At 38.4% G+C, this 72,089-nt stretch overlaps 3 protein-coding genes across 3 annotated transcripts; 1 reads left to right on the top strand and 2 right to left on the bottom strand.

Annotated features, from left to right (window-relative positions):
* Positions 1–41,676: 41,676 nt before the first annotated feature.
* On the top strand, positions 41,677–42,880 carry LOC111901556 (zinc finger protein 5). Its single transcript, XM_023897418.3, has 2 exons — positions 41,677–41,903; positions 42,002–42,880. The coding sequence occupies exon 2, from the start codon at positions 42,012–42,014 to the stop codon at positions 42,501–42,503; it is 492 nt and encodes a 163-aa protein (XP_023753186.1). The 5' UTR covers positions 41,677–41,903; positions 42,002–42,011; the 3' UTR covers positions 42,504–42,880.
* A 307-nt stretch (positions 42,881–43,187) lies between these two features.
* LOC111901555 (probable transcription factor At5g28040) lies at positions 43,188–44,808 on the bottom strand. Its single transcript, XM_023897417.3, has one exon. The coding sequence runs from the start codon at positions 44,638–44,640 to the stop codon at positions 43,441–43,443; it is 1,200 nt and encodes a 399-aa protein (XP_023753185.1). The 5' UTR covers positions 44,641–44,808; the 3' UTR covers positions 43,188–43,440.
* A 294-nt stretch (positions 44,809–45,102) lies between these two features.
* On the bottom strand, positions 45,103–47,834 carry LOC111901554 (putative kinase-like protein TMKL1). The gene is made up of 2 exons (XM_023897416.3): positions 46,345–47,834; positions 45,103–46,027 (listed from the first exon to the last, which is right to left on the bottom strand). Exons 1-2 carry the CDS (start codon positions 47,714–47,716, stop codon positions 45,387–45,389), a joined length of 2,013 nt encoding a protein of 670 aa, XP_023753184.1. The 5' UTR covers positions 47,717–47,834; the 3' UTR covers positions 45,103–45,386.
* Between the last annotated feature and the right edge of the window lie 24,255 nt (positions 47,835–72,089).

A 72,089-nucleotide genomic window follows, 5' to 3' on the forward strand; every position in this document is an offset into this window, starting at 1 on the left:
TTAGAACACCATAAAGCTATCTTTGAACCATTTCCAAGCTTGTTAGTAGTATAGGGATCATAATGGGTTGAATTGCTGCTAGATCTGGCTATGTTCGAGTTCCAAAAGCCTAGATCTAATACCTTTATGGGGCCATATTGCATGAAAGCCCTAGATCTACCCCTTTTAGTGTGTTTTGAGCCTTAGAATCCCCATTGATGATTATATACACGTAAAGTTGGAAACTTTACGTGTTAATCGAGCCCTAGGAACCCAGATCTATGAATGGAATGCACTGGATTCAAGAAGAATTGAGTGTAGAGAGATTGCATGTATGCGACTCGACGAGTTGTTCTTCGGACTCGGCGAGTCGAGTCGCGAGTCCCCAATTTTTCCCCTTTTCGAGTATGCGAGTAGAGTAGTGAGCCATAGATGGACTCAGTGAGTCGGAAGCCAGAATCAACAATGGAAGGACTCTTCGAGTCAATGCCCTGACTCGGCGAGTCCAAGGGAATCTTCATAGAACTCGGCGAGTTATTCATCAACTCGGCGAGTCGACGACAGAACGTGTTCATCGGATGAAGATTAACTCGATGAGTTGTTCATACAACTCGACGAGTTGGATGAAGGACCATTGGGTATTTAGTTAGGAAGTGAACACGTCGAGTCAATGCCTAACTCGACGAGTAGAGACGGGAGTAAGGACAATCGACTGGATATGGACTCGACGAGTTGGCAAGCCAACTCGGCGAGTTGGGTCAACTGGAAGTTGACTTTGACTTGACTTTGGTTTGGAATTGGTCAGGAGTAAAATTGTCATTTTACCCTGGGAATAGTATCAATGTATGATTAAGTGTTTTATGGGAATATAGCCGGGGGATCACCGGAGCAGCTGTCAGACATTTGCAGATCAGCTTTTCAGCAGCCAACCTTTTGAGGTGAGTTACCTTCCAGTAGGGGTGGGTCTAAGGCCACAATGCCGACCCACCAAGTAGGAGTATTTTAGAAGATGATTGTCTTTGTGATAATTATCTTGGTATGGATACATGTTTGGTTATGAGATATATCTGTATGATATGTTACGTATATGATAGGGATAGTTTTCCCCTGACAGTGGTCTTTAGGACCGAATGGTAGGTCAGTACTCGGATATGCCTGATTGTATGCTTATACCTTGTTGTTGTATGCTATTAGTAGGGGGTGGAATAGACCCCAGTTACTGGTTGAAAGATACCGATGATGATTACCGGTTGAAAGATACCGATGATGAATACCGGTTATAAGATACCGATGATGATTACCGGTTGAAAGATACCGATGATGATTACCGGTTGAAAGATATTGATGGTATTATATGGTATGTGGTATGATGGGGGAACTCACTAAGCTTCGTGCTTAAAGTTTTAGTTGTGGTTTCAGGTACCTCTTCGTCAAAGGGGAAAGAGTCAGCGGCGTTGCAGCGCATCACACACATGATTTCCGCATTGGATTTTCTGGGATCGTACTCTGATTTTCTTGTTTTCGATGATATTGTTTTGAGACATAACCATATGTTTTATAATTAATGTAACTTTGACAATGTTTAGTAACACGCTTTATTACATGTTAAATTCTAAAATGAAATTTTTGGCCTCGAAATTTGGGATGTTACAAGTTGGTATCAGAGCCCTGGTTTGAGGGATTCGGACACACCCTCGGGGTTGTCTGGACTCAAACCGAGGGACTAAAAGAATTTTACAAGGAAAATGGTTTTCAAAAAATCTAAAATGGGAAGTTTTAAGAAAGACGAAGTGTGTGATGCGTCCGACCGGCCGAGTTCAACTAAGTTTTCCCCAAGATACCCGTACTTGTTATGTTATGTTTTTTATTCAGAAAACTGCATGCTAGAATAGGACTAAGGATCTAGGAGGATGCCTTGCGTGCCTGACATATGATTCTGAGAATTGCATTATAGTTAGGGCTAAGGATCTAGGAAGGATACCTTATATGCCTGTTGTATGAGCTGTATGCTAGGACTGTTTAGTCAGCTGTAGGATGGCCTGTGTAGGTTATGCCTGGTTTGGTTACTCAACGCATGAATGCTGCTTGCTTGTGCTATGGGGGTTCCGACCAACTTCGACTAACTAGTGAACGGATACGTAACAGTACCCGCAAACTAGTTAGGTGGACACGGTAAGGACTCCTAATGCAGCTGATGGCAGGGAGTATGTCGGAGAGTGCCCTAGGGAAACCTAGGATGTGATCAGTGGGAAGAGCATCAGTGAAAAAGGGACTTGGTGAAGTCAAGGCAATCCTTGAGAAAAGTACAGATAGATGTGGAAGGTAGTATGGGCCCGTACTACTGAAAGCAGAGGATCCGTACTCGATTCAAGGAGGGCCGAGATGGAACCTGGAAACTTGGAGAGCGTGTAAGACCTTTCGGGGGTATATGTGAGCCTGACAATTGTGTTATTATTTTCAGAATGGTGGTCACATGTCATGGAGATGGGGGATCAGGATTTGGTTCAGGATCGGGTTCGGGAGCGGGATCCGAGCATGTCAATGATGGGTTACGCGAGTTCATCGCGTCTGAGAATATGAGAGGTATCCTTGAGGCGACCCCGGTCATTTTTGGGTCGATCAAGGAAGGGATTATCAAGCTGATGGAGGATCGCTTCCAGGCATTCAGGAGTGATCTGGCATCTAGCCAGGTGGGTACACGTACACCGTCCTTTAAGGACTTCCGTGGGAGTGGTGCACCAGATTTTCATGGGGTGAAGGACCCCATTGCAGCTAGGAGATGGATCGCAGACATCGAGTCTGTGCAGCTGACGAGCTTCTGCCCGGAAGGTTCGAAAGTCCGTTTCATTGCAGGTTGTTTGCGGGATAGAGCAGGGGATTGGTGGGAGTTGATTGGCGATACGTTGGGAGCCCCAACTATTGAGGCTATGACATGGTCAGATTTCGTGACCCGATTCAGGGCTGAGTTTGCACCAGCTGTGGAGCTTCAACAGTTGGCCAGAGAGTTCTTGGATATGAGACAGACTACGGAGACTGTAGCGGAGATCACCGCCAAGTTCCGGGAGAGGGCCTTGTTGGTACCCCAGTACGCGGGGGATGAGGATATGAGGAGGACCCGATACCATGACATGCTACGGGCTGATATTCGGGAGCATGTTAGTTTCTCTGTTAGCCCTACCTTGGAGTCCATGATTGCCAGGGCTAGGGAGAGAGAGATTGATTTGGAGCACATACGGAAGAGGAAGGCCGCTGAGGGGCAGACGATGGGAGCTTCGGGGAAGAAGCCCAAGTGATCTGATGGTAGGCCGAAAGGCCAGTCAGGGCGGGATTGCTGTGGGAAATACAGTCGGGCACATGAGGGATTTTGTCGCACTGGGTCGGGGGTTCAGGCTGCTATAAGTGTGGCAAGGTTGGGCATTTTAACAGAGATTGTACTGCCCCTGCTTCTGCGATTCAGACATCAGACCCTGATATGCTTCCATTGCAATCAGAGGGGCCATAAAAAGGCCAACTGTCCCAGGTTGACAGCAGCAGCAGCAGCAATGCCGGCAGTGGCGCCAGCGTCAGTGACAACACGGGTTATGGATGGCCGGAAGGACAAGTCGGAGGCTCCAGTGGTTCGAAGCCGAGCATTTCAGCTGACAGCCGAGGAGGCACGCGCTGCACCCGATGTGTTAACGGGTATGAGTCTTTCCCTCTGATTTATTTGTATGATGTTATGATATTGATATGTGCCCTATGTATATGTGCTTAGGATCGTTCCATGTGAACGGTATCCCAGTTCAGGTGTTGTTTGATTCGGGTGCTACCCGATCATTTGTCTCTCTTGCGCTTAGCAAGAAGTTTCCTGAGTCTTCGGGCATGTTGGACTGCCCTCTAGAGGTCGAGATTGCAGACGACCGATCAGTGCGAGCATCGGAGGTCTACCGAGATTGTGTTTTGAGGCTGTTCGAGGAACGTTACCTGGTAGACTTGGTTCCCATACCGTTGCGGGGGAACAAGGTTATTATAGGCATGGATTGGTTGAGACCCAATGGGGCAGTGATAGATTATGCACATCAGTTGGTACGGATTAGGACCCCAAGTGGGGGAGAGTTGGTAGTTCTGGGCGAGAGGCCACAACGAGGACCAGCTGTATGTTCGGCAGCGAGAGCTAGGCGCTACCTTCAGCAGGGTTGCGTAGGGTATATCGCTTATGTTATGGACACCCGGGAGGCGGGTAAGGCGACAGTGGGCGATGTACCCGTGGTGCAGGAGTTTATGGATGTATTCCCCGAGGAGTTGCCTGGGATACCTCTGGAGAGGCAGGTAGAGTTTAGGATCGACCTAGTCCCTGGTGCGGCTCCGATAGCCAAGGCGCCGTATCGGTTGGCTCCTCTTGGGATGTAGGAGTTGTCTACACAACTGCAGGAGCTGTTAGACAAGGGATTCATTAGACCGAGCAGTTCACCCTGGGGAGCCCCGATTCTGTTTGTGAAGAAGAAGGACGGGTCGCATCGAATGTGTATAGACTATCGGGAGCTGAATAAGGTAACGGTGAAGAACCGTTACCCACTCCCAAGGATCGATGACCTCTTCGACCAGCTCCAGGAAGCATCTTGGTTCTCCAAGATTGATTTGCGATCAGGGTATCATCAGATGAGGGTCACAGAGGCGGATGTGCAAAAGACTGCTTTTCGGACACGCTATGGTCATTACAAGTTTGTGGTGATGCCTTTCGGGCTCACCAATGCTCCTGTCGCGTTCATGGATCTCATGAATCGCGTGTGCCGGCCGATGTTGGATCGGTCTGTGATTGTTTTCATTGACGATATCTTGGTTTATTCCAAGACGTGAGAGCAGCATGAGGAGCATTTGCGTGAGGTTTTGAGTACTTTGAGGAGGGAGAGCTTATATGCTAAGTTCTCCAAGTGTGAGTTCTGGTTGTGCGAGGTGTAGTTTCTGGGGCACCTTGTCAACTAGGACGGGATATCAGTGGATCTAGCCAAGGTAGAGGCCGTGATGAGATGGGAGGTCCCGAGGTCTCCATCCGAGATTCGGAGCTTCCTAGGATTGGCAGGCTACTATCGGAGATTCATTCATGACTTCTCCAAGATAGTTGTAGCCCTGACCAGGCTGACAAGGAAAGTCGTGGTTTTTTGTTGGAAGCCCGAGCAGCAGGCCGCATTCGAGACGTTGAGATAGAAATTGTGTGAGGCGCCAATCTTAGCCCTGCCAGAGGGCATGGAAGATTTTGTTGTGTACTACGATGCATCCATCTCAGGTTTGGGAGCAGTGTTGATACAGAGAGGGCACGTTATTGCTTACGCTTCGAGGCAGCTGAAGCCTCACGAGGTGAACTACCCGACGCATGATTTGGAGCTGGGGGTTGTTGTGTTCGCCCTCAATATTTGGCGTCATTACCTCTATGGGGTTCGTTGTACCATCTACACAGAACACAAGAGCCTGAGGTATCTTTTGGACCAGCCGAATCTGAACATGAGGCAATGTCGGTGGCTTGACGTGGTAAATGATTATGATTGTGAGATCCTTTACCATCCGGGGAAAGCCAATGTGGTGGCTGACGCACTTAGCCGTAAGGCAGCGCCGATCCAAGATATCTGCCTGAGGATGACAGTGGTGACTCCGCTGTTGGAGCAGATTCGGGAGGCCCAGCAGGAGGCCATGAAGGAGGAACATCGGAAAAGCGAGCGGATTGTGGGGTAGGTTTCCTCCTTCGACTATGACAGTAGAGGATTGCTGACACTACACCATAGGGTGTGGGTGCCATACCACGGGGGTGTGCGCCAGGTTCTAATGGAGGAGGCGCGCAAATCTCGATTCTCCATTCATCCGGGGGCGACAAAGATGTATAGGGATCTTCGTCTAGAATGTTGGTGGCCCTGCATGAAGCGGGATATAGCATGGTACGTGGAGCGGTGCTTGACCTGTAGGAAGGTCAAGGCCGAGCACCATAGGCCCCATGGCAAGATGCAGCCGTTGGAGATTCCGTTGTGGAAATGGGAAGACATCGCCTAGGACCGCACGGGGAGTGGATTCTATATGGGTCATCGTGGATCGATTGACCAAGAGCGCCCACTTCATACCGATCCAGGAGAGTATTTCAGCTGAGAAGTTGGCTGATATCTACATCTGAGAGGTGGTGGCGCGGCACAGAGTTCCAGTCTCCGTGATTTCAGACAGAGATGTACGGGTTACTTCCAGGTTCTGGAAGAAGTTCCATGACGAGCTGGGTACTCGTCTGCATTGTAGCACTGCTTTTGACCTGCAAACAGACGGTCAGAATGAGCGGACCACCCACACCCTGGAGGATATGTTGCGGGCATGCGTGCTAGACTTCGGTGGTAGCTGGGATACCTATCTTCCTTTGGCTGAGTTCTCATACAACAACAACTACCACTCGAGTATTGACCGTCCTCCTTTTGAGATGTTATACGGGAGATGGTGCAGGGGTCTGATATGTTGGGGTGAGGTTGGCCAGAGGGTCATGGGGAGCACCGAAGTGGTGCTTAATACGACCGAGAGGATTCAGCAGGTTCGGAGCAGGCTTCAGACTGCTCAGAGTCGGTAGAAGAGTTACACCGACAAGCGCCGATCAGACCTGGAATTCCTGGTCGGGGATATGGTTCTCCTGAAGGTGTCGCCATGGAAGGGCGTCATACGATTCAGGAAACGGGGAAAGTTGGGCCCCAGGTACATTGGACCATTCAGGGTTATGGCCCGGGTGGGCAAGGTGGCGTATAGGCTGGATCTGCCAGCTGAACTCAGTCAGATACACAACACTTTCCATGTTTCCCAGTTGCGAAAGTGCCTGGTGGACGACTCAGCAGTGGTACCCCTGGAGGATATTCAGGTCGATGGCAGCCTGAATTACATTGAGCGACCAGTGGAAATCCTCGACCGAAAGTCGAGTAATCTGAGGAACAAGAGGGTGGAACTTGTGAAGGTGCAATGGAAGCACCGGAAGGGTTCAAAGTGGACTTGGGATTCGGTAAAGGAAATGATGGAGCATTATCCTGAGTTATTTCAGGATCGAGCAATAGACTTCGAGGACGAAGTCTAAAATAAGCGAGTGAGATTTGTAGCACCTGGTTCCTGGTATGTATGATTTATCTGAGTATTTTACATTTTTAGCCTTGGACTCGGCGAGTCGTAGGCTAGACTCGCCGAGTAGGGTCGGGATTTTGAGCACGTTTAAGTTGGCGACTCGGTGAGTCCATACTCTGGACTGGGTGAGTCCACCAGTCTGGAAGAAACCCTAATTTCAGGGGGTTGCACCCTATTTAAACCCCCCTTATGCACCCCAAGTTAGCCTCCTTCACCCTCAGAGCATCATATACCGAACCCTAACCCTCTCCTTGTGATTTGAAGTGTTCTTGTGCTTGTTCCTTGAAGATTGAAGAAGAGAAGGAAGGAAAGACCAAAAGAGAAGGTGAAGAGTAAGGATCTAGGACTTAATCCAGAGTTCATTGAGGTACAATTCAGATCTATTATGTTTTTATGCTCAAATCCCCATTAGAACACCATAAAGTTATCTTTGAACCATTTCCAAGCTTGTTAGTAGTATAGGGATCATAATGGGTTGAATAGCTGCTAGATCTGGCTATGTTCGAGTTCCAGAAGCCTAGATCTAATACCTTTATGGGGCCATATTGCATGAAAGCCCTAGATCTACCCCTTTTAGTGTGTTTTGAGCCTTAGAACCCCCATTGATGATTATATACACATAAAGTTGGAAACTTTACGTGTTAATCGAGCCCTAGGAACCCAGATCTATGAATGGAATGCACTGGATTCAAGAATAATCGAGTGTAGAGAGATTGCATGTATGCGACTCGGCGAGTTGTTCTTCGGACTCGGCGAGTCGAGTCGCGAGTCCCCGATTTTTCCCCTTTTCGAGTATGCGAGTAGAGTAGTGAGCCATAGGTGGACTCAGTGAGTCGGAAGCCAGACTCAACAATGGAGGGACTCGGCGAGTCAATGCCCTGACTCGGCGGGTCCAAGGCAATCTTCATAGAACTCGGCGAGTTGTTCATCAACTCGGCGAGTCGAGGACAAAACGTGTTCATCGGATGAAGATTAACTCGACGAGTTGTTCATAGAACTCGGCGAGTTGGATGAAGGAACATTGAGTATTCAATTAGGAAGTGAACTCGTCGAGTCAATGCCTAACTCGACGAGTAGAGATGGGAGTAAGGACAATCAACTGGATATGGACTCGACGAGTTGGCAAGGCAACTCGGCGAGTCGGGTCAACTGGAAGTTGACTTTGACTTGACTTTGGTTTGGAATCGGTCAGGGGTAAAATAGTCATTTACCCTGGGAATAGTATCAATGTTTGAATAAGTGTTTTATGGGAATATAGCCAGGGGATCACCGGAGCAGCTGATTTGCAGATCAGCTTTTCAGTAGCCAGCCTTTTGAGGTGAGTTACCTTCCAGTAGAGGTGGGTCTAAGGCCACAATGCTGGCCCACCAAGTAGGAGTATTTTAGAAGATGATTGTCTTTGTGATAATTATCTTGGTATAAATATGTGTTTGGTTATGAGATATATCTGTATGATATGTTACGTGTATGATAGGGATAGTTTTCCCCTGACAGTGGTCTTTAGGACCGAAGGGTAGGTCAGTACTCGGATACGCCTGATTGTATGCTTATACCTTATTGTTGTATGCTAGTAGTAGGGGGTGGAATAGACCCCGGTTACCGGTTGAAAGATACCGATGATGATTACCCGGTTGAAAGATACCGATGATGAATACCGGTTGTAAGATACCGATGATGATTACCGGTTGAAAGATACCGATGGTATTGTATGGTATGTGGTATGATGGGGTAACTCACTAAGCTTCGTGCTTACAGTTTTAGTTGTGGTTTTAGGTACCTCTTCGTCAATGGGGAAAGAGCCGGCGGTGTAGCGGCGCATCACACACATGATTTCCACACTGGATTTTCTGGGAATGTACTCTGATTTTCTTGTTTCCGATGATATTGTTTTGAGACATAACCATATGTTTTATAATTAATGTAACTTTGACAATGTTTAGTAACACGCTTTATTACATGTTAAATTCTAAAATGAAATTTTTGGCCTCGAAATTTGGGATGTTACAACGTGACGTTGACCATTGAATTTTTTACTAAGATTTACTTTAGGTCAAACTTGATGGTTTTGGGTAGTTGATTAAGAGTTTACTTGGTTTTGGTGATTAGCGGATTCGTAGTTGCAAGCAGTGCTGGAAAGGTGTAACATCCGGATTCCCAGGTATTATTTTTATTCTTTTATTTTTGGGTGATGTGAGGAGACTCGGCGAGTTGGAGTCAAAACTCGCCGAGTAGGATCGCGGTTTTGAACGCGGGTTCGCGTCTGGACTCGGCGAGTCCACGCTGTTTAATGTAACCCTAATTTCCAGGGTTTGAGAGCTATTTAAAGGGGCTTATGGCCGTCATTTGCGGCTACCAGCCCCAGAGAGAAACCCTAAAGAGATCTTGAGCATTTTGGGAAAGAGAGGAGGCCATTGTTAACCTTTGAAGCATTGTTTGGCAAGGCAAAGGAGGTTCTAGCTAAGAGGAGGCAAAGGAGGTGGACATCATTCGAATTTCGAGCTCAGAGCATCACTTTGGAGGTAATATTTTGGCTCCCTTTCTGTTGTTATGATGAACATGGGGGTTTAGGGTTTCTTGACCCCTTTTGTTGGTTAGATTTGATGTCCATTTCGTCCCTATTTGTGATGAGGCTTGAAATGGGATCCATAGAGGTCCAAAAAAGCTTTATTCCTTAAGCTTTATGAGGATTCATGGTAGTTTTGACCAAGGGTTATGAAATATGGGGCTAAAACATCATATAGGAGCAAATAGATGTTGTTTGAGCATCAAGGTTTGGACTTTACGTGATTATCAGGCTTGGGGAGGCCAGATCTATGATTGTATGGAACAGATCTGACCTCAGAAGTGGTTTTGAGTTTATGCATGGCATGAACTCGCCGAGTCTGAAGAGCAGACTCGGCGAGTAGTATGAAGTTTGACCGTAATCACTCAGTGAGTGGTCTGGTCGAGTTGAGGGAACGACTCAGTGAGTCAGGGTGAGTCAGGGGGACTGAGTCAAGCCAGAACTCGCCGAGTTGTTCTTGAGACTCGGTGAGTTGAGTCGTGGTGGCCCCACGATTTATGCCAGGTGGAACTCGTCGAGTAAGGGAGGTACTCGGCGTCTCAAGAGAGGATCCAAGAGAGTCAGTGGACACGTGTAGACTCGCCGAGTCGCCCTAGTGCACTCACCGAGTCCGGTCAAAGTTGACCGTTGACCTTGTTGGCTTTTAGGGTTGAGTACAGTTGTATTTATGAGTGTCTTACTTTGTGTGATTAGGCGGAGGCTAGATCACATTTATTCCGAGTCAGATACTTACCGGGACATCGATGTGAGTCTTCTCACTATACTTTACTTAGAGTGGTATATTGTGTAGACCAGAGGGTCTTATGTGATATGTATGAGATTATGTGCTATGTGTTATGTGTATGTTGTATGTTGTTATAGACCGGACCGAAGGGTCCAACGATACAGACCGGGCCGGAGGGCCCAACGAGCTATGACCGGACCAGAGGGTCCAACGAGCTACGGGACTGGAGAGTCCCGCTGAGACATCGACCGGAGGGTCGTATTATAGCCTTGAGTGGCGTATGTGTTGTATGCGGTATTTTGGGGGACTCACTAAGCAATTATGCTTACAGTTGTTGTGTGACGTGTTTCAGGTACCAGCGATGAGCGCGGGAAGGCGCCGGCATGATCCGTACACACTTGAGGAGTTTATGTTTTGGATTCTGGGGAGATGTCTTTGTGATAAATACATTTGAAACAATATGTTGATGTTATTTTGTGAAAAATGATTGTTTTGAAAATGAAAATTTTGTTTTGAAAATCCACGTTGTTACAAAAGGGGTCATATTGTAGTGTTTCAAAGTTCTTCGATTCAGGTTAGGTCCGCATCATTGTACCGTGGGGCGAAGGCACCAACGTCGACCCACTAGTTTTGGTTATCTTTAATATAGGGATGCCATAGGGACTGTATATATTCATATAGGATAGAATGAGGACTATTGATCTAGGCTTTTTTACTTGTTCCTTATTAGTTGTGATTTTAGAGTATGATCACCTGTCCATGTGTCTATCTCACCTCTGAGTATATACAGTTATGCATTCCTTGGATTGTTGGTATTTAGTACTCCCTCCGTCCCAAATTGATAGTCTACTTTTGATTTTTGAAGTCTTTGTTCTTCAACTTTGATCTTAAATATTTATATTTGTGTTATATATTACTTGATAAAACTTATAACAATGAAAAAAAAAATTAAAATACAATCCATTCATATATTTTGCATCAAGTATTATCTATCAAAAACAAAAATATTTAAAGTCAAAATTGAAGGAAAAAGACTTCAAAAGTCAAAAGTGGACTATCAATTTGGGACGGAGGTAGTATGATGTTATGTTGTAGTGACCTGTTAGATCTGTCTTATGTTATTTAGTATGATGCTATGTTGTAGTGATTTGTTAGATCTGTATTCTGGTAGATAGGATATTGCTATGCAGTAGTGATCTGTAGATATGTATATCTGTATATCTATATGTACTTGATGGTTATCATCTAATGGAGTGCCCTAGGGATTGTATGTGGTCACGTAGGATAGCCTGAGAACTCTTGATCTAGGCTTTCTTTATTGTTCCTTGTTTGGTTGTGGCTCTAGAGTAAGATCATTTGTTTGGGTGACTATCTCACCACTGGTTACTTATAGTTAAACAATTCATGGAGGTTAGCTGGTAGCGGGACAGTGTGAATTGCAAGGACTAGTAGGTGGTACTGAGTTGTATGATTGTTGTTTTCCTGTAGTATGTGCCTGCTTGATCCTCGATTGTTTATATGTCGACATATGGTAGTAGTGGGTTGAGGCGGTCTTGCTTTGTGTTGTAGGCCAAGACACCCGATGTGGGCCGACTGTAAGCGATAGGCATGGAGGCTCGGGAAGAACGGTTGGGTTGAGGCGGCGGGCTAAGAAACCTCGGGTATTCTAGCCCAATGGCTGATTGGACCTATTGCATGTTAGCATTCCAGTCCAAGGACTGATTGGTCATGGGCATTCCAACGGGAGATTGTGGGCCGTTATACATGCTTGTATGTTTATCGTATGGGATATTTTGGGGGAAAGTCACTAAGATTTATGCTTACCCAGTTGTTTATTGTTTCAGGTATCATCGGTGGCTGTGGGAAGGCGAATACGGGTGTGTATACACTCATTAACAACATTGAGGATTTCACATTCATTATAATACTCTGATTTTTAATAAATGTAATTGGGAATAGATGGTTTTCTTAAAATGGTTTATAATTCGGAAGTCTTACTTTAAATAAAATTAAAATTTTTGGTCGTGAAAATGAGACGTTTCACCAAATGTGGATTTCTAAGGTTCATGGAGCTTTTTACCCAAATCATCAAATCCATCAATACGATGATTGAATTGAGATTAGAACCATAGAAACCACTCAAGGGAGGTTAGAAAACCAAGCTCTTATCATTTATTGAAGCCAAATTCGACATTGTGGTTCAACCCAAAACCATGAACTCGATTTTAAGAGCTAGAGGAGAAGAGATTCTAGCTTACATGATCTCAATCCTTATTGTAACTTGAATCTCTTGATAGATCTTCACTCTAGCATGAAATCCTCTCCAAAATCGTCATGTTCTTGCCCCCAAACTCTCTCCATCGTGAAATGGTTGAAGTGGGGAGGGGCTGCATCCTATAATCTCGATTTGACATATTTAGTCACTTAAGTTTGCACCTTTTGACCAAAATTACCCAAATCCCACTATTTTCTATTTTAGCTTAAGGTTTTACATAATAGGTCCTTCCGTATCCATTACATAGATTTAGTAAGTCTATTTCCCATTAAATGAGTTAACCATTTGGTAAAACATTTTACCAAGTCGACACTTTTGGTCCCTTAACTTTAAAATGTTATTATTTAAACTTTTTTTTTCTTTCTAATCTTCATATCAAATAACAATATGATCATTCTTTAATGATTTAATTATGTAAATCATATTTTATTTAATTACTTAATTAATTTAAGACTCTAGTCTTAAAGTTAGGATGTTACATAGGCTAACCTAAATAAACCAATGAATGTACCTCTAACAAAAGTATTTAGCATTTTCGAAGAGGCTAATTGCAAAATTAATATGATATAAATTCATTACTTTATCAACAATACAACATGTTTGTATAAAATTGAGTGCAACAAATTTACTAATGTATATAGTATGGTAAAAGATAATAGTTTGTTGAATAATTGAAGATTAATTTGTTATCTTAGATGAGTTAAAAACGTCTAATTTGGGTTTGTTCGACAATAGTTTGTTGAATAATTGAAGATTAATTTGTTATCTTAGATGAGTTAAAATTGACTTAAAGCTTTTGTTTTAAACATAAATTTCTCAATCTAAAATCTACTCAAGTAACGTTTACGGAAAAACTCCTCTATATTTTACCGAAAAACTCCTATATATTAACAAAATGACTAAAACATCCTTAATTAAAATATTATCTCTCCATGTTATCTTGTTTCTTCCCTTTCACGTTTTGTTTTTTGTTTGTTTCTTTTTAGCTTTTATTTCAATCTTTGATATTTGATTAGTTTGTTTTTCTTTTTTACGTGTTATTATTTAATATATTTAGGTTTTTAAGAAAAAAAACATATGCTAGTATCATCCACATGTTGGCTTTATTTTTTGTTTTTTTAAACATAAACACATTGTAAAACTACATATTGGTTTACCGATAATTGTAGTGTCTTTTTTTTTTTGTGTGGATGCGGGTAATGTTGATGTATCAATAGCACGGTGAGGTTCGGTGTGGTTTTGGACAAAACCGAACCACAAACCAATAGATGTGGTTTTTATATATGTAAAACCGATTGGTGCGGTTTTTTTCAGTTTGGTTTTGCATTATTATTATTTTTTTGCCGTTCTCGGTTATTTTGGTACGGTTTGGGTTATTAACCGCAAAAAATTAACGGATGCCGTTTTACCTTTGAAAGATGCGATTTTTTTCATGTACAAAACTTAATTTCCAAAAAAAACGTGGTGCAGTTTTTTAATACAATTAAAATCAAAAAACTTTTAAACTTAAAGAAATAAAACAAATTAGTTACAGTTTAATAAAACGTTAACTCATAATTCATAAAGCCTTCATGTTTAGAGCAAAAACTCAACTACAATGGTAGGCCACCAAGCAAATGCTTAAGTTGTAGTTTGCCTCTCAAACCCTTTTTTATAGAGGAAAGACGCTTCTATTTCCTTTCAATCACGGACAACCAAATTCAACAAATGACTAACTTGTTTTTCTATGAGTATCACGAATATAAATGCTTCTGTAGAATGAGTCATTTCCCTGATTGTTTCAATGTGTTTATCATGGTGAAGTGCAAACCATATTAAAATCAAAAACAAATTATTGAATTTAGAAAGAGATCAAAGATTTATGAATCAGTTTCTAGGGTTTTGAATGCACAAATTTGAATCGAGATTAAATTTGAGTTCTTCTGTGAAGAGGGTTTTTTGGAGGAAGCAAGATGTAACATGAAGAGATATTGAATGACGGTGGATTATTTTGACGGATAAAAGGTGTATTGTCAAAACTACCCCTCCGTGTCCTTTCTCTAATCCTGAAGTTTGATCAAATTGCAAAATTGCCACCATCTCTATTGTTTTAATTTGAATTAATTCTACCATTAGATTATTATAGACTAATGGTTCAGATTTTGTCCCCACGTCTCACAAAATATCATTGTCTCACATGAACTCAACCCTATATATATATATATATATATATATATATATATATATATATATATATATATATATATATATATATATATAAGTAGGTTCATGCGAAAATATAAATATTTTGCAAAAACAAGAAAACAGATTTTATTTATTCAAAATCAAACACATGTACTATAAAAAAATAAATTTATTAGCAATAAATTAAAGATAGTAAGTTTACATTGGATGGTGTTTTGGGAATATAGATTTAAAGACGGTTTTGATAATTATATTTTTTTCACATCCTTAATCATTTTTAAATTCACGTTTTCATAATAAAAATATTAAAAATCATATTTTGCTAATATGAAACAATTTCGCATCTATCATCGATTATCATCATGTATTTCAAAGTTTGGATGAATTATTTTCCAAAATATAATGTTGAGGTGACACAATATCATATGTTTTTCTTGTTTTCGTGTTTTCGCAAATTATTTGCATTTTCGCATGAACCTATATATATATATATATATATATATATATATATATATATATATATATATATAGAGAGAGAGAGAGAGAGAGAAAGAGAGAAGTAGGTTCAACTATTCTAACTAAGGTACTGTTTGTTTTTCTGAAGCAAAAATTCATAAAGTCTGTGGACTACTTCTGCAACCCGCTGCAGTAGAAGAGGTGGACCAAACAGCTGCAGACTGTAATAAGAAGCGTGTTTGTTTTTTTAACATCTGCATGTTGCTGTAGATATTAAAAAATTAAAATAAACTGATTTTATAATCCGAAAATAATTTTTTATTACCGAAAATTTAATAATGTATGACATTTCGGCAATAATTTATGACATTTCAGCAAAAAATAATGATATTTTAACATAAAATAATGATGTTTCATCAAGAAATTATTATTATTCAATTTAAAAAAAATCAACAAGAATAAACAAAAAAAATGAAATAAGATTTCAGCAATATATAATCAATATTTTAGCAAGAAAAAATGAGAAGAGGTAGGAAGAGGCAAAACAAGTGTTGCGTCAAGAAGAACACGCGCAAAGGTTTTTTAATTCGAAGACTTCTAAAAAATAAACATACACGAGATGAAAAAGTGTTGCACGTGTGCTTTGCCGCGCAGCAATAAGAGGTCTGAAGAGATTTTTTCCGAAAAACAAACAACCCCTAAGTATTGTGTGGATGTAAGAATCATTATGGACCAATCATTTCAAATTTAATTAATTTTAAATTTATTTAATAGATAAGAGTAGAATAGTAATTTTTATATTTATTAAATAATATCCTTAATTTTCATCCCATTTTTTATGGAAAACTCTTAAATTCAAAATGAAAATATCAACCTTTAATCGTTATATATATATATATATATATATATATATATATATATATATATATATATATATATATATATATATATATATATATATATATATATATATATATGAATTGGAAGCCCTAAACAAAACTCAATCGGAGGCATCGTTCATGCCTCCTACCGATTCCTCCATTGTCGTTCTTCTATCGGCATTTCCTCTGCACAACACTGCATCACCCATGAATCTACAGTTCTATAAAACACAACTATCCCAATCCAGATTGAATCGGAGAAAGCACGTCGATTGATTTTCCGGTGAAAATCTACACATATCACTTTGCTTCCCCACGACGGCAAAACTAATGGTTGCTGCTTCCATTAGTACGACCTTCCTCCCCCTTTACAAACCCATCAAATCCTTCGTATCCACTTCACAAACACCTAAATTCTTCCCCAAAACCAAGCACGGCGCCGATGCCAGTATCGTTTGGGCAGTTTCCAAGGAGCAAGACATGATTCCCATACAGAGTAATGACTTTACGGATCATCAAGTTGGTATCCTAGTGATTGAAATTGTGAGGGAGGTTGATGGTGGAAAAGACGTTCAATTGATTGGTGGGTTCGGTGGTAGTGAAGGAAGATTGTGTTTTGAAGGTGGGTTTTCGACTGCGAGCTCTTCATGTGATGGAAATCAGGTAGTCGAAGGTGAAAATATCGATAAATTGATCGATAGAACCAGTAACGCCACCATTGTTCTTGTTGCTGGAACTTTCGGTATTGCCAAATAGCTCACCATCGATTATGATTACTGGCATGTGAGTTCTTCTATCTACTATTAACTTGTCGAATTAGGTTTTATTCAAACATAATTTTGAGTTTGAATGTTTTGTTCTTTCTAGTTCAATTAAGGACTTAAGGTTAATCTTGATGTGACTCACACAAGGATGAACCATATTTGAAATATTGAGATATGCACCTTAACACAACTGGAGTGCATACGAAGAAGCTTTAAAAGAAAACCCACTTTTGGCAAAGATGATGATACGTGGAGTTGTATATTCAATAGGCAATTGGATTGCACATGTTCGTTGGTTTATTTTCTTTAAAAACCCACCCTTTCTTGTTTCCATTAACGATCCATGAATGATGATCACCTCAAAAAACTAACACTTTTGAATAATTATCAACTATCCTTATTCTTATCCAGTGTTGTGAAGGCAAACCACTATTGGAGTTTGATCGCACCAACATGTTTAAAAATGGCCTTGTTGGCTTCACTCTACATGGATCCTTTTCTCACTACTACTACTATTTCTGTGGTAAACAATACACCAACTTTATTGTTATTTAAGTATTTTTCTTGTGAATTTAGCTTAATTAGTAATTATAATATGAACTATAATGTTATGTTGTTGCTATATTCATTTCAGGTAATTCCAATTTGTTTTACTTGCTAAATGCAAGTTGAAAGTTGGGGATTTGATTTTTTTATTTCTTTTTCACATAATGATCAGGTTAAGTGAAACTTATGAGGTAATTCCAACAAAATGCATACGACAATTAAATCTTGAATTCCAATTCTACTGGAATGGAATCACGAATTCCAATTCTGTTGGAATGAAATATGAATATTTTCTCACTGATTTATGCATGTTCTACAATTATTCGTTATTGGTTTTGGTACAATTCACAAGTTTGCATATTTTTCCAAAGGAATTTAGTTTTTTATTTTTCATTTGCTAATGCATTATTGGATTCTAAACTACAATTTGGTTTTGTTTTCACAGAAGTTGATGCTTAAAGAACGGACCACAAAATTGAAAGTGATTCTTAGCAACATTATTCTTTTAGAATGTATTAGTGTCTTTATTAGATTTTGTTGTTTTTCTTTCCCGATTTGAAAGTTTTTTTAGTTTTATTCTTTAACATTAAATGTAATTCTTAGCAATTGTTACCCGTATTCTATAAGAATTAATGTAATTTTTGTTTTTATACTTCAATTGATGGTTCAAGAATTTGTTATTCTACAAGAAGTGTTTAGTCATGATCAAGAATTTGTTTACACGTATTCTGTCAGAATGTCCGAATTAAAAAAATTATAATTTGTAAAATCGGATTTTTAAAATTAATAGAGTATATGATCCCTTAAAATATGAAATTTTCCTTTATTAAATCTATATTAATTGACTAAAATACCCTTGTAATTAAATTAGATGATATTTTTCAGTTATATTTAATTCAATAATATGTATTAATCACTTTCTTAAAATAAATAAAATGATTGGCCCACAATCATTCATATATCCACACAATAATTAGTTAGAATAGAATAACCTAAGCCTATATATATATATATATATATATATATATATATATATATATATATATATATATATATATATATATATATATTGAGAGAGAGAGAGAGTTAGGTTCAAATGTTTTACTATCTATTGTGTGCATGTAGAATTGATTATAGACCAACCATTTTAGTTATTTTAATAAAGTAATTAATGCATATTAAATGTTGAATATTTAATTAATATTCATTATATCTTCAACATGTAATTTGCATTAATTACTTTCTTTAAATAATTAAAATGATTGGTCTACAATCAATCCTACATGCACACAATAGATAGTAGAAACATTTGAACATATATATATATATATATATATATATATATATATATATATATATATATCCCACGGTGCGGTTCAGTTTTTTGCGGTTTTTACAAATCCAAAAACCGCACCGCAAAGAAAATTTTTGGTTTTTATAAAATAAAAAACCATACCATTGGTTTTCGTTTCGATTTCGATTTATACGGTTTTTTTGTTCGGTTTTGCTTATCCTTAAATTCAATAGATAGAATCAATATTTTGAAGACTAGTATTTCTATATAATTATACATAAAAAAAATTACAAACCAACCTCACAACAAATTAAAATAATTACATAATATTTATAAAATTTAAAAGTTATAGATAGATAATCGATTTTTTTATTATTATATTTTAATTTTAGTTTTTTATAGATGTAATTTTAGTTAATTTTATAAATTTAAAAAACTTTCAACTACTAGCTATTTGCTTCCGGCTACCAACTACTAATTACCGATTACCAACTTTTATCTAATTTTATCGAACATACATAATATTTTTTAGAACGTGTAGCTACCACCACTCAACTAATCCTAAAATATCCTTAAAATTTTATCTCTCCATGTTTTTTTTCTTTCATATTTTATTTTTATTTTTTCCTTTTATCCTTCATTCACTCTTTAATGTCTAATTAGTTTTTTTTTTCTTTTTTACATGCTATTATATTATTTATTCAGGTTTAAAAAATTAAGTCCGTGCTAACTAATGTTTGCTTAATTTTATGTTCTTTTAAAACATAAACACGGACAAAAAAACATTGTGAAACGACATGTAGGTTGATTGATCATTGTAGTGTCTTTCTTTTTATGTGTACTATTGATGAATCCATAGATAGAATCAATATGTAGGAGACCAATGTTTCTTTATAATCTATTCTAATAAATAAATATTTTTTTTCACATGTCATAGGTTATTTTGAATTTTTTTTCCACATATTATTTTATGAGTTTTTTTAGTGTATTAAATTTAACATAATATTTAAAAATAATAATTATACTAAATATAGTAATAAATTGATATAAATTTCAATAATAAACTTACATTTTAATTTCAAAATTCTCAAACTAAAGTTTATTAGTTATTTCGTTTATTTATTTAAATTATTTGTTTAAATTTAAAAGATAAAACCATTTCAATTATAATAATTCATTATTTTTTTTATTTTCTTATAAATTCAAAGTTCTCAAACATTTTGACATTTATATTTAATTTTTTTTTTAAATTAATACATATAATGGTCTCACAACTAGTTATATATATAAAAACGATACAAGCCAACCTAAAAACAAATTAAAATAATTATGGAATATTTAAAAATTTTAAAAGTTACATTTAGACAATAAATTTTCCATTACTGTGTGTAAATTTTAGCTTTTATACAAATATTATTTTAGATAATTTTATACATTTCAAAAATTTTCAACTATATTTGTCAAACAATCATGTATAAAGAAAAACTAAATTTTCCAGCTACAAACTACTAATAAAACTAGCTTCTGGCTTCTGGCTACGAACTATTAATTTTCAATTAGTTTTGTCGAACACGTCTCTCTCTCTCTCTCTCTCTCTCTCTCTCTCTCTCTCTCTCTCTCTCTATATATATATATATATATATATATATATATATATATATATATATATATATATATATATATATATATATATATATATATATATATATATATATATACACACCACCACTCATCTAATCATGTTCATTAATTCACAACGCTCAACCATGTGGAAGGAACATTTTTTATCAACACTTGTTATACCATTAGACCAAAAACATTTTGGTTCAAAAATACATATTATATGGACGGATAAAGAATTAAATATATTTTAATTTTTACTAGTAATCCTTTCAAGAAAACACCAAAAGAATCATGCAGGCTTTCTTCCAAAATGCAGGTAACACACTACACATGGCACATGAATAACTTCGAGTGCGTGAGTGTGGATAGAGTTTATTGTTTAATCAGTCACCGAACTACATCAAATCATATGGATATATGATTCTTAAACCATTTAATACACAACAAATAACCGAAACGAAGGTATTGGTTCTCATTGTATAAAAACTATAGACCAACTATCACTATGTTATTGATTATATACAGTTTTTATTATAAAACAAATTACTGAACTAACCGTCTCAGGGACTGTGCCCTGGGATCAGGCTCTGGCTCTGACAGTCAATGAACAATTAGGTTAGGCTTGATCTAACCCAGTTCAGTCACAGCTAGTCATGGGCTAGGCTGTGTTGCTATGTCTTTAAAGCACATACAACCTAGCCCTTTAAGCGTATACAACCTAGTCCCTAACTAGCTGGGCCTAAACTGGGTTGGCCCAAGACCTGACCATCTCCTCATAGACAAGACCAGACAACCCAATTTCACATCAATGGGTCTTATGACTACTAGCACTTACCATAAAGAACTCAATATTACCAAAATGGGTTTGGAACTTTGGTTTTTGTCCATATTTAGATAACCATGTTTTTTTCGTACACATTTGACCAGTAAACTTGTTTGACCTGTTCATAATAGGGTAATGTTACCGTTAATTACCAGTCATATTACCTTATTTTGAATAGGTCAAACAAGTTCAACGGTCAAATGTGTATGGAAAAAACACGATTACCTTAATGTGAACAAAGACCAAAGTTCGTTGCCTTTCTAGTTCATTAACCCTTAAACTTATAAGTCATTATTGTTCAAGTTATTCATGTCGCCGTTTACCTAATATAGGTGGGTTGTACATGATCCCACAACGGTTGGGAAGGAGAACAAAACATTCCTTAAAAGGGTGTGGAAACCTTCTCTGTCACAACGTGTTTTAAAGTCATGAGAGCAACAGATCGTATAAGAACTTTGCAGTTAAGTATGCTCGGGTGAGAGCAATTCAGGGATGGGTGACCTCATGGGAAGTTTTCGCATCGGAAGCCCAAAGCAGAAAATATTGTGATACGTGCCATAGGGGATGTTACAAATGGTATCAGAGCTAGGACATGGATCGATGTATTCGACGGGGACGTCGAACCCTATAATAGGGGGTGAATGTGGGTTGTACCTGATCCTACATCAGTTGGGAAGGAGAATGAAACATTCCTTAAAGGGGTGTGGAAACCTTCTCTGTCACAACGCGTTTTAAAGTCACGAGGGCAGCAGATCCCATAAGAACTCTACAGTTAAGCATGCTCGGGCGAGAGCAATTCATGGATGGGTGATCCCCTGGACAGTTTTCGTGTTAGGAGCCCAAAGCGGACAATATTGTGATACGTGCCAGAGGGGATGTTACAAATGATATCAATGTTGGGACATGGATCGATGGTAAGTTATATATATATATTTTTTAATTCTATACAATTAGACTTTCACATTCACTGATACAAGGAAATGTTAACTGGATGTCTTTCCCATGAACAATACTTTCATTCAATAACACACAAGAGAAATATGAGCCGACTACATGGTCGAATACATGATGGGATATGCTAAAGTATATGGACTACATTAAGTGACTAAAACTAATATATCATAATAATACAAATATACATAGTCTAACAACCCAATACCCCCCCCCCCCCCCCCCCCCGACAGTTAGAATAGGTGTATATAACCGAACTTTCAAATTGGATCTAAGGATGTCAAAGGGACCTAACAGGAGCGGGAATAGCTGCCTCCACCCCCGGATCCCCTGTTTACATAGCCCCCAGTTACCTCCATCGCCTGGTCCTGTCCCCGGTTCCCCCGATTTATAGACTTAAAATTCGATTTTTTGGCTAAAAAACTACTTTGTTTGAGGCTAAAAAGACTATTTTTAATAACTTTAAAAGCTTAAAACCTAATGTTTTAGAAACTAAAAAAATAATCCAACATTACGAATCCAACATTACAAATCGACAATCCAACAATCTTACAAATATAAAATACACCAAATCCAGCATTACAAATATAAAATACTTACATATTGAAAAATATATGATCAATTCACTACATCTTCAATATTCATTAATTGGAAACGGTAAAGTGAAACCTAACCTAAACCTAAAATTAGATAATATATATATATATATATATATATATATATATATATATATATATATATATATTACATAAATGTACAACGGGGGCTCTCGCGGGAGTACGGGATGGAAATACCGACTCCTGCCCCGGTCCCGAAAATACACGCGGTTTAATTTTGCCCCCACCCCCGCTCCCGCTCTCGGTTTTTTAAAAATTTAGTCTTGTATGGTATCGGGGACCCATTGGGGGGTTTTTGACATACCTAATTGGATCGAAAATCAAGAAACAATGAAGACGGGAGGCTCTTGGTGAATATATATGCATATTGAGACTTGGATGGTGTTGGGTTATTGTGACATCCCCAAAATCTCGGCCAGAAAAAGACCGATTTTCATTTATGCTTTTTAAAATAATTTCAGAGTAAATCCTTTTGATTTAAAAGAGTTGCGGAATTTTTTCCCAAAAACAAAACGTGATAAAATAATATTTACCAAAGCATTTCATCAAGAAATGTATTTTCATTATATAATCAAAACTTGGAATGTCATGTTCCGATATAGACCATAAAGCATAAACGATAACATTACAAGTCGTTCAACAAATATATACATATACAGACTTGTAAACAAAACAACTTGATGATTCATCCATCTTATGCCCTTCCGCCACTTCTTGTAATACAAATAAATCTGAGTGGGTCAGGCTTGGGAGCCTGGTGAGCATATAGGGTTTTCAACCCACAATAAATAATTATATTTAATTTCCACCAACCAACAATAACCCAATTACCCATTCATGTTATTCTCACTTTACGTCCCTAAGACAACTAACATAAGGGACCTAGTCTAAGAATATTTCATCGGGGCGACAACACATGCTTCGGGGGTTCCTCAGCAATAGAAGTCAAATAAGGCAACCATGAGGGGGATGGAGTACAGCAAATGAACACCCAAGTTCATTAACACCTACAGGTAGCGAGTCTGCTAGCGTTCCATAGGACTGTCTAGAAAAGTCTGTGGTCGTCATCTAAACTCCGCTAGATGACTAAATCAAAACAACATTGAGGCCTCTCATCTGTTTATCACACAACTATCTACCCATGTTCTACCCAACATATTAGTAGATAAAAATATATATTTTTATACATAGTTTAAAACCTGTATAGCATTTTCATTCAATACATATTCCACATAACAGGTAAGGCACACCCACATAACACGTATTTCATAGAGAATAAATCATATCTATGAGATAGAAGAAAGTGATATAACAACAAAATATACACATAACACGTATTTTATATATAATACTTCATAATTATGCGTTAGAAGAAACTAACTACACACTCACTTGATCAGAAGATGATCAGACAACACTACGGCTTGTAGAAGTAATATTCTTCGGCAGATCTGGAAGATCTCCACAAAAATCGAACTCCTCGCGGGCAGAGCTTCGGCTCGGGAATCGCACTTCTCGGGATCTCGGGAGCGTAAAACTTCCTTCTTAACTTGGATATGAGATCCGGGGTGTCGGGATGGCTTCGGGGGTTTACACGCAGAGCTTCGGCACGAAAAAGAGAAGAATTGAGCAAATATGCCCGGAACCCTCGCATCCTATTTATAGGAGGCTGAGGCCTCGCAGTACGCTGGGCGTACAGCCTTACGCGGGGCGTAAGCCTCCGAAATCGTCACTGCATGCGCCATCCAAAGAACTCGAGTGCGAGGCGTGTCATGCTTCGCTGTACGTTAGGTGTACTTCGGATGAGTCCGGTGACTCTTCTTCGGATAATATCAGATATAATAAATAAATTTAAATATTAATTATTTAATAAATTTTGAAAATTCATATCTTCGTCATACGAACTCCGTTTTCGACGTTCTTTATATCCACGCGTAGGTGAGACTACGCTCTACTACTTTCGTTTAGACTTCGTCGGCTAATTTTGACTTTATTTATTTTTTTTTTTAGTAGGCCCGGATAGGACAACTTCGTTATAAATTCATAACTTCTTCATCCGACGTCCGTTCTCGCCTAACTTTTCATCATTTCGCTACTAACAACGAGATCTTCGATTCTCGTTTAGATTGTTTTGGCTATAAACCGCTCGATCTCAAATCGAGTATTTCGGGCTGCATACCGCTAAGTCGAAACTTAGAAAAATCATAACTTCCTCATACGAAGTCAGATTTGGGCGTTCTATATATATTCGGAAACCTCGTTTCGGCCACTACAACTTTATGCAAAGATATCGGGCTTATCTCATACTTCAAATTTTGATGCTTAATTTATTCTTAATTCATTAAATTATAATAATTAAGTAAATAAACACATAATTCACATAATTCACATAATACTCAAATATTTCATCATTAATACTCCAAAAAGAGTTACAAGGGTTAACCTTGACTATTACATCAACGAAAATGCCTAGCCTGGAAACGCGGGGGTTACAGTTATATACAAACAATCCTATGTGTGCATGCAACCCTAGATACGGATCTATGTTTTCACTATTTGATACACAACATTATGAACACATGAAGAACCCTAGCATGCTCCTAGGCATTTCGAAATTCATGAAGTAGAAGGGATTGTATACCTCTTGTTGTTATGTTGTAATAACAACCTAAATCTTCAATCTTCTTGTCTTTGAAAGCAAGTACCACAAGTGTAGTACCTCTAATGGCTCACAAACACCAAGAGCAAATGGAGAGGCAAGAGAGAAAGAGGAGAGATGCAGAAAATCGTCTCTAGTAACTTCTAGGATTAAGTGGCCGATTTTCCTATGCCAAGGGGTCCTTATATAGGTGTAGGGATTAGGGTTTCAGTCCTTATCCTTATCTGATTGCTTGCCCACCAAGTAATCCAAATGATAACCCTAGAAACCTTATCATGGACAAATTCTAAGGCCTTATCCCCTTGAATTCGTCCACCCTATCATATAGGGCATCCTTTTCCCTACTTTGCAACTATCACACAATTACAGTTCAGTCCCCCTAGTTCAGTTAACTTCTTTTGATCACAAAATTAATTCTTAATTAATTCTTGACCAATGTTAACTAAAAAAATATGATTTCTCTTTTAATATATTATTCTTATAATATATTAATAAACCATAATAACCTCTTTCTATATTATTTCTCCAGTCAAGTTGCTTTGGTGAAGGCAACCCAAAAGGACCATGCACAACCGGGTCAAGTACTTACCAAATATGGTTACGGGCTTAGACACTAATCTAACAGATGAAACATGAAGAACACGAACATCACCGGTGGCGACTTTGTCTCTAACGAAAATGAAGATCAATCTCAATATGCTTGGTTCGTTGATGTTGAACCGGATTAGAATACATGAAGACCACACTGACATTATCACAATAAACTATGGTAGCTTTACGTGGTAAGTAGTGAACAGGATAGAAGATTATGACCCATAAACACACAAAACCCAAAGGTGGAGCAACGGGTGACTAGACAACCACACCAATTAGTATTAGAATAAGCAATAATGTCACGAGATGGAGAACTGGAAATCTGAAGACCATGATCGGTGGTTCCACGAATGTATCTCATAATACATTTGAGAGCAGTAAATTGTTGTTCTCTCATATCATGCATATGTAAACACACCTGCCAAACAACATATGTAAGATCAGGTCTGGTGAAGGTGAGATATTGAAGAGCACCTACAAGACTGCGATATAGAGTGGGATCAGCAACAGGAGGACCGGATCCATCAAAACATAGCAAACAAGTCTGTCGGTGTAGAGGTTGGTTTATAGTTTGTCATTGAGACACGATCAAGAATCTCACATGCATACTTGTGTTAAGATAGAATCATACCATGAGTGTTCCGGGTGGCAGAGATACCCAGAAAGTAGTGTAAATCTCCAAGGTATGACATGGTAAACTCGGAGCCAAGAAACGTAGTGATAGTGGATAATAGCTGAAGAGACGGGCCTGTGAGAATAATATCATCCACATATAACAACAAGTAAGTAATGTGGGCACCTTGATTGTAAATAATTTAAAGAAGAGTCACATTTGTCTCTAGTAAAACCAAGTCTCGTAATAAAGACAGTAAACTACTAAAACCATGCACACGGTGCCTGTTTGAGACCATAAAGAGACGTATGTAGTAGACAAACATGATGTGGTATGGAGGGATCCCGAAAGCCTGGAAGCTGATGCATATAAATTGTCTCCGGTAAGTGACCGTGAAGAAAAACATTATTCACATCCAACTGCCGAATAGGCCACTTATGAGTAACTGCAATGCTAAGAATGGTACAGATAGTGGCAGGTTTAACCACATGACTAAAAGTCTCATCACAGTCAATATTGGGTCTTTGGCTCCGACCGTTGGCAACAAGACGCGCTTTATAACGTGACAAAGAACCATCCGCATTAAGAATCTTCTTAAAGGGATAAATGCAGTTAATAACACTAGCATCTGATGGTCATGGTACAAGAACCCATGCGTTATTCGTGATAAGAGTAGATTATTCCTTTTTCATTGATTTTAGCTAATTAGGATCTTAGAAAGCCTGTAAATATGTCTGAAGCAAGGGAGAATAGGAATCAACGTGAAGATTTAAGCGTTGGGTTTTTCTGGAATACCACGTTTAGCATGGGTAAGACTCGGATGAGTGTAAACCATGAAAGATGGAGAAGACTCAGGGCAGCCAAGGACCGAGAGGGTAAGCCATCGGGCATATTAGGATTGACTGTCGTAGGGAGATTAGCGACCGACGATGCAACGGGATCGGAAGAGAGCGACTCGTGAGGAGTCTACTCCATGGGAGTCGACTTGTCAAGAGTATTGTCAGGTATAGAAGTATCCGACACGGAGGGGGGTGGTGTCGAGGTTGGGAGATGGGAGAAGATCATGCTTGAGAAACGAGTATGAAGGAGCACTTTTGGGGGGTCATGGACCCAAAAGGAAACACAGTCTCGTCAAAAATCACGTGTCTAGAAATGATAATTTGTTTTGTATGAAGGTTTAGACACTGATATCCTTTATGGTTTGAGGGATATCCAAGAAATATATATAGAGTAAAACGCGGAGATACTTTGTAGGGAGCAAAAGTGTGAGGAAAACAAAGGCAACCAAAAACACACAAATGATCATAAGTTGGAGGTTTGTTGTATAACTTTTGAAATGGGGGTATCTTTTTTAATGGTGGTGGTTAGAAGGATATTTAGGAGTTTTTCAGCCATTAGAAGGGCTTCAACCTAATATTCAGGAGGAAGACGAGCTTGAAGAAGAAGGGTACGAACAATATTGTTGATGGTGCGTAAGATGCATTCGAATTTACTGTTTTGTTGGGATGTGTGAGGACAAGAAAAAAGCATGTGAATGCCATTTGTATCACAAAGTTTTTGGAATTGTGTTATGGTATTCACCACCATTGTCGCATTGTATGGTTTTAATGTCAGTGTGAACTTGGTTAAGAACAATGGCACGGAAATGAACAAATTTAGAGAAGACCTCAGTTTGACACGTAAAGGGTACACCCATAGGTAATGCAAATAATCATCTAAAAATATGAAATAATATTTTATCCCATTAATACTAGTGTCCGAGGAAGTTCAAACATCGGAATGAACAAGCTCAAAAGGAGACATAGTAATGGAATTAGATAAGCTAAAAGTTAATTTGACATGTTTGCCTATTTGGCAAGATTCACACAAGTTTGACAATTTATTATTGGAACATGAAATAAAATGATTATCAACTAATTTCTTGAAAATTTGATAATTGGGATGACCAAGACGCTGATGCTAAACTTAAGGAGAAATGGAAGCAAACACTTGAGGTGTGGGTGTAGTGAGAGGGTAGAGATCCTCGGTACTGTTACATCGCATGAGAATTTGTTTGGTTTTAAGGTCCTTCAAAGAAAAACCAAAAGGATCAAACTCAATAGAAACTAAATTTTCACAAGTAAAAAGACGAAAAAAAAAATAGATTTTTAATAATTTGAGGACTAATATGGACGTTTTTAGAGTAAGATTACGATATGGATTAATATGTGAAAGAGTAGTGTTCCCCAATTTATTTATAGGAAGCGAAGAGTCGTCTCCAACTAAAAAAAAATTAGGAAACCAATTACTATCACAAATAGTAGAAAGTATACTTGCATTTGAATGAAGGTGTGAGGTGACCCCGGTATCTATATACCATCCCGTGTTGCCCGGATCTAAAGACGACATTGTATTGAAAATTTTTGGAAAAATTGTGGGCTGATCATACGCAAATGGTTGTTGTTGGGTTGCTTGTGGAGTGAAAAATACATGTTGGGTTGGGGTTGCACAGTAGGTGGCCCAAAAAAATAATGGGCTTGATTGGTAGCATTGTTAAGGCTGGGTGAAACATGTTGGGCTGATGAATTTGGACTAGGCAGAAGACCACGATAGTAATGTTGGGACGTCACAGTAGCGGGATTGATATGGTACCACCCATACGCCTAACCTAGCGAGTTTGCAAGGGACCGATAAGTCGGCAGTCCACGTCCCCGATTCCGACCACCTCTATTGTTGCCACGTGAAGAATTTCCCCCATGATAGGAGTGTTGGAACGTGCCATCTATTGCTAACACATGAGGAGAAGAATAATGATCAGTGTGAGAAGTCACAGAGTTCTTGTTGTGATCATGCAAGATTTCTTGTTCTTCCACATCAAGCATGGAGCGAGCCTTCACAAATGAGGGAAATGGCTTAGTATGACGGATGGTGATGGAAATATACGATAAATTAGAGGAAAATCCACTGACAAGATGAGGCACCAAGTTTCGATTAGTTACCGGGGTTTCAAGGTTCTCAATTTGATCAAGAATTTTCTTGATACGAGCACAGTACATGGAAACCGAAGAATCCCCCATAGTGATGTTGTGAAATTCAATCTCCAATTGATGAGTGTGGGATTCTTTTTTGTCACAAAAAAATGTTTCTAGGTTGTTTCAAAGACCATAGGTTGTCCCTTTTTTCTTTAATACCATTTGTAGAAGATATGTGGAGAGGGTGCTATAAATGCATGACTTGACAATGGAGTCATGACAAGTCCTCAGAAGAAGATGAAGGTTTTTCATTAGGAGGTTTTAGATGTTGATCAAGACTAAACCCTATACAATGGGTTTCGAATAGTTCTTGCCATAGATCACAATTCATTTGATCAAGACCCAAGACCAAAGGTACATCAAGATTAATGTTGTTTGAAGATGAACGTTTTTCAGTGGGTATGTGATCATCATTTCCCATCAAGAATGAGAAGGAGAACCGGGAAAAGACGAGATGGCAATGAGAAAAGATAATTGGACGGCAATCTAGGGTTTGGATACCTACTCTTCTGATACCATGCTAATTGGATATTTTTACCATGAACAATACTTTCATTCAATCAAGTATAACTAACACACAAGAGAAATACGGGTCGACTACATGGTTGGATACATGATAGGCTATGCTAAAGTATATGGACCACACTAAATGACTAAAACTAATACAGCATAATAATATAAATATACATAGTCTAACAATAAACTAGTGGCCGAATAAAGGATGACAAGGTAGTTGGTGGTTGGTGGTTGATGGCTGGTGGCTGGTGGCTAGTGGCTAGCAGTCGGAGGACCTGCAGGCTTTTAGCGTCGGAGAGAGACTGACACCAATGTTGGTGAGTGCTGACATTGGCAAGTCCATGAGGGACTTTTAGGTAGGGTCGGTGTTCACAAAAAACGAAGAATAACTTTGTAAATAACAAATATGAGAGAGAGAGAGAAGGAGAGAGAAAGAGTGAGTGAGTGAGGGAGGGGGGAGAGATTTAAAACATGAAACCGAGTATATGGGTTATTAAGTTGAAGATTAGATGGAACATTTCAACCACCTCATTTAATTAATTAGATTGATCTGTTTAAAAATGGATGAAAATCACTAATTTTGGGTGTTCGAATTGAACATTTCCTGGCTTTTGCCATCTTTAATTTACCAACAATTTGGATAACAAATTACATTTCTTAACTAGATGAGCCAATAAATTTACATTGTAATGTTATTCAAATCTGATAGTTTATTTTATTCCCTTCCTTTTTATATTTTATTTTAGTTTTTTAGCCTTTTTATTAGTATTGCATTGTATAGCTTGGATCGTATCGAATACTTTCTATTTTACATGAGGTGTTTTGCAGGCTTTTGGAGTCTCAATGCAGTTGCATTTTAGCTTGGAGATGGTATTGCGAAGAGTTATTGGGTTTATAGATCCATCAAATAAGAATTGGGCAAACAATGTTGAAGACTTGGATAAGGGGGCTTATGAAAATGGGTCATGGACTCTTGTTATTGGACTTGGGCTATCCATTTGAAGCATGAAGATGATTGGTTAAATTTGAATCAAATTAGGTGTAGAGGGGACCAAGGGAATCTTAAGTAGTGGGGTAGAGTAGTGGAGAAAAAGAGCCAATAGTGTTTCAACACCATTTGCGAGGGTAGGGGTCTCAGTCGCGCAAACGTGCGAGGGTACCCGCGCAACTGCACAATTTGGGGCATTTTGGTCATTTTGCTCATCATTTACCTTAGGAGGAGGGGGTTAGGTTTGGCAGCCACACTTTGATTTTTCCTCCATTGGAGCACCTCAGAGGCGTTTTTGGATGTCTAGGGCTACATTCTTCTTATGCTTCTAGTAATTGCTAGTTTCTTGATGCAAAAACACTTTGGTGATTATTCTCTTGTTGCCATGAGTGGCTAATCTCTTTATTTTGGTTGACTTGGGCAAAAACCCTTGGATATTTGTGGGTTTTGAAGGATACATGTTTGATTGTCATTATGTTATTGATCCTTAGTTCATAATTCTTATGCTTGTGTAATACTTTGATCATGAGCTTGGTATTTGAATGCACCAGTTGGTTTATTTCTTTGATTTTGCATTGAATCAATGAACTTTCTTAGAACAACGACTTTATGATGGTAGAAATCATCTCTAGCTTATGTATAATGACTATTTTATGGATCTGTAAGCATTGACATCATCCAGAAATTGGGGATTCCTTCACTCTTAAGGCTAATCAACTTTCATGGCTTCAATTGCTTCAATTGAATCCTTGATTTTGATTAATAAGGTATGTTGTGGGGTTCCCCAACTTTCATACTACCTTTGAGGAATCTTGGCATGTCATGTTTCATGATTTTTATAATCAATTTGGGATGAATGATAAGCTTACATATTGAATCCTAATGATAAACACACAACTGTTCATTGTGTAGAATTGACTTGGTTAACCGATTCTCTCCAATATTTGAGCATCTCACAATCTTTCTTAATTGAAAGTATTTTAGTTCTTCAAGTCTTTTAGTTTTCAAACAATCACAACCCCTCCTCTTTAGTTTAATTGTAGTTATTTAGCTTTTTTACACTAGTTCTATTGGATTGCATTGGTGGTTGAATACAACCATTTCCCCAACGATCGATACCCCTTTTTACCATTATATTATGTTTTATTTACAAGAAAAGGGTGTAATTTACTTGGTGGAGTTGACATACCACCAAGTTTTGGCGCCGTTACCGTGGAAATCCGTTATTATTATTTTATTATTTATGCCTAGGTCTATAAGAACTGGTGAACTACTCTATAAACCTAAGATTGAAAAAGAAGCAAAAAGATTGAAAAAGTTAGCCAAACAAGCAAAGAAAAAAACAACTCGTTCAAGCCTCTTCTTCTTCACTAGTCAACATAGAAGATCAAGTTCATAGTTCAAGTGATACCGACACCGAGCCAACTTCACCCATTATTGGTAATTTATTGGAGCACGTTAGGTTTGAAAACTACATAGCCATGAATCACACTCCTCCTCACAACCTCAACCCAAACCAAACCATCAAGATACCAATACCCCACCCTAATAACCACGACAACAAAAACATCAAGAACCACTCATAGATATGCCACTCTGGAATCAACCCCCTCCTCACACAAATCAACCCAATTATCAACAACCATAATACCAAAACCTCCAACAAAACAACCAACCTCGAAACAATGTTCTTCAAGTTCAACAACAACAAGCACATCAACCACAACAACCCATTTACCAACAACCTTAAATGTACCAATACCCAATGTACCTACAATAACAACCTCTCTATAACTAATATCTAAAATACCAACCTTATCCACCACACATGTTCAATCAACAACAATATCCATACCAACCATACCAATAACCGTCCAATCACATGCAACAAAATCCCAATAACCCCGATCCACCTCCCCCCCCCCCCCCCCACACAAGAGATGACACTTTGACAAATTATGGAAACAGTAAACCACCATGGGATATTGGGATTGAATTAAAGTCAAGTTTCATAAATCAACTCTCTAAGTTCCATGGTTTGGATAGAGAATATCCTTAAAGGCATTTGAAGTCCTTTCATATGATATGTGTTAGTATGTTTCCTGAGCATGTGACATTGGATGATTTCAAGTTAACCGCCTTCCCACTCACCTTGGAAGATAAAGCTAGAGAGTGGTTGTTCAACTTACCACCAGGATCTATTCATACATGGGAGGAGTTACTCAAAGTATTCAATAACAACTTTTATCCCACCTCTCAAATATCAAGTCAAAGGATTGGCATTTTGGGGATTCATAAAGGGGAGAATGAGAGTTTTCATGATTTTTAGGAGCAATTCACCAACTTGTGCACAAGTTTTCCTCAACAAAATACACCCGAAAAATCACTTCTTCAACAATTTTATGAGGGTATGAATGAAAAAGATAGAAGGATTATTTGTTATTCAATTGGTGGTGACATATTCAGCAAGACACCTCAAGAGATAAGATCACTTTTTGGTACCATTTCTGAAAATCAAAGAAACTTTGAGCCTCGAAATGACATGAAGAGAAGTTCCCCACAAGTTGTTGGTGAAGTTAGCAACAATCAACACTTGGAATCAAAACTCTTGGATTTGACTAATGTGTTGATTCATATGGTGGTGGGAAGTGGTTAACGATTGATGGTTTGTGGCCTTTGTGCCATGGCAGGGCATTATACGGATAAGTCACACTTAGAAGTGAACCAAAAGATGTTAATGAAATGGGTGGATATCAAGGTCAACCAAGATCCATGGGTTTTCAAAATACCTACAATTCCAATTAGAGGAATACCCTAATCAACCTATACCCACAAAAGCAAAACCCACCACATACTTTGATGTAACCTCAATATCCACATTATCTATCCCAAAAACCTCCATATCTATAACATGATCAACCATAATATACACAACAAACATCTCACCCCCCTCCAATTTACCAACAACCTCAACAACAAGGCCAATCAAGTGGTAACAATCAAATAATCCTTCAAGAACTTGTTACTTCTCTTGCTCAAAGCAAAACACAATTTCAACAAGAGACAAAGAACACCTTTTCCAACATTCAAGCAGAAATTGGAGACCTAGCTACCACTCTCGACAAGATGGAACAACAGGGTAAACTTCCATCTCAAACCGAAAAGAATCCGGATGTGAGTGCAATAACCTTGAAAATTAGGAAAAAACTTGGAGAAAGTAACCTCAAAAGAGCTTCAAGAGAAGAGGAATATGAAATTGTTGTTGAGACTAACAAGGAGGTAGTTCCTCCAAAGGAACCGATTATGCCAAAGATTGATCAAACTGAATCATCCAACAAGCCTATCAAGCCATTGGTCATACCGCCACCTTTCCCCTCCCAGCTAGCCGTCTCAAAGAAAAAGGAGGAAGAGAAAGAATTCTTGGAAACTTTCTGCAAGGTTTAAATCAACATTCCACTATTGTATGTCATTAAACAAAGATATGCCAAATTTATCAAGGACTTATGCACCAACAAGAGGAAATTCAAGGTGAACGAAAATATTCAATTCATTGCAAATGTGTTTGCGGTTATCCAAATGAAGTTACCTCTCAAATGCAAGGATCCGGGAATGTTTGTTATCCCTTATACTGTTAGTGATTCTCATGTTGAAAGTGTCATGCTAGACCTTGGAGCCTTAATTAAATGTGATGTCGTATTCGGTTTTTCAATTTCTCAATGTTGGACCTTTGGAAGAAATCAGAGTAATCATCCAATTAGTGGACAAGTCAAGCATGTTTCCAATAGGAGTGTTAGAGGATGTGCTACTACAACTAAATCAACTTATCTTTCCTACTGATTTCTATGTCATTAATCTTGAAGAAAAGACTCCTTCCAAATCATATAATATCCTCCTTGGAAGAACTTTCATAAATACCGCTCACACGATAATTGATGTCCATAAAGGAAATATCACTATGTAGTTTAATAGAGAAACCATTGACTTAAACATCTTTGAAGCAATGAGGTACCCTAGCAACATTTCTCCATTGTAACGGGTTGATGTGATTGATCCAATAACCCAAGAAGTGTTTGATTTATCTCATGGGGATATTTTAAAGATGGTACTCAACATGAGCCTTGATTATGAGAGTCTGAAGGAAAAGTTTGACATGTACACATTGGGATCCGAAGTTGAAGAAATTGAGAAGACTTTAGAAGTCAATAAGTCAACAAACAAAGATGTCTCTCAAGGTGCTTTATCTCATTCTCTAAAAAAGATACCCCCTCCCACAATCCACCCACCCACACTTGAATTGAAGTCTTACCTAGCCACTTGAAGTATGCTTATCTAGGTAAAAACGAGACTCTTCCGGTGATCACGTGACATCCCTAGTTTTACGGTTATTTTAAAATGTTTTATTTATGCTTATTTAAAACAATTTTTATTGTGGAATTGGCCCTAAAATATCACTGACATGATATAATATCAAAATCAAGGCATTTCAAAAGATTCTATATTTTTTAAAAGTCTGGGATGTCATAAATGATACAAAACATAAGTTTAATTACCAAATAATATAATTAATATGTTTAATTACCAAACAATTAACCCAATTACCCATCCCCGTTTTCCTTTATTCTTCCTTAAGGATCTATCCTAAGGGTCATCATAGTCATCATTGGTTACAGTACTTGTTATAGGGATTTCTCATAAATATGTCTCAGTAGGTTTTCTTTCTGTTTTCATTCCTAAGGATCTGTCCTAAGGATCATCTTAATCATCGTTGTTGATAGTACTTTTATAGGGATTTCTCCATAATATGTTTCAGTAGGTTAGAGTACATCAAATGGCTACGAAGTCCATCGTTGCATGTGTTCCATGAGACGGTCATGAAGAGTCTGGTGGTCATCACCTATACTTTGTTAGGTGACTACATCATTGGTACACTAGTACCATTCCTACTTTGTTGTCATGCTAGTATTATTTCTATATCATTAGTACACAAGTACCATGGCATCCTATCTTTCATTTTACTACGACATCTTTCACAACCCTTCATTACCCAATGTATAATATTTATAAAAATAAATATATGGTATAAATCATATAAACTTATCTTTATAACAATTCATCTAACTCATAACATTTTTGCACATAAACACATATAACAATGAATTAATTAGATGTTTCGTATCTATGTGTAAGATGAAAGTAACTATGCACTCACTTGTTAAAGCAATGACTTGAGATTCGGACAGCGCTTCGCTCTAGCACTAGGCTTTTCCTTAAATGTGACCTAGTATAGTTATCACTAAGTCTTAGTATAATATTCTTAGCAATGAATAAAAGTCAAGATTCCTCAACAAACCCATTATGTACCGATCTATATCTAATAATGAACAACCAGGTAAGATCATATAGGAGGTAGGGTCCGTTTGGTATATAGAGTATACTATTTGGAAATCTCACTTTAAACACCTCACTAAATCTAGCCTAAACATCACCCCCTAAGTAGATCGATCAGTATAACGACATGGAACTACTGATAAATCTTATTTATAGGTTCATAATAACAACTTGTGATTATAAATATAAATTACACTAAAAAGACTATAGTGCAGCTTAACTTATAGATGGAATTCCTTGTATTGGACAAATGGGACATGTTTTGAGCGTCACATACCACTTTGAGACTACTTGTGTGGGGATCCGATACAAGTAGCTTAACTTGATCTAGATGCGGATGGAAGTGGTTAGTCAGGACGATGTGCGTAAGAAAATATTAGCCCAATAAGGTATTTGAAGACATTGAAGAATCACATCTTGGTTTTGCGAGGAATACCCCTTAGTACTCCCGAGTTTTGCCCGAACCTTGTTTACTTAGATTATCACCACCTTTGTAAGATAGGTAAATTTTTCTATGGGTCTAGAATAGATAGTTAGATAGGTTTTGTTCATCTCATCGTACATTGATGAACTTTTATATGGGTCCCTCAATTCACATTTTTGGGACCAATTTTTTCAGTAACACCAATTTTTTGAGTCATATCCCACCCTTTTAGTAAATCTTGATACATTGTCAATGATTATTAAGTGTTAATGTTAGCCTGTATCTATTATTCCTTTGTCACATTATTGGAGTCCTATGTTATATGGTGAAATTCCTTAGACCTTCCAAGAAGAAAGACAAGAAGAAAACATACAAAAAATGAAGAAAATTTGAAAAGAAAAGACAAAAGGAGACAATAAAGGAAGATTCAAGAAATGCAACAAAGAAAAAAACAAAGAGAAAAGAAACAAAAACAAAGAAGAAAAATGAAGAAAAAGAACAACACAAAAAGAAAAAAAATCAAAGTTCAAGCATTCTCTCCTAAAAATATCAAGAGAGAGAGAGAGAGGAGAGAAATAAGAAGACAGAAGATTGAGAAGCTAAGAGTTTGAAGACCGAATAACAGAAGTTCAAGAATGAAGATTTAGAATGTAAAGGATAGTACAATGGAGAAACCCCCGAAATTGGATGTTTGACTGGAGGCCATGCTACAAAACCCTATTCCGTTATGATACACTTAGTCTAACCAATGTAGGAATCATCGTGTATGAATAGGCGCCTTTCCTTTATGCATTATAGTATGCATTGTTGTATAGTGCCCCCGTTGGGCGCATCCACCTGTTTCCTTTGTCTCATACACTCTACTGGCTGCCACCTTCAAACAGTATCTATTCGCCCTTCAAGTTGTTCAATGATGTGGCTTATGGCTCTAAAGTGGGGAACATTTGGAAGATGCGTAGGGTCCATACACAAGTGATTCTGACCATGTTGACTAATGTACCAAGTTCTATGGTATCTTTCTTTTTCCTTTTTAGCTTAGCTCATCCCGAGTTCATTTTAGTCTTGTTCTTACTTGAGGACAAGTAAGGTCTAAGCTTGGGTGATTTGATAGTTTATTTTTTTCCTTTTTTTATAGTTTCTTTTAGTTTTTTAGCCCTTTTTATCATTGTATATTCTATCTCATTCTATATCTTGGATCATATCAGGTACTTTCTATTTTGCGTGAGGTGTTTTGCAGGCTTTTGGAGTCTCAATGCGGTTATATTTTAGCTTGGAGATAGGCTTAGTGGGCTTGAGAAGAGTTATTGGGCTTTATGGATCCATCAAAGAAGAATTAGGCTTAAAATGTTGAAGACCTAGATGAAGTGGGCTTATGAAGACTCTTGTTATTAGGCTTGGGCTATCCATTTGAAGCTTGAAGATGAATGGTTAAATTTGAATCAAGTGAGGTGTGTAGGGGACCAAAGGAATCTTGAGTAGTGGAGAAAAAGAGCCAATAGTGTTTCAACCCCATTTGTGAGGGTGGGGCCTTAATCGCGCAAACTTGCGAGGGTACCCGTGCAACTGCACACTTTGGGGAATTTTGGTCATTTTGCTCATCATTTACCTTTAGGGGGTAGGCTTAGCAGCCACACTTCGATTTTTCCACCATTGGAGCACCTTGTAGGTGTTTTTGGAGTTTTAGAGCTAAATTCTTCCCATCCTTCTAGTAATTGCTAGTTTCTTGATGCAAAAACACTTTGGTGATTGTTTTCTTGTTGCCATGAGTGGCTAATCTCTTTATTTTTGTTGACTTGGACTAAAACCCTTGGATATTTATGGGTTTTGAAGGATTCATGTTTGATTGTCATTTATCTTATGTTATTGATCCTTAGTTCATAATTCTTATGCTTGTTTAATACTTTGATCATGAGCTTGGTATTTGAATGAGCAATTGGTGGTTTATTTCTTTGATTTAACATTGAATCATTGAATTTGCATAGAACAATGGCTTTATGATGGTAGAAATCATGTCTAGCTTATGGATCATGACTCATTTATGGATGTGTAAGCATTGACATCCTCTAGAAACTGAGGATTCCTTCATTCTTAATCCTAATCAATTTTCTTGGGTTCAATTACTTCAAAATTGAAACATTGAATTTGATTAAGAAGGTGTATTGTGGGCTTCCCCAACCTCCATACTACATTTGAGGAATCTTGGCATATCATGCTTCATGATTGCTATAACCAATTTGGGTTGAATGAATGTTATTGAATTCTAATGTTAAACACACAAATGTTCATTGTGTTGAATTGCCTTGGTTGACCAATTCTCTCCAATATTTGAGCATCTCGTCATCTTCCTTAATTGCAAATATTTTACTCCTTCAAGTCTTTTAGTTTTCAAACAATCACAACCCCCCTTAGTTTAATTGTAGTTAGGTAGTTTTATTACACTAGTTCTATTGGATTGCATTGGTGATTGAATACAACCATTTCGCCGATGATCGATACCCCCTTTTTACCATTATATTACGTATTATTTGCAAGCAAACAGTGGAATTTGTTTGGTGGACTTGACATCCCACCAAAATCTCCTTTACTTGTTGACATGTTAACATGGAGGGAACGCAAAATAATCGGTTTATGGAGAAAAAACATGATTTAAGTAGAAATCAGTTTATGTATAATCAAAGTTTATTAGAGCCAAACCGATTGGTTGGAATCAAAGTAATTGTTGGAACTAGTTTGGATTTGGTTTGGGTGGAATAGTCGTTGGAAGGCCATTTTATGATTTATTCATTTTTTGCTAAACTAACATATAGTTGTTAGTTACCGTTTTATGGTGAAAACAACATTTTAGCCCCTTGTTTGTTAGTATAAATAGGTATTGGAGTTTCCTTGATGGGATCCTTGTCGTTGCAGTGTGGAATTACACATTTGATCCAAGGTTCAAACCTTGACATGTCAAATAGTATTAGTGTTTCTTGATTTACCTGTCGCATGATAGGCCTTGGGACGGGTTTAGCAAGGGTGGTAAAGATAGTGAGGTTTTGCTTACTTTTCTTTGCAAGCAATGACATCCTAATAGCGCTGGAGATTTATCAACCAACTTAATAGTAGTAAAAATTTGTGCTACAAAACGAAACCCAAACCAAGTCAACCATTGTTGACCATATACCTAAACCGTTTTCAAAGCCGGTTTCAGAATTTATTATGTGTACCTCTACTCAACATAGAGTGACCATAGATTGAATTTTCCCGTCATCAAGCGACTAGAATAGTACATTGTAGTGTAATCATCTACTAGTATTTAGCAAAAAGAAAACATAACTGGTAACCTAAAATGACAATCAAATAATACTTTGTTGTACTACCAATCATTTAATCCTTGAAAAGCCTTCAAACGAAATAACTGAGATTCAACTACACAATGGAATCAACCCATAGCAGAAGAAAAAATAAATGTACAACTTGTTTTATAAAATGAAGCTGCTGAAAACATGATATGTTTTTTTTATATTTATTTATTATAAAGATAAAGATAAATGAGGGAGAGAGGGGATAAAAAGTAAGGGAAGCAATTGCATTGCATGAGAACAGGAAATGAAGGGGGCGGCAGAACAGGGCAGGGAGCCAATAGATTGAATAAAAGTTGGGGAACCAGTTGCATGAAACCCCAGTGGGGTAGGTGTCGTTTTGCAGACTCATCTCATCTCATCTCCCATAACTTAAACACATCGTATAAAAATCAGCCATACATAATCTATTAAAAAAAAATCAAACCAATAATTAAATACACAAAAATATTTTTAAAATAACAAAATTAATAGGATCAGAAACAGTGTAATCATAATTGTTATGTTGCAATAAAACTCCATATGGAATGGTCCGCATGTAGTGTCGTGCATACTGCATACAATCACAGGTGGGCCTTGAACAGACTTAAAATAATAAAATATCTCTTTATGTTACAAATAATAAATATTCACTCACACATTATATTTTTTTTTCCATTTTTTATTTGACGTAAAATGATTGAACCATATTTACAAAATTAATTATCAACAAACATACTTAAAATTTAGTTCTTGTGTTGTTGTATCCATTTTCCCTCTTGAAACCCAATGTAGGAAAGAGAAATACATCCTTGTATGAAAATGAAAATTTGCATTAAAGTTTATGATTTTGGCCATTTCTGATTATTACAATATATATATATATATATATATATATATATATATATATATATATATATATATATATATATATATATATATATATATATATATATATATATATATATATATATATATATATATATATATATTCTGATTTTTTACATAATAAAGGGTGATTATAAAGATTAGGACAAGTGAGTAAAGTTTCAAGATTTGGTTCTCAAATTTTGAGAGATTTGTTTAATTATATCTGGACAATTTTACACAGAGAGATTGCAATTTGCAGTTGCAGGCAACAACACAAGTGAAACAATGAAGTGTAAAAAACGCCTGCAAAAGAAAAGCCCAAGTGCCCATTAAACCCCATAAACTGTCAGAAACTTTTTAGTGAATAAAGAAGGAAGACATTAGATTCCATTTCCCAATCCTCTCTCTCTCTTCTCTCTCTCTTTATATAAATAAATTAATATATATAATTATAAATATAAATATAAATGTTTAGGTTGCAGCATGCAGAAACGTATTGGTGCACACTTACTCACCTATCCCTCTCTTATCTCTTCTGTTCCCAAGCCCATACAATACACCCCCTCTTTCTCTCTGCTACTCCATCTCTTTCTGACTATATACATTAACACTTCACCTTCACATTTTCCAATCACCATAAACAAACTACTTTCTGAACTCTTTCTTCTTCATCTTCTAAACTGTTATCTTTTTGGTTCCATTCATCACATTCACACTTCTTTTTTTCATCAAGGTCAAATCTTTTATTCCTTTTATTATATGGGTTTTGCTTGAAATACTGAATTCTGCATAACCCATGTTTTTCTTTTTTGATTTTTTTGATTTCAACAGGTGAAAGAATATGGAAGGTGGAAATGTTGAATCGAATAATGGAGAACTTAAAAGTACTATCAAGTCATTTCCATGTCAATTTTGTTCAAGAAAGTTTTACAGTTCTCAAGCTTTAGGGGGGCATCAAAATGCTCACAAGAAAGAGAGAACAGCAGCAAGAAAGGCTAAAAGGGCAGCTAATGTCCAATGCAATTACTCTGCTTCTTTGCTTCCACAACCTCCATTACTATTTGCTCCCTCAAATCAGATTGGGATTCTTAATCCATCTCTTTATATTACTGCTCATGCAGCTAATATTTGTCAGTTTCAAAGTCAACAGTTTGGATCTGATAATCTTATGTACTACAGAGCCAACTACATTAATCAGAATCCTTATTATCAGTTTGATCAAGAAGATGAACATCAGCAAAGTTTCTTGAATTCACCAGAAAAGATGTTTGTGATGAATGAGAGTAATAAGGATAAAGATGGTCAAAAGCTTGATCTTTCACTCCATTTATGATATGAATTGAGTGTAAGTTTCCTAGATAGGAAAGAACTAAGAAGATGAAGTGATGGTTGATTTTATGTTGTAGAAAGAGAACAGGGCAAAAAACGAAGAAGCTTTTTTTTAGATCTTTTCCACTTTTGGCAAGTTTTGGGATTTCAGTTTTCTTGGAATAAGGAATGAGAGGAAATGCCATATATGGTGGCTTTTGGGGGGGAAACAAACATGTAGTTAGAGATAGTGTTATGAGGAAACATGTTTGCTTTTTGGAGAATAATTTGAGACATTTCATTTTATCATGTTACATATAGTACAATGTCAATTGGCATACATGTTGGACACTTTGGGAAAGTGACAAAGAACATAAATTCTTTGTTTTTCATGGTTTTTTCTAGCACCTTGACTTCATCATGATATATATTTAAGTTATTGTGTGACTGTATACGCACACAATCACTTATAAAATGTATGAAATTGGTATATGAAAAACATGTGTTTCACTTTTACAGCATGTACATTGGATAATTGCTACTGAAAATTTGGGTAGTGACCATTTCAGGTCTTTTTTCACATAATTAAAACACATGAGTTCTGATCCAAAAACATGACTGTAATTGTAAAAGATCAATGTCAGTGTTCAGTTGACTTAGGTCACATATGCCTCTAAACAGTTTAGAAGGTTTTCTCATGCTAACTCTGTGTTCAATCTCCTTTACTTTGTTGTTTTCTATTGATTACACAACACAAGAACTAAAAGGCTAAACATTTAAACTAACATTATTTAACAACAAAGATTGTAAGGAAAGAAGATAGACACTAAACATATATAAGAATAGCCGACTTGAGTAGGCACCTTCTTTATATGACCATGAAACTAATTAACCTTAAAACAAGAAAATAAATATGAACTCTAAAAAGCACTCACTGGTAGGTATTTAAAAGGTTCAGACTCTCATGAACTCCCCATTGACCTAAGCTCCTCCAACCTTGACTTTATTTGGTCCTGCATCAATTCTAATCTCTTTGAATAAACCTCCAATTCTAATATATGTTGCTTCCTCCATTTGTCATCAGTCATATCCCCAATGGGGAAATTCATTGACCCACCAAAATTATTCATGTTCATCCCTCCTAATCCGATCCCCCTTGAACTTGCACAAGCCCCATTAGGAGAATTGTTAACCAATTCCTTGAACAATGGCAATAAACAACTCTTCACGGTTTCTTCAACCAGATTAGAGACTGCAGGATTCTGAGGATTTGAAGCTCCCACCCCCACAGGTTGGCCATAATGTTGCTGCTGATTGGAATTCTCTTCAATTTTAACTGCAGTCGACTTTGATCGCTTTCTTGGTCTTGGTACCTTCTTCTCAGAGCTATTTGGATCAGCAATGTCGTTAGCATTATTCTCATTCAAATTGAATATGAGGTTAGGATTATGAGGTTCATCATCGTCAATTCCTCCACCATCAGCAGTGGCGGGGATGAAGACGGGAGTAGCTGCGGCACCATTCCAGATCTTGCACGACAGGTCAAAAGTAGCCTGGTCGTGAGGGCTTTTGAATACGTACTCTTTGCCGATACTGATCTTACCGAGGACATTCCGATACTTCTTTTTCAATCTTCTAAGCTTCTCAACCAATTGATTTTTGTTGAAATCCAGCTGCAATTTACCTTTGATCTGATCATAAAATGCCGCCGTATCGTGATGGTGATGAGACGAATTATTAGTCCCTCGTTGCGTAGTGTAATCAAGGAACCCCTGCAAGAGCTCAATTTCATCCTCATCGGTCCATAGACGCTGAAACAACCGTCGGGAATCGTCTAAAGGCATAGGCTTTTTCACTTCCACAATGGCGTCCGATCGAACAATCGAAGTCGTGGTAGTTGTAGCTGTTGTAGGAGTAGCGTCAACAGTTGTGGGGACGCTCGGAATACCAGCGACAGCGATCGTGACTTCTCCGGCAGCTGACGACATAGAATCGTCTTCTTCTTCGTCATCCTCTTCATCGTCGATCATGTCAACATCGTCCTCCTCAACGTGTTGATTCTGTAAAGTATGGTCTTCTTCTTCGCTTTCTTCATCATCTTCTTCGTCGAGATCTTCTTCGCCGTACACGGCTGTGATATGATCTTCCTCGTCGGATCCCATCGCGATCAGTGGTGGTCGTCGTCTTTGAGTACGTGGGTGCGGGTGGGTGGTGCAGGGTAGCCTAACTAGGGTTCGGTAACCTAACAAAGAGGCTCAGGTGGTTGGTGACTTGTGTGGGCTGTGGCGAGCCAGTACGGACTACGGAGCACCCAAATTAGTGGGCCACGCTTCCAGTTCGGGCATACAATCGGCCCATATATAAATTGGGATTGGTTTAATCTATTATCAATTTTTGTTTTTGTTTTCTTTAAAACGAAAATTGTCACCATTTCTTCCCAATTCTTTTCTTTTATTTCTTTTTTCTTATTTTGCTCTCTAGAGTGAGAACAAAAAGTTACCGAATTAAATTTTATTACTTAAAGTAAATATCTTTCTCTATGTTCATTAAAATTCTACGATCTTGATAAATATATCCGGTGCAAATTACAATAAAACCCATTTTCGAGAATACAATCGAGCAAAGACTAAAATGACCACCATAATCCTGTTCACCAGGGCGAAGAAAGTCTTCTTACAGTCATTTTAAATTTCTTTAATAATACAAATCATAAAGCTACTCCTTTTAACCAAGTATTGCTACATTCTTGATGCATACAACTATCACAAATATCAAATAAACTAAACTTAAAAGCTATCTAATAAAAAAAAAACCCCAGTGCATCAATACGCCAAAAACCATCTTTGTTTAAATAATCTTATCACATTTTGCAATCAGACGGCTTACATCCATCGAACCCATAAACAGATTAAAAAGGTGTACCAATTTCGCTTCTGGTTTCAGCCGGACTATACAAAGCCGAACGGTTTCTCGGTCTATTCTCCTCAAGCTGCTTCACCACTTCATCCATTGATGGTCTAACCGATGCAACCGGTGCACAGCACCCCATGGCTAACTTCAACGCCTGAACCACACCATCTTCCATTGGACTCCTGATCCCTTTCAAAACCTCAATATCAAAAACCTCCATTGTTGTCTCCTCCAAAACCGCCACCTTCACCACCGCCGGCAAATCAACAAACCCATCCCGCCCGCCACTCTTCCCGGGCTTCTTCCCCAACAAAATCTCCAACAACAAAATCCCAAAAGCATAAACATCCGTTCTTGAATTGCAATTTTTCATCTTTTGAAGCTCCGGAGCCTTGTAGCCATCACTTTTAGCCGATGCGATGATTTCATCGGCTACAGCCGGGACCATGAGCTTGTGGAGCCCGAAATCGGTGAGCCGAGCCACGAAAAAATCATCCACCAATACGTTTCTTGACCGCACGTTGCCATGTGTAACGGGTGTCTCGATGGTCGAGTGCAGATGTGCGAGCCCTTTGGCTATTGCTAACGCGATCTTGTGTCTCCGAGCCCAGTTCAACACCGGCTTCCCGGGCCGTGATTCTGGAGAAAACAATAACATACTTACATTTCTTTACCCATAATAATAGCAATTTACTTACATTTTGTTACCAATAATAGCAATATGTACTAACATTATACTACATACACATGATTTAAGTAGCTATCACCCGATACACACGTTGTTAGAATATAATGTATAGTCACACTACTTAGCATTTGAAAATTATCGTGCATGATTTAGGCAATTATCACCCTATATATGCATCATAAAGGACATTAGTGAACGCAAACTAGTTATATCATGAATGATCTAAATAACAAACATATTAAATTTGTAAGAGTGAGGATATGCTTACCATGTAAGAGCTCATGAAGCGTCCTATTTGAAAGATAATCATAAATCAATAACTTCTCCCCTCTCTTTCCTTGATAAAAAGCTCTCAAGGGAATCAAATTATCATGCCTGATTCTTCCCAACTGCTTAATCGCAGGCAAACATAAACCACCATCTTTACAACTTCCTTCCCTCAATAACCTCAAAGCAATCGTCCCACCATCTGCTAGTTTTGCCTTGTAGATCGTGCCATAACTTGTCTTCTCCATAACTTGACCAGTAGCATTCAATACATCTTCCAGTGTCAAATGCTCACCACCCTGAAATAAAATCAATTTGCCTTCACCACTACCATCGCCATTTTCATCATCTTCACCATCATCGTATTCTTCATCTTCTTCATCGAAAGTCTTCTTTTTTCTCCCCTGTGAATACCCAATCAACAGTGAAGCAAAAACAACCATTCCAGTCATTAAACCAATCACAAGTCCAGCAACTGCACCAGAACTTAAACCTCCAGAGGTCTGTTTACATCTCTTTAATGGCGGACCACATAAGTTAGCATCGTTCCCTTCGAATGAATCCACCCCAAATTTTAATTGACCAAAATTAGGCAAAACCCCAGAGAAATTATTGTAGGAGAGATTCAACTTCTCTAAACTTAAAATAGCTAACTCATCTGGGATTTTACCAGAAAAATTATTACTGCTAAGATCAAGCTCTCGAAGCCCTTTAAACCCAGGTATAAATCCTGGAAAAATTCCTGAAAATTTATTCTGCCCAACATCAAAATACAGTAAAGTGCTGCAAGTGGCATTCGGTAATGCGGGTTCTGGGATTGACCCGGATAATAAATTACCATGAAGCCGAAGAGAAATGAGTCGATCACAGAGGTTCCAGATGGACGCAGGAACCGACCCGGTTAACAAATTATTGCCTAGATCAATGTCTGATAATGAAGAACTGTACCCTATTTCAAGAGGTATGGAACCCGAAATGGAGTTAACGGACAGGTACAGACTCTGAAGAGTCGAAAGTTCTCCAAGCTCCGGCGGAAGTGTGCCGGAGAGGTTGGCCGAAGGTAGTTGAAGGGAACGGAGATGAAGAGATGGGTCTTTCGAGAGCGAAATATTCGACCATTGAGGTGATGAGATATCTGTACATGTTAATGGAGATCCATCAGTGAAAACCCATTTCAGTCCTCGCCATTGACAGAGCGGAACGGAAGTATTCCACGAATTCAACAATAAATTCTCCGTTTCTCCTTGGATTGACGGTTTGATTCTTTTGAGAAGCAGGTCTACATCTGTTGAAATGGCTAAAGTAAAAAAGAAGAAGAAGAAGGAGAAGATTGGAGATATGAAAAGGGATGAAACTGAAACCGAAACCGCCATGGATGGAAGCTTGGTGGAGAGAGAAAGAGGTTTTAGAGAAAGAGAGAGAGTGTGAGTGTGTGTAGAGTGTAGAGTGTTTGTGGGAATATGTGAATTGTTGTAGGGAAAGCTGACGGAGTGTTGACTGGTAGTGATTTTGTTCCCACTTTAACATATTTGAAAACGTTAAGCATGATATTATGTTTCTTTGATGCTCCACCGTTGGATGATGATCCGACAGTGGAAAACAGGAGGATGTAAACCTGAAAAGTAGCTAATTGACTAATTCTTTAAGCGAATCACGACTTCATTTAATCCATCATTTTGGAAGCCGTTATAATCGGGCTGTAAATGGAACATAGCATTACAACATCAATAAAAGTTGTGTTTAATTGTCGCGGAGAAATAAAATGGAGCATTTTTTTGTGAAATAGGAAATAACAATTTTTATTAAATTTTTAGTGGCCAACAAACCAAAAATATTTCATATAAAAATAGCAATATTTGTTTTTTTTTTCGTCCCACAATATCATATAACAATATTTGTTTTATTTTTATTTCCACAAGATCATATTTCAAAGGTGTACTTTTGGATTAAGTTTTAAACTTATTATACACTGATCTATTTTTTCTATAAATTAAACCCTTAATTAGTTTTTTTAGGGTTTTTAACTTTCTTTACAAGTTTTTAAAAACTTTTTTACAACTTTTTGTTTATTTTTTTAAATATTTTTTATAAAATATATTTATAACATTTTAAACTTGTTTTAAGACTTTTTTTTAAAAAAAAATTGTACAGTTTCATATAACTTTTTTACTTATCTTCTTTTACATCTTTTTTTAACGTAAGTAATTCTAATGTTGTAAAAAAAATATTTAAAATAATTTTATAAACAATTGTAAAAAAAAGATAGAAAATTCTTTAAAAAATGTAAAAATTCTAAGAAGTTGTAAAAGTTCAAAAAGAAGTTAAAAATTTTGTAAAACAAGTCTTAAAAGAATATAAGGAAAATTTTTTAAAAAATAATAATTAATTTCCAGATGCATTTATAAAAAAAAACAGATCATATTATAACAAAATTGAAAGTGTAAACCAATTTTGTAAAAAAGTTAAAACTTATACTAAAGGTTTGAAATTGAAATATGAGCTCTAACACTTTATATAACATATGTAAATAGAAAATAAAAATAAAGAAAAAATGAAATTAGTTATATTTTTATATAATATTTTACTATGAGATTTGAAGTTAAGTTAAAAAATAAGTAGGAACTGAAATTGTAAAGAAGTTATTCCATTATCTATAGTAAAAACAAATAATTTTGATAATACATATTCCTCATTATTTATACTTACAAAATTATTTATACTTACAAAAGAAGATGAAATGTGTTATGTCATGAATATATTTTATAATGGTGCATAATTATACTTATAAAACTCATAATAATGTTTGTCATAATGCACACTAGCGATGGAGAGATATGAAAGAATATGGGGAATCTAAAACTCATTCACTAAATAATATTGCATTACACTTCCCTTTGAACAACGATTGTATCATATCTCGTTAAAACTTTAATAGCTAAAACATCATAGGAAAAACTTTTATTAAGAAAAAAAAATATACATGATTAATAATAGACAGTGGAAATAATTACCTTATAAAAAACATTGCTAAGAAAATCCAATGGAAAAAACTTAATTAAAAAAAAGTACAATATGTATCAAACTCCTCCTGATGGACACGTCACTTGATTTCCGCGAAGCACCGCATACCACTGTTTTGTACCATATTTTCCAATTTATATGTAGGAAGTGTTTTAGTGAATAAATCTGCCAAGTTATTACTTGATTGAATTTTTTGGATGTTGATCTCACTCTCCTTTTGAAGATCGTTGGTGAAAAAGAAATTGGGTGATATATGTTGGGCTAATGTCATAAAAACCCTCAAGTTTTTAGGGTTTTGTCGGTTTTGCCCAAAGTTGAATTTTATGTCCGTTTTTACCCTAACATTTTCCAAAAAATGTTCAGTTTTACCATTTTACCGGTGATAACAGGTTACCATTATATTAACTTCGCAAAAAAACCCCTTAAGTTTACAATTTTTTTACGTTTTTACTCTTAAGTTTATAATTTTTTAACACTTTTACCATATGTATTTTTTTTTCATATTATACGTATTCAAGCAGAAAAATCATATTTATAAACGAAAAAAATTTAATTAAATACCGTATTTACATTTTTTAATGTTAATTCTTGGATAAACCATTTAAGATGCAAAAAAACAAATTAATATGTTTTTAGAACTACAAATACGTATTTTTATGTATTTAAAAATATGCATATCAATAAAAAAAACTTGTTCATTTATAAACATGTTTATTCAAGTATATACATATATTTTTAGAAGTGTAAATATGTATTTTGATATATGTTTTTTTTAAGTATAAATATATTTTTGGAAGTATAGATACATATTAATATATAAAAATGTAAAAATATGTATTTATACTATATCTATAAAACATATATTCATAATTCTAAAAATATTATTTATCTTTTTAAATGGTATAACCATGCAAAAACACAAATACACACAATCAAACAAATATATATATATATATATATATATATATATATATATATATATATATATATATATATATATATATATATATATATATATATAACATTAAAAAATATAAATACAATATTTAATTAAATATTTTTTCGTATATAAATACGATTTTTCTGCATTAATATGTATATTATGAAAAAAAATATATATACTTAGGGTAAAAGTGTAAAAAAAAATTATAAACTTAAAGGTAAAAACGCAAAAAAAAAAAAAAAAAAAAAAAAAAAAAAAAAAAATGGTAAACTTAAGGGTTTTTTGTGAATTTAATATAATGGTAACCTGGAAAACCTGTTATCACCGGTAAAAGGGTAAAACCGAACATTTTTTCGAAAATGTTTGGGTGAAAACGGACATAAATTTCAACTTTGGGCAAAACCGACAAAATCCTGAAAACTTGAGGGTTTTTATGACATTAACCCATATATGTTTGGTTCTGTCTCTTTTGATAAACCTTCCTTGAAATGGGCGATACAAGCCATATTATTTTCATATAGTATGGTTGGAACATCCCTGTTAGAACTAGCTCAACTAATCCATACCTGCGATCACACATACATCCCTCGTCGGAATAGGAATAAGGTAGATCGGAAATCCTACACCAAAATCTCCATCACACAGTCATGGTAAACATTTGAGGCTGAAAACCGTGCAGTCATCGGCGATGGCGACCTCCAGAGTTCACTCCAACGATCCAAGGGTAATACGAAAATCCGCATTAAACGATGATGACACAAAATATTGACTCGCACCCGAGCCAAACAACACTAACGTATGTACTGGATTCACTAGGAATTAACCTACATAAGCATTAATATAAGCATACACATAATATAAATTGATACAAATATAAATAAACACATGCCGGTAACGACGTCAGGTGCCGCCCTAGCCTCCTCTGCTGTCAACTGGAAAGCTCGTCCTCGGGGCCTTGGCCTTCCCCTGGCGACCGTCAGTGATGCGTAAGGTCACAAGAGCTGGAGTCTATACTAATCTTGAGGCAAGCTATGGGCAATTAGCCTACATGGCCCGTCTGATTGCAACTAAAGAAAACACGAAACACTTCAAACAATCCTTCGCAAAATGTCCTTCATTGCTACACATATAACAAACCGACCCTTCCCGACAGGGCCCCTCATGACCCTTACCGCACTTGCTACAAGTGTGGCCTTTTCTGACCTCCTAATCTCGAATCAGTGGGTTTAAACCACTTAGTTACTGACTATGACTGCACTGGAACATGCCTCTTCTCCCTCGTCTGGTTCTCCACCTCACCCTCTCTCACATGTGTCTCCAACTCAATCTCCCTCCTTTTAGCATTGGACTACAACTCAGTGAATGTATGGTACTAAGAGTTCGTCACGAACTCTCTGATATCCTTCTTGAGCATACTCAAGTACCGGGTCATCTGCACTTGCTCCGAGGAAGCATACTCTAGGCAAAACAAGGTCTCTCATGTAACATCTTAGTGATCTCGGTCACTAACTATGTAGTCTGTCTGAGTGACAGGTACTCCTATGCCAATCTCTCTATCTTCATAAATGGAACATACTCATCATGGAACGTCCAAAAAAACTAATCTCGAGTCACTACACCCTACTCCGTAGGAGAATAATTGTAACATCCCAAAAATAATGAAAATTTTATTTTTATTTATTAAAATAACCGTAGTTATCAAAATCTTCATCCGAAAACATAAAGTCATAGTATAAAATTAGAGTATGACATCAAGACTCATATCAGTATATTAGAGTAAAAACATCCCAGGCTAAAATCATGGTGTCTGCACTGCAGTCATCCCGAGCTCTTCCCATTGCTATCGGAAGTACCTGAAACCAAAACCGAAAACTGTAAGCATGAAGCTTAGTGAGTCTCCCTAAACTACCATATACCATACACATAATCATATACTGACATAATAATATAACATGGTCCTTGCCCGCTTCATCTGGCCCCGCACGGCATCGGACCGAAATCCGGCATCTGGCCTCGCCCGGTATTGGACCGAAATCTTGCATCGGGCCTCGCCCAGCATCGAGCAAAGCTCGGCATACATATAATCATATCAACATATACACATGAATAATCACATAACATAATCATATAAACATTCCTCGGGCCCCGTCCGACATTAGACCGAATTTCGAAAGCAGACAAACATTCATTGGGCATTGCCCGACATTGGACCATAGTCCGGAAACATACTAAACAGACACATTCAAGAATCACGAAGACATCAAGCATACAAACATTCCTCGGGGCCCGCCCGACATTGGATCGGAATCCGAAAACATATAAACCTACATCGGGCACTGCCTGGCATCAAACCTTGTTCTTGAACATACTAGCATACATATACGGGCCGACATTGGTGCCTTCGACCCGCTCATACAGGAGGAAACTCAACTCCATTGTCGAATGATAGTTGAAATGTCTCTGTCCCGAAATTATCTCTATACACTACGTGAATCAAAACAATCCCCTTAGATACTATTTCATGTTCATCACCCCTTAGGTTTAACTATGGTCAAAGTCTTAGTCAAGTTAAAGCCAAGGTCAACACTCTGGGTTAACTCAACTCGTCAAGTTTACCCTCCACCTCGTCGAGTTCTCATGAATCACAAAAACCGCGAAGTCGCAATCTAACTCGTCGATTTTTCCTCCAACTCATCGAGTTCCTCCTTCTCAACAGAAATGAAACATCCTAGTACAACTCGTCGAGTTCCCTTGTGGACTCCCCGAGTTCCATGAACAGAATCGGGAATTTTCGACTAAACTCGTCGAGTCCCTTGCATTTCTAGTATATTCAGTCCTTTCCTCAGATCTAAGGTTCCAGAATACAGATCCATATTGTTTCCATAACCTATTTCTGTAAAGTCGACAACTTGATGACTTTGAGTGCCTCAAATGGACCCAATCTCAAGATATAGCAACCTACTTCCATGGACATGGTATTTTCTTGGCCAAGAACGGGTTTAAGACCCTTTTTATGATTCTAAGGACCAAATATCACTGGAAATGGGAGGCCTTAGCATATGATTTATGAAGATTATCATGTTTCCCACAATGGAGTCAAAAAGACCCATAAAGCAAAACTAAAAAGGATCTAAGCTATAAATCATCAAGTAAGGACTTTTTACCTCAAAAATCTACCAAAGATGGACGAGATCCCAGATCTAATGCTTCTCCTCAAGCTCAATGACTTCTAGCCCTTCCAACTCCTTCACAAAGCATAAAAACACACAAAAATCCACTCAAAACTTCAAGTTTCTCACCAAAGAGCACACAATGCGATTTAGGATTTCGGGGGGGGGGGGGGTGGGGGGGGGGGGCTAATAAGAGGCTGAGGGAAAAAGATTAAGTCCTTTAAATATGGTGCAAAACCCTAGAATTTTGGGTTTCATTCCAGCCGATCTACTCGTTGAGTAGATTATTTAAATTACGCAGTTCTAACATTCTCTACTCGACAAGTTTGGGGCTTCCAACTCGTCGAGTTGCTACGTAAAAATGAATAATTTATAATTTAAATGTGTACCAAGAATCAGGCGTTACAATTCTCCCCCACTTGTCTTAGACTTCATCCTCGAAGTTTGTTGCGTCAAATAACTCTGGGTAATGCTCTCTCATTTCCTCATCGGGCTCCCAAGTCCACTCTGACCCCTTGTGGTGCATCCATTGCACCTTCACTGACTGTATAACCTTGTTCCTCAAGGTTTTTGTTTTGTGATCCAGAATCGCTGCTGGCCTCTTTATGTAGTTCAGGCTATCATCCACCTGGATCCTCTAGAGGCACAACTGCGGAATCATCCACCAAACACTTCCACAGCTGGGAGACATGAAAAGTGGTGTAGATCTGGCTGAGCTTTGCTGGAAGATCCGAACATTAGGCCACACGGCCCACCCGATCCGTAACTCTAAAAGGACTGATGTACCTGGGGCCCAGCTTACCCCGCTTCCTGAACCGGATGACACCTTTCCAAGGTGACACCTTCAGGAGGACCATATCCCCTACCTGAAACTCTAGGTCTAAACGACGCTTGTCGGCATAGCTTTTCTGCCAACTCTGAGCAGTCTGGAGCTTGCTCCGGACTTGCTAGATCTTCTATGTGGTCTCGAGTACCACCTCAGTACTCGCCGTGACTCTCTGACCGGCCTCGCCCCAACAGATTGGGGTCCTACACTTCCTCTCGTAGAGAATCTCGAAGGGAGGTTAGTCTATGCTGGCGTGATAACTGTTGTTATACGAAAATTCCGCTAATGGAAGATATGTATCCCAACTACCGCCAAAATCCAATACACATGCGTGCGGCATATCCTCGAGAGTCTGGATCGTCCTCTCACTCTGCCCATTAGCATGAGGGTGAAAAACTATGCTAAAGTGAAGACGAGTATCCATTTCGTCGTGAAACCGCTTCCAAAATCTGGAAGTGAAACGAATGTCTCGGTATGACATCACCGAGACCGACACTTTATGACATGCCACTACCTCGCGTACGTAGATCTCGACTATAGCCGATATACTCTCCTGGATCAGGATGAAATGAGCACTCTTGGTCAATCGGTCCATGATGACCCATATCGAATCCACTCCATGTGCGGTCTAGGTAAGCTTTGTGATGAAATCCATAGTGATGTTCTCCCATTTCCACACATAAATATACAACGACTGCATATTGTCATGAGGTCGCTGATGCTCAGCCTTGACTTTTCTGCAAGTCAAGCACCGCTCCACGTACCAAGCTATGTGCCGCTTCATGCAGGGCCACCAATAATCAGGACAAAGATCTCGGTACATCTTCATCGCCCCGGGATGGAAGGTGAACCTCGATTTGTGAGCCTCATCCATCAGAACTTGGCGTACCCTGCCCCAGTAAGGAACCCAGACCCTCCTATGAAGGTTCAACAACCAACGGTTGTCATAATCAAATGAGGCCACCTGGACTACGATCCGCTCACACTTCCGGCGCTCCTCCTTCATACCCTCGACCTGTGCCTCCCGGATCTGCTCCAGCAACGAAGTAATCACTGTCATCCTCAGATGTATGTCTCATATCAGTGCTGCAACCGCCTTACTGTTGAGTGCATCGGCCACTGCACTGGCCTTCCCCAAGTGGTAGAGGATCTCACAGTCATAGTCCTTCACCACATCTAACCACCGACGTTGTCTCATGTTCAGATTCGGGCTGGTCCATCAGATACCTCAGGCTCTTGTGGTCCGTGTAAATGGCACAACGAACCCCATAGAGGCAATGTCGCCAAATCTTAAGGGCAAAAATCACAGCCCCCAGCTCCAAATCGTGCGTCGGGTAGTTCGCCTCATGAGGCTTCTACTGCCTCGAAGCGTAAGCTATCACGTGACCACACTACATCAGCACTGCACCGATACATGTAATCGATGCGTCACAGTAAACCACGAAGTCATCAATGCCCTTCGGCAAGGTCAAAATCGGTGTCTCGCACAACCGCTGTCTGAGAGTCTCGAAGGCTGCCTACTACTTAGACCCCCAACAGAATGTCACCGACTTGTTGGTCAGTCAGGTCAGAGGAACAACGATCTTGGAGAAATCATGGATGAATCTCCGATAGTAACCCTCTAGACCAAGAAAACTCCGAATCTCAGATGGAGACCTCGAAACCTCCCACAGCATCACGACCTCTATCTTGGCCGGATCGACCATAATACCCTTCTGGTTGACAAGGTGTGAAGAAAAGTATTGAATTTGTGTCTTAAAATATTTATAATTCATTATATCAGTTGGCAAACCACCATGCAATGATCTATCTCTCCCTCTCTCTCAAATATTAGTGAGTATTTTCATGGAAGGGTTGAAAAGTGTGTATTTCTTTGAAAGAAATGAGTGTAAATGGTTGAATAAAAAATAACGTGCCACTTTGTGTGAAAGGTTAAAAGGATGGAAGCTTGATATTCCTTGTAACTTAATAATAATATATTGATATGGTATGGATTGTGTTACGAGAAATCGAGAATGATATACAAATGGATTACGGTAGACAATAATGAAACATACCTTTATAAAGCAAGGTTATAAATATCTAGCAAGGCAGCAACCTCAAATCCCCAATTACGCAAAGCTCCAAGGCTATCGTTGAGCCGTGTGAAAATTAAGCACCGGCCTCAATCTTCTAGTATTCACTGATTTTTTCACAAGTGTTTAGTGGCCGGTCGTATCATGTATTGGATGTACTATGTACTAAATGTTCGAAATTCAAATGAGTTGGGTTTTTTTCACTTTGAAACAAATTAAATTTCATTTACATCATTTAAATCGTCTCCTTAATGAATAGACATTGAATGAAACTCTTTTTTTTGTGTGTGTTTTTATTAAATAATCCACACATGTTTTAAAAAGGGAAATTGGGTCATTCAAGTAAAAAAAATAACATTTATACAAGTTTACTAAGTTATATATATTATATATTTGTGATTGGAATTTGTATCAAAGCTTGAGTTAAGAAGCTGAGAGATCGAGTGGTTTACCTATTAACGCGTTAGGTCAATATGTCAGACGTAGAAGATGGTGTAGGGCCTCCTCTGGTGAGAGTGAAGGAGTTTGGGTCAACCACCGTAGCATGTCCCATGATGAACTTAACAAATTAAACAATCTGGTCACTAAGGATGAAAGTGGTATTGAGAATTCACAAGGTCTGGACCATAATTGATCCAGGAATAGAAAAAACGAAGAAAAGAAGTACCTGGCGATTGGGCTGATTTATCAAGCTATACTGGAGAGCTTGATTATTCAAAACGGTGATGTGAATTTGGCAAAAATTCTCTGGGACGCAATCAAAGCCAGGCATGTGGGTGCTAACCGCGTGAAGGAAGCTAGGTTACAAACCTTGATGGCTGAATTCGACCAATTGAAGATGTCTGACTCGGAATCAATTGGCGATTTTGTGGGAAAATTGTCCGGATTAGCCTCAAAATTGGTATCCCTAGTAAAAGTAATTGATGAGATGAAGCTTGTGAAGAAGTTTCTCAAATCATTACCGCGAGTGAAGTTCATTCACATAGTGGCTTCGTTGGAACAGGTTTTAGACCTAAAAATTGTTGGATTCGAGGATGTAGTTGGGCGATTGAAGGCGTACGAAGAGCGGATTAGGGAGGAGGACATCAATGAAAAGGATCAGACAAAGGTTTTGTTCGTCGACCATGGTGGGAGTACGCATCGAAAGTATCAGAAAGGATCGCAGGGGAAGAGTCCTAATGTGTCTAATAATGCGAATGGGCTTAATGGGTCTGACGGGTCAAGTGGGCCTAAATCATGTAATCAGGTATCACAAAGTGGTAAGCCCAATCACCACAAGTCCAATTCCGATTTAACTCAATCCAATTCCAACAATTGCAAAAATTGTAATTGTTGTTGTTACAAAAATCGGAAAAATAAAGAAAAGACCGATCTAAGGTGATTTGTTTTTGGTGTGACAAGTCGGGTCATTTTGCCTCTGAATGTCCGGAACGACTCCAAAAATTAAAAGAAGGTGATTTTTCTAAATGTGACAACAATGACGAGCCCGCATTTTAAATACGGACCGGGGTTGAAGAATTATTTAGAAGGACTTAGAGATTTGGGGGTAATTATTGGAATCCTAAGTCGATGAGGACTTGGAGACCAAGCAATCTAGTTTATGGCAAGCTGGTCATAAGTTTCCTAATCTTATTCTACAAGTTGGTAGTTTAGGAATATATATATATATATATATATATATATATATATATATATATATATATATATATATATATATATATATATATATATATATATATATATATATAGGGAATAGTTCAAATAAAAACAGTAAATAGTGTGAGAACTTAAAAACACATTTTTATGTTATTATTCTACAATGAATTTGGTATCGACAGCTTTATGTCATTATTCAGCAATGAATAAATGAATAATCAAAGTTTAAAACTAATATTATAATTTACTACAATAATGAACATACATAAGTTTATAATAGAATAATAACATTGTAATTAATATATCACTAATCAAAAGTTAATATATTCATATTAGAATTACTTTAACAATACGCATATACAACATTCATTACAGAATAATAACATAAAAATAGTGTTTTTACGTTCTTACAATATGTAATGTTTTTATTTTAACCTACTTCTATATATATATATATATATATATATATATATATATATATATATATATATATATATATACACACACACACACACACACACCGAGACATGAACTATGTAGAAAACATTATTAAGTTGTTTGAGTTATATTTTCTCAATAAAATTAAAGAGTTATTCCACTTTGTTTTGTGATTAGAGTGTGAAATAGAATACAGTTAACTAAAATATTGTATTCCATTTAAGTTTTATACATTTTTTTAGTCCTAATATTGTAACGCCCAAAGTTTTGAAGGCCAAGAAAGGAAAGAAAAACCCTAATTTTAAGGGGAGACTCGGCGAGTCTGAGCGGGATCCGGGTCGAGGAGTAAGTGACCGACTCGGCGAGTCGGCCAAGGAGACTCGGCGAGTCTGGTCTGTGCGAGGAAAACCCTAATTCCGGGAGTTGTATCCTATATAAAGGGTGTTATGTCCCTCCCTCAGCCTCCATATCATCCTAGAGAACCTGTAAACCCTAGATTTCGTGTGAGCTTCCATCATTTGAGAGAAATAGCTTTGGAGGAAGGAAATTTTGGAAAGGAACTTGAAGATCAAGAAGGTTGCTTCAAAGGAGAGGTGTATATCCGAGATCTACTTCAGTTTGTGTTCATCTTGGAGGTATTAAGCTGCCATTTTCCCTTCTTTGCATCTAGATCTATTTTTGTTATGAGATTTAGGGGTTTTATGGTTGATTGAGACCCAATTCGAGTTTAGGGGCTTAGATATGTTGTTGCCACTTTAGATCTAGTGTTAGGATGGTCCAATATGTCATAAAGCATCAGAAGATGAGTAGTTGGTGAAGCCCTTTTGTCCTTAAACCAAACCCTAGTATGTTTTGAGCCTAGATCTCTTTAGTTATACGTAAAGTTTGCAACTTTACGTGGGGATTGAGCTTTGGAAGTATGGATCTATGGTTTGGAGTCCCTACATGACTCAAAAGTCCTCTGCATGTTTAGAGATCTGAATGGACTCGGCGAGTCCTTTGAGTGGACTCGGCGAGTAGCATGAAGATTTGGAGAAACTCGACGAGTGGGATGAACAGCTCGTCGATTCAGATGAAGTTGGGTAGGAACTCGGCGAGTTGGATGAACAACTCGACGAGTCTATTGAAGGTTGTCTTGGACTCAGCGAGTTTGTTCTTGGACTCGGCGAGTCAGGTCGCAAAACACCAAACCCTTCGAGTTGAGACTCGAATCAGTGAGTCGAATGGAGACTCGGTGAGTTGGATAGGTCAGGACTCGGTAATCGGTAGACTCGGCGAGTCATGGACTGACTCGACGAGTCGAGTCGCGAATAGAAGGACTCTGAACATATGAACTTGGCGAGTCAATAGGGTGACTCGGCGAGTAGGGTTGACCTGGGAGGTTGACTTTGACCAGGACTTTGACTTTGACCAGAGTTGACTTGGTTGTCTTTCGGGGGTCAGTTAGACTCAGTGTTGCATTGATATTGGTAGCTCGGGGAGCGGATGGAGCAGGAGTTCAGAGAGTTGCCGGGCAGCAGCTAGTGGGCTCATCAGCCAGTTCAGCCAGCGCATGTGAGTTTCTGTGACAACCCTATATTTTTCCAAAAGTAGTGTAACGCTCAAATGTCAAATACAACGAAAACTATTTGGAATCAACTAAATTAACCTCAAAAATAAAGTGTTCAAATATCTAAGTTGGGATGCATCAAATATTAGATATCGTGCCAAGGTTTCCAAAAACATAAAGAACGTTCAAAACCGGGTTATATTGAAGAAATTTTAACCACTCGTATATTTACGACACACCGTTAAAACGCTATTTAACGTAAAAAGTGAAATTTCAATAAAATGCATTTTTGCCTTAAGTATCTAAACAAAAGATGTAGAGTTCATTAAACTGTAACCATACATAAAAAGATCGCCCAAATTCGACCTCGTATGAAGAAGTTACGAATTTCCAAAGTATCGTAACAGTAGTAGAGGGCTAAAAACTCGAATTGAAGATCGAGTGTTATTTATCTAAAGCAACCTAAATGAGAGTTTAAGATCTCCACAATAGGAGTAAAATGATAAAAAGACAAACAAAAACCGACGTCGAATAAAGAAACTATGAATTTTTAACGAACTTTAGGAGTCCCGGCCTATTAAAAATATATCATTACAAATAAAGTCAAAACTAGCCGACGGAGTCTAAATGAAAGTTGTAGAGCATAATCTCACCTACGCCTGGATATAAAGAACGCAAAAAACAGAGCCCGTACGCGAAAGTTACGGAATTTAGAAGATGGGAGACTAGAGTATGCCCAGCGTAATCCCAGATTACGCCCAGCGTACTAGACCCAGAGTCGAGTCCCATCGGCTGCAACTCTACGCTTAGCTAGACCGGAGTCGTAAGCCGTGACGCATTTTTACGCCCCGCGTAACCTAAGTACGCCCAACGTACTCCGGTGGTACGTCCCGCGTACGTGACTTTTCAGCACTATAAATAGAGGGCATGAGCTACGGGTTTTGGCACACCATCTCAAACTCCCACATACTCTTTCATACTTTCAAGCCCCAGAAGCTGTCCCGACGCCCTCGGTTTCCGCACCCGAGCCCCCGACGAAAGATCTACGCTACCGAGACCCCGAAGAGTCCGAAGGCACAACTTTCCGCAGTCGAAGTTCTGCTCAACTCTAGCCTCTCTCTCTTCAAACCAAACGAGTGAGTTCGTACCCCTACCTTTCAATTCTTTTCATGTTTTAGGGGGGAAATACAAGTACATTACAAGTCAAAGTATCATTTTATAAACGTAAACGTAATATCTATCTTATAGAGTATCGATACAAACATCTTTATGTTTAAAGGGCTATTATATCACCAAGTTATTTTTACTAAATGGAAACATACTTTCTGAGAAACTATAATGAGTATAGTTAACAAGTTATTCATACATTTTTACATATACATCTTTACAAGCGAAATACTTTCAAATAAAGTAAAGTCTTTCTTATCGTAAATCTATTTATACCAAGCAATGTGAGACATTCAAACTTCAACGTACTCTTATGTATGCATTTCAAGTCCTGTATTATATACCATAATCTCTTGGAGGGAGAGCGTGATACTTGTGTATAGATGTATACGGGATTGACAACCCCGCACCTAAACTATTAGCTATAGTTAGACCGACAGGTCTGGGGTGACAAATGTCATAACACTACAACACCTGAAGAATGTTGTTACAGGCAGTCAGTGTCAATAGTATGGTTATAAAACTCACATAAAAGTATAAAAACAAGTTTGATTTACGAGATTCATATATGCATTCAGTTTTCCACATTATTTTTAGCACAAAGTTTATCATTATTATTCAAGTATGAAACATACTAACGCACTCCAACTCTGGGAACTTTTCAAACCATTTATAGAAAATATTGGATTTTCTAAAAACCTCGTTCATCGATTTACTACCAAAAGGACATACTTTTCAATACAAAACACTTATGAACTCACCAACTTAATTGTTGACACTTTTTCGAAAGCACTAGTATTTCTCAGGGAATCAGTAATACAGGTAACCACCAGCTTTTGAAGAAGGAACGCTAAGGACGTTTATCATTAAACATTTATATCATCATATTGTAATATTCTTTTGCAAATATGTATAACGCAACAAGATACGTTTTTATTATATATATGATGGTTATGTTACTTTCTTTACAATATTCAATTGTTGTGATACTACGTGAAGTCATCCACCCCCGAATGTTTCCGCCATTCTGGTTTGGGGGTGTGACAGTTTCCCTTTGTATGAATGGGTCTACGGCCACAATGCCGACCCATGTAGTTATGAGTAGAAGACCTGGGGGTTAACCCTAGGCACAGTATGCTAGTATGATATTCGGGATGAGTTCCAATGATAGAGGGCGGGTGCCCAAGGAATGGTTTATGTGATAGTTTATACTTGTTGTCTGTGTGATACTTGTATGTGCCTGGTAGGGAGGTGAGTGTGGGCGAGGTCCCGTATCTCACCGATAGCAGAGTGTGGATGGTGTTCCACATCTCAGTAGCAGCAGATCAGGGGCGAGGCCCAAGTTAGGGAAGGAGTGACAGATTGGTATCAGAGCATTGTTTATAGTGAACTAAGTATATCGAACCACATAAGATATACAAACTATAAATGCAAAGGGGACCAAAAACCCTCTGACAAAACATTTTCATGAACAATATATTTCCTTTTAAAAATAAAATACATTTTTACTCGCATGTATTAGTCTCGTATCATGACAAGTTTTCTAAAAAGTATTAAGGCAAGTTGCGACACTACGATTGGGCCTCGGGGTATGTAATCAGGTCGAGAATAAATATAGCCTGATCAACTATATTTATCCTAGATTTGACCAATGTACGTTGAGGAATGGTCGTAGTGGACAACAAGTCAAAAAAAAAAACTTACCAAATACAAATTATTTTAGATTCGCCAATTTGAAATACTATAGGAGTATTGTTAAAAATAATTATACAATGAAACACTTGCGCTCCGTAAGGATATAGTTAAACGTAGGAGTCGTTAAATAGAAAATTCTTTTCTTATAAAATTCTCATACCTCTATCCTAGTACAGACAAATGGCCGGATTCCATTTACCGGGAGATCCCTACTACCCAAACCAAGGCAACGGCGGCTGGATAGAAGAAGACCCGGAGGAAATCGAAGAGGAGGTCGAGGAAGAACTCGAAGAGGGAGTCAAAGAAGAATTCGAAGTCGAAGTCGGATAGGAATTCGAAGTCGACGAGGAGGTCGAGGAAATTACTAGTGGAACAGACTCCGAGCCGGAAGTAATCGACCCTCCCATCCCTCATCCTCCTGAAATCAGACCATATCAACCGGGACCCATTCCCATGTGGGGAAGCCACCTCTACTACTGGAGCCGCCAACAAGGTGTACGCCCTCCCTTCGGCATGTGTCGAGATTTTTACAATGTCAGTGGGGGAGGCTCAGCTGATCGAGCACTTCCTGTTATTGTGGGCGCTATAGCTACCCAAAACTACCAAACGAACAAGTAAGCAGCCAGAGTTCGCGAGGTCAATGCTGCTACTCAAAGTAACGCCGCAGACATCCGTCATCTGGAAGGACTACATGAGAACAACCAAATCTACACAAGGACGCTTCAGAATCAAATGATAACGGCACTAGCAGAAATAAGAGAAATGAAGGAACAACAAGCAGATCTCGAGAGGCGCCTGATGGGAGTCAAACAGTCGGATGCCGAATCTAGCTCCAAACGTGCAACACGCCGCAAGTAGAGCTTGCTCAAACCCCAACAATTTTGTTATAAAATAGGACTCGAATAAAAGTTTTTCCCTTATTTCCTTTTGTATCTGTAATCGGAGACCTCTAAGTAGGTCAAATTTTCCAAACAAGAAGCGTAATGTAACACACCTCAGGTGTGACCTATATATAAAAATGAAGTACTTATTTGTATACCTCTCAAAACTTATGGGAGTAACTAAAAATTTCTATACCTACCTTGAAACCATAAACTAAAGTCAAAACAAATTACAAGATACAACTAACACACGACTGTCAAAACATTAGAAACTTAAAGTATTCATTCTTATTTTCTCTACCAGAACATGCCTCCTCGTAGATCAACATGCGGAAACTCAACTTCAACACTACTTCCACCACCTCCTCCAATTATGGATGCCGTTATGTTCCAAACTGCTGTAACCGCCGCTGTAACCGCAACGATGGCTCAAATGAGCAACAACGGATCGGGAGGAGGAACAAACAGCTTTACAAATGGCGAAGGTCAAGGCCGTTCAGGGGTATGCACTTACAAAGACTTCACCAACGGAAAACCTATTCCCTTTTATGGGACTGGGGGAGTATTGGCTCTATCTCAATGGATAGAGAAAACGGAAGCTATATTCGAAATTTGCGCATGCCCTGAAGAAAGCAAAGTAAAGTTTGCTGCTTTTACTTTCTCTGAACGCGCCCTGACATGGTGGAACGGCCACGTCAAGACACTAACCCTAGTGGTGGCGAACTCCATGGGTTGGGAAAACTCGAAACGAATGCTCCTTCGAGAATACTGCCCAAGAGGCGAGATTCAGAAGCTTGAACATGAACTGTGGGGCCTTTCGATGGTAGGCTCGGACATTGCAGGTTACACCAACAGGTTCAGTGATTTAATAACACTTTGCCCAGGAATGTTGATCCTGGAAAGCCAAAAGGTCGAGAGATACATCTGGGGACTATCACCCCAACTTCGAGGAAGTGTGTTAGCTTCCAAACCCATGACCTTCGACAGCGCCAAGGAACTGGCACAATCTCTCGTTGATCATGGTGTCTGTCAAGAAGTCACGACTGTTATGGCTGAACCAACCAAAGGGAACAACAACAACGAGATCAATGCCAACAACAACAGCAATAAGAAATTTTGGAACAAGAGAAATGGGCAAACTTCGCAAGAACCTTCAAAGAAACAAATGGTTGCGGTTCATGCTGCTACTGCTCCCACCACAACTCCTGCTACCCCTGCGCCAACAAAATCATATGCGGGGAACCTGCCCAAGTGCAGCAAATGCAACTACCATCACCACGGTAATTGCCGCGAGATGCACTGTAAGAACTGCGATAAGAAAGGGCACACAGCCCGTTTCTGTAAGGCACCAGCGCGACCAGTCACTCAAGTTCCTGGTTTTGGGATAATCCAGGCATGTTATGGGTGTGGAGAAACAGGGCACTTCAAAAGGGACTGCCCCAAGACAAGGAACGTTGGCGGTGTTGGGAGAGTGCTGGCAATAGGCCAAAATGAAGCAATAGCCGACCCAACGGTGGTTACGGGTACGTTTCTCCTCAACAACATTTATGCATGCATACTCTTTGACTGCGGTGCGGAGAGAAGTTTTGTGAGTCATAAATTCAAACACTTACTTAATCAAAGACCCCAACCACTCAATAAAATATTCACTATAGAAATGGCTAACGGTAAAACGGAAAGCACAACCGATATGTACGTAGGGTGCACATTAAATTTAAACGAACAGTTATTTCAAATCGACCTAATGCCCATTTCGATAAGAAGTTTCGATGTCATCATCGGTATGGACTGGTTGAGCCTTCACCATGCCGATATACTTTGTCATGAAAGGGTCGTTCGCCTCAATCTGCCAAACGGAGAAACTCTTGTCATTTATGGTGACAAACCTAGTTCAAGTTTACAAATCATCTCCTGTGTTAAGGCACAAAAATATCTTCGCAAGGAATACCATGCCTTTCTAGCCCACGTAGTAGACCAGAAACAAGAACCAAAGAACATTAAAGACATCCCAGAAGTCTGCAATTTCCCATATATTTTCCCAGAAGATCTTCCAGGAATTCCACCAGAGCGCCAAGTTGAGTTCAAAATCGACTTAATCCCCGGAGCTACCCCAGTAGCAAAGTCGCCTTACCGTTTAGCCCCAACCGAGATGCAGGAACTGTCCAGTCAATTAAACGAGCTGCTGAGCAAGGGATTCATCAGACCGAGCTTCTCACCATGGGGAGCACCAGTCCTATTCGTGAAAAAGAAGGACGAATCCTTTCGCATGTGCATCGATTATCGGGAGCTAAACAAACTCACGATCAAGAACCGATATCCCCTACCGCGCATAGACGATCCGTTCGACCAACTGCAGGGAGCAAGCTACTTCTCAAAGATTGATCTAAGATCTGGTTATCACCAACTGTGAGTGCTGGAAGGAGACATCCCCAAAACGGCTTTCCGAACACGTTATGGTCACTACGAGTTTGTAGTAATGCCCTTCGGATTGACAAATGCTCCAGCGGTGTTCATGGACTTGATGAACCGAGTATGTCGTCCCTTCCTGGATAAATTCGTGATCGTGTTCATAGATGATATACTCATCTATTCTAGAAGCCAGGAAGAACACAACCAACACCTCCGCCAAGTTTTGGAAACGTTGAGGGCAGAAAAGCTTTACGCAAAATTTTCCAAGTGCGAATTTTGGATTCGGAAAGTGGATTTCCTAGGACATGTAGTAAGCAAGGAGGGGATACACGTGGATCCTTCTAAGATCAAGGCAATAGAAAGTTGGACGACACCAAGGACCCCTACAAAAATCCAGCAATTTTTGGGACTCGCCGGGTATTACCAAAGGTTCATACAGAACTTTTCAAAGATTGCCAAACCACTTACCACCCTAACTCAGAAGAGTGTGACCTTCGACTGGGGAGAAAAACAAGACGCCGCGTTTCAAACGCTAAAGCGAGCCTTATGTAGTGCGCCCATCCTAACCTTGCCGGAAGGAACGGAGGACTTCATGGTCTATTGCGATGCATCAAACCAAGGACTTGGGTGTGTCCTGATGCAACGAGGGAAGGTCATCGCCTACGCCTCAAGGAAACTAAAGACGCATGAAGTGAACTACACAACGCACGATCTTGAGCTAGGAGCAGTCATCTTCGCTCTAAGGATATGGAGACACTATCTCTACGACACGAAATGTACGATCTTCACCGACCATAAAAGCCTCCAACATATCCTCAACCAGAAAGAACTCAACATGAGACAAAGACGGTGGGTAGAACTACTAAATGATTATGAATGCGAGATTCGATATCATCCCGGAAAGGCTAACGTGGTGGCCGATGCACTCAGCCGGAAGGAATACTTGGGCCGCAGAGTGAAGACTTTAACCATGACAATCCATTCACACCTATCCACACAAATCAAGGAAGCCCAGATAGAAGCCTTAACATCTAGAAATGTGGCAGGGGAAGCCTTAAGGGGAATGGATCAGAAGTTTGAGGTCAAGAATGATGGAGTTCATTACTTCATGGATCAGATCTGGACACCGAAGTTTGGCGGATTCAGAGAAGTCGTCATGAACGAAGCCCATAAAACACGATACTCCATACACCCCGGCTCCGATAAGATGTATCTCGACCTCAAGAAATTGTACTGGTGGCCGAACATGAAGGCCGAAATTGCTACCTACGTGAGTAAATGTCTGACGTGCGCCAAGGTCAAAGTAGAATACCAAAAGCCCTCAGGATTGTTGCAATAACCAGAAATACCAGAATGGAAGTGGGAACGTATAACCATGGATTTCATAACCAAACTACCCAGAACGGCAAGCGGACTCCACACTATCTGGGTGACTGTCGACAGGTTAACTAAATCAGCGCACTTCCTACCGATCAAAGAGACGGATAAATTAGAGAAGCTAACTAGGACATACCTTAGAGAAATTGTACGACTACATGGTGTGCCCATATCCATTATCTCGGACCGAGATAGTAGGTTCACCTCAAGGTTCTGGCAGTCGCTAAAAAAAGCTTTGGGGACAAGACTAGACATGAGTACCGCTTATCACCCACAAACCGACTGCCAGAGCGAGAGAACCATACAAACCCTAGAAGATATGCTGAGAGCTTGCGTAATCTATTTTGGCAAGGCATGGGACACACATCTACCTTTGGTCAAGTTCTCGTACAACAATAGCTACCACACCAGTATTAAAGCTGCCCCGTTCGAAGCCCTCTATGGCCGCAAATGCAGGTCGCCTCTGTGTTGGGCTGAAGTGGGGGACACACAACTAGCAAAAGGACAAGCAACAGACAACACGCTCACTGGACAAGAAATCATAAGGGAAACTACGGAGAAGATTGTTCAGATTCGGGAACGTCTAAAAGCATCAAGGGACAGACAAAAGAGTTACGCGGATAAAAGACGGAAACCCTTGGAATTCCAGGTCGGAGATTGAGTTCTACTAAAGGTCTCGCCCTGGAAGGGATTAATACGCTTCGGGAAGCGCGGAAAACTGAACCCAAGATACATCGAACCATTCGAGATCCTTGCCAGGATCGGCCCAGTGGCTTACAAACTTAGATTACCTCAGGAGCTCCACAACGTACACCCTACCTTTCACGTATCAAACCTAAAGAAGTGCTTGTCCGATGAGATGTGACATCCCCAAAATCACGGCCAGAAAAGACCGATTTTGTTTATGCTTTATGAAAATCAGAGTACTTCGTTTTATAAAAAGGTTGCGGAATGTGTTCCCAGAAAAACATGGTAAATACGTTGTTAAAACATTTTCGAGGAAACGTATTTATTTCATTTTAAAACGTTTGGGATGTCATCGTTAATACCGAAACATAAGCATAAACAGAACTTACAATGATTTACACTAGTGATCTACATCTCTTTTAAATCTCTCAGTGTAATGTCACTTCACTTCGTCACCTGTGATATACATAAACTGAGTGGGTCAGGTTGGGAAACCTGGTGAGTACATAGGTTTTCAACCCACAATAATATAATTATTATGTTCAATCAAACAATCAACCCAATTACTCATCCCCATTATCTTCTTTACTCTTTAAGGATTTAACCTAAGAGTCATCTATCCTGCATTCGTTTATTCCGAAGTCCCTTACTTCCAGGGTTATGGGACTGGCACTAAATCCATAGCTGCCAATGTTCGTTCATAAAGCACTAATTCCATAGCTGCTATAGTCTATTCATCGGGTACTAAATCCATAGCTACCAGTCTTTATCTAATAGGTACTAAGTCCATAGCTACCAATGTTCAACAGGTACTAAATCCTTAGCTACCAGCGTCTAACTAATAGGTACTAAGTCCATAGCTACCAATTCCCAACAGGCACTAAATCCATAGCTACCAACGTCTAAAAGGTACTAAGTCCATAGCTACCGGTGTTTGTCCCATAGGCACTAAGTCTATAGCTGCCAATGTATACTCACGTCATCTTCTATCTCTCATCATTCATCTACCCATCTCATACCCAACATTTTCGTATACAGTTTAAGTCCTTTAAAACATGTATAAAACGTTCAACCAGCATAGACAGCAAGTATTCAGATAATATGCACACATAACATGTAGTTTATATACAATACTTCATATCTATGTGTAAGATGAAAGGGACTATGCACTCACTTGATTAGGTGGTGAGTCGGCACTCGGACAGCACTTCGTTACTCTTAAAACAATTATCCCTTGACGAAACCTAGTATCATTACCACTAGAGTTTAGTCTAACGCTTGACGAGACTAATTTAATAGTCTAGCTATTATTACTATTATATAAGCGTTAAATAACACTCAATATAACTCATAATAATAACCTAAATAATTATTTTAAGGTCCTAACAATGTTACTATAATTAAATAAAATCTATATTAAATATACTATAGGCGTAGCTCACTTACAGCGGGTTTTTATTAAAAACCAGGCTTCGCTGGAGCAGCGTTTCCGAGCCGAAAGCTTTTCTTCTCGGAGCCGTCGGGCGCTCCGGGGCTCTCTTCTCGTGCTAGGGAGGTTCCGTAGACTTGGGAGGGGTTTAGGGAGGCTAGAGAGAAGTTAGAGAGAGAAAGAGAGGCTTATGGTGTGAAGAAAATATGAGGAGTTCACCCTTGTATTTATAGGAAGTGTATAGTAAAGTAGTCTCCAAGCTTCGTCCGTAACTTTTGCATACGAGCTCCGTTTTTGTCTGTCTTTTTACTGTTGAGTTCCTATTAATGAGATCTTCAACTTTCATTTAGACCTCGTTGGCTAATTCTCATTCTATCTCGGATTTACAAAACTGTATCAAATTCGCCGCGCTCGAAAAGTAGGGACTAAGCTTCGTCCATAACTTTTGCATACGAGCTCCATTTTTGTCTGTCTTTTTACCGTTGAGTTCCTGTTAATGAGATCTTCAACTTTCATTTAGACCTCGTTGGCTAATTCTCATTCTATCTCGGATTTACAAAACTGTATCGAATTCGCCGCGCTCGAAAAGTAGGGACTAAGCTTCGTCCATAACTTTTGCATACGAGCTCTATTATCGACGTTCTTTATATCCACGCGTTGGTATTTATGAGTACTACAACTTTCATTTAGATCCCGTCGGCTAAAAATCGACCGATCTAAAATTCAGATTTCGGGCTGTGCACTGCTATGCTAAATCTTAGAAAAATCATAACTTCCTCATACGAAGTCAGATTTGGGCGTTCTTTTTATCGATGTTCTTAGTTTAACATATTCTATGACTTTCGTTTAGATCGCTAAGGCTAAATCTCGCTCTATCGTAAATTCACTATTTACGCTTCCCGGTATCGTGCCAGTTCCGTCGCGAAACTTCAACGGGTCATAACTTCTTCGTTATAACTCGGTTTTCGGCGTTCTTTATATGTACGAAAACCTTGTAAAATACTCTACAACTTGGTTAAGATTATTTATTCTAAATAATCTTTTGTCGAAAAGTCGTTTTCGACCCCTATTGCCTCTAAATTGACTAGCCCGGATTTGCGGGCGTTAAATGAGACCCTTGTCATCCCTCTAGATGAAATTGCAATAAATGAGAATCTCCAATTTGTAGAGGAACCAATAGAGATCATGGATCGGGAAATAAAAAGGACTAAACAAAGCTGCATACCTATTGTAAAGGTCCGCTGGAACGCCAAGCGAGGACCTGAATACACCTGGGAACGCGAGGATCAGATGAAACAAAAGTACCCGCATTTTTTTCCTAACCTGTAAACTCTATCTTAGATTAAATTTCGGGACGAAATTCCCTTAACAGGGGGATGATGTGACAACCCTATATTTTTCCAAAAGTAGTGTAACGCTCAAATGTCAAATACATCGAAAACTATTTGGAATCAACTAAATTAACCTCAAAAATAAAGTGTTCAAATATCTAAGTTGGGATGCATCAAATATTAGATATCGTGCCAAGGTTTCCAAAAACATAAAGAACGTTCAAAACCGGGTTATATTGAAGAAATTATAACCACTCGTATATTTACGACACACCGTTAAAACGCTATTTAACGTAAAAAGTGAAATTTCAATAAAATGCATTTTTGCCTTAAGTATCTAAACAAAAGATGTAGAGTTCATTAAACTGTAACCGTACATAAAAAGATCGCCCAAATTGGACCTCGTATGAAGAAGTTACGAATTTCCAAAGTTTTGTAACAGTAGTAGAGGGCTAAAAACTCGAATTGAAGATCGAGTGTTATTTAGCTAACGCAACCTAAATGAGATTTTAAGATCTCCACAATAGGAGTAAAATGATAAAAAGACAAACAAAAACCGACGTCGAATAAAGAAACTATGAATTTTTAACGGACTTTAGGAGTCCCGGCCTATTAAAAATATATCATTAAAAATAAAGTCAAAACTAGCCGACGGAGTCTAAATGAAAGTTGTAGAGCATAATCTCACCTACGCGTGGATATAAAGAACGCGAAAAACGGAGCCCGTACGCGAAAGTTACGGAATTCAGAAGATGGGAGACTAGAGTACGCCCACCATAATCCCAGATTACGCCCAACGTACTAGACCCAGAGTCGAGTCCCATCGGCTGCAACTCTACGCTTAGCTAGACCAGATTCGTAAGCCGTGACGCATTTTTATGCCCCGTGTAACCTAAGTACGCCCCGCGTACTCCGGTGGTACGCCCCGCGTACGTGACTTTCCAGCACTATAAATAGAGGGCATGAGCTACGGGTTTTGGCACACCATCTCATACTCCCACATACTCTTTCATACTTTCAAGCCCCAGAAGTTGTCCCGACGCCCTCGGTTTCCGCACCCGAGCCCTCGACGAAAGATCTACGCTACCGAGA

The sequence above is a fragment of the Lactuca sativa genome, chromosome 5 (genome assembly GCF_002870075.4).
Source record: "Lactuca sativa cultivar Salinas chromosome 5, Lsat_Salinas_v11, whole genome shotgun sequence".
NCBI lineage: Eukaryota > Viridiplantae > Streptophyta > Magnoliopsida > Asterales > Asteraceae > Lactuca > Lactuca sativa.

Coding starts and splice junctions, on each gene's coding strand:
- LOC111901554 (XM_023897416.3), bottom strand. CDS start 47,716: ATGGCGGTTTCGGTTTCAGTTTCATCCCTTTTCATATCTCCAATCTTC. Junction 46,028..46,344: donor GCTTCATGAGCTCTTACATG/GTAAGCATATCC, acceptor TGTTTTCTCCAG/AATCACGGCCCGGGAAGCCG.
- LOC111901555 (XM_023897417.3), bottom strand. CDS start 44,640: ATGGGATCCGACGAGGAAGATCATATCACAGCCGTGTACGGCGAAGAA.
- LOC111901556 (XM_023897418.3), top strand. CDS start 42,012: ATGGAAGGTGGAAATGTTGAATCGAATAATGGAGAACTTAAAAGTACT.